This window comes from Bufo bufo, chromosome 3 (assembly GCF_905171765.1).
Source record: "Bufo bufo chromosome 3, aBufBuf1.1, whole genome shotgun sequence".
Lineage (NCBI taxonomy): Eukaryota > Metazoa > Chordata > Amphibia > Anura > Bufonidae > Bufo > Bufo bufo.
In genome coordinates, this window is record NC_053391.1 from 706167070 (window position 1) to 706239158 (window position 72089).

At 43.7% G+C, this 72089-nt stretch overlaps 1 protein-coding gene and 2 long non-coding RNA genes across 3 annotated transcripts; all 3 read left to right on the forward strand.

The window, feature by feature from the left end:
* The first annotated feature begins 17071 nt into the window (after window positions 1-17071).
* LOC120996659 (gastrula zinc finger protein XlCGF57.1-like) lies at window positions 17072-24593 on the forward strand. Its single transcript, XM_040426768.1, has 3 exons — window positions 17072-17125; window positions 22444-22521; window positions 23007-24593. Exons 2-3 carry the CDS (start codon window positions 22470-22472, stop codon window positions 24320-24322), a joined length of 1368 nt encoding a protein of 455 aa, XP_040282702.1. The 5' UTR covers window positions 17072-17125; window positions 22444-22469; the 3' UTR covers window positions 24323-24593.
* Window positions 24594-24987: 394 nt separating this feature from the next.
* Window positions 24988-27453, forward strand: LOC120996660. The gene is made up of 6 exons (XR_005777837.1): window positions 24988-25037; window positions 25193-25451; window positions 25553-25665; window positions 26037-26067; window positions 26285-26873; window positions 26998-27453. It is a non-coding gene; the product is annotated as an uncharacterized LOC120996660 (long non-coding RNA).
* An 831-nt stretch (window positions 27454-28284) lies between these two features.
* LOC120996661 lies at window positions 28285-29286 on the forward strand. Its single transcript, XR_005777838.1, has 2 exons — window positions 28285-28740; window positions 28957-29286. It is a non-coding gene; the product is annotated as an uncharacterized LOC120996661 (long non-coding RNA).
* The last annotated feature ends 42803 nt before the right edge of the window (window positions 29287-72089 follow it).

Consider the following 72089-nt stretch of genomic DNA (forward strand, 5'->3'; position numbering starts at 1 on the left):
AGAGGACAGTATACTGTATATATACTACAGAGGACAGTATATTGTATATATATGATACAGAGGACAGTATATTGTATATATACTACAGAGGACAGTATACTGTATATATACTACAGAGGACAGTATACTGTATATATACACTACAGAGGACATTATACTGTATATATACTACAGAGGACAATATACTGTATATATATGATACAGAGGACAGTATACTGTATATATATATACTACAGAGGACAGTATATTGTATATATACACTACAGAGGACAGTATATTGTATATATACTACAGAGGAAAGTATACTGTATATATACTACAGAGGACAGTATACTGTATATATACTACAGAGGACAGTATACTGTATATATATACTACAGAGGACAGTATACTGTATATATACACTACAGAGGACATTATACTGTATATATACTACAGAGGACAATATACTGTATATATATGATACAGAGGACAGTATACTGTATATATATATACTACAGAGGACAGTATATTGTATATATACACTACAGAGGACAGTATATTGTATATATACTACAGAGGACAGTATACTGTATATATACACTACAGAGGACAGTATACTGTATATACACACTACAGAGAACAGTATACTGTATATATACTACAGAGGACAGTATACTATATATATATACTACAGAGGAAAGTATACTGTATATATACTACAGAGGACAGTATACTGTATATATACTACAGAGGACAGTATACTGTATATATACTACAGAGGACAGTATACTGTATATATATACTACAGAGGACAGTATACTGTATATATACTACAGAGGACAGTATATATACTACAGAGGACAGTATACTGTATATATACTACAGAGGACAGTATACTGTATATATATGATACAGAGGACAGTATACTGTATATATATGATACAGCGGACAGTATACTGTATATATACACTACAGAGGACAGTATACTGTATATATACACTACAGAGGACATTATACTGTATATATACTACAGAGGACAATATACTGTATATATATGATACAGAGGACAGTATACTGTATATATATATATACTACAGAGGACAGTATATTGTATATATACACTACAGAGGACAGTATATTGTATATATACTACAGAGGAAAGTATACTGTATATATACTACAGAGGACAGTATACTGTATATATATACTACAGAGGACAGTATACTGTATATATACACTACAGAGGACATTATACTGTATATATACAACAGAGGACAATATACTGTATATATATGATACAGAGGACAGTATACTGTATATATATATACTACAGAGGACAGTATATTGTATATATACACTACAGAGGACAGTATATTGTATATATACTACAGAGGACAGTATACTGTATATATACTACAGAGGAAAGTATACTGTATATATACTACAGAGGACAGTATACTGTATATATACTACAGAGGACAGTATATATACTACAGAGGACAGTATACTGTATATATACTACAGAGGACAGTATACTGTATATATATGATACAGAGGACAGTATACTGTATATATACACTACAGAGGACAGTATACTGTATATATACACTACAGAGGACAGTATACTGTATATATATGATACAGAGGACAGTATACTGTATATATACTACAGAGGACAGTATACTGTATATATATGATACAGAGGACAGTATACTGTATATATACTACAGAGGACAGTATACTGTATATATACTACAGAGGACAGTATACTGTATATATACTACAGAGGACAGTATACTGTATATATATACTACAGAGGACAGTATACTGTATATATATACTACAGAGGACAGTATACTGTATATATACTACAGAGGACAGTATACTGTATATACACTACAGAGGACAGTATACTGTATATATATGATACAGAGGACAGTATACTGTATATATATGATACAGAGGACAGTATACTGTATATATATATACTACAGAGGACAGTATACTGTATATATATACTACAGAGGACAGTATACTGTATATATATGATACAGAGGACAGTATACTGTATATATATACTACAGAGGACAGTATACTGTATATATATACTACAGAGGACAGTATACTGTATATATATGATACAGAGGACAGTATACTGTATATATATGATACAGAGGACAGTATACTGTATATATATATACTACAGAGGACAGTATACTGTATATATATACTACAGAGGACAGTATACTGTATATATATGATACAGAGGACAGTATACTGTATATATATATACTACAGAGGACAGTATACTGTATATATATACTACAGAGGACAGTATACTGTATATATACTACAGAGGACAGTATACTGTATATATACTACAGAGGACAGTATACTGTATATATACACTACAGAGGACATTATACTGTATATATACACTACAGAGGACAGTATACTGTATATATACACTACAGAGGACAGTATACTGTATATATACTACAGAGGACAGTATATTGTATATATATGATACAGAGGACAGTATATTGTATATATACTACAGAGGACAGTATACTGTATATATATACTACAGAGGACAGTATACTGTATATATACACTACAGAGGACAGTATACTGTATATATACTACAGAGGACAGTATACTGTATATATACACTACAGAGGACATTATACTGTATATATACTACAGAGGACAATATACTGTATATATATGATACAGAGGACAGTATACTGTATATATATATACTACAGAGGACAGTATATTGTATATATACACTACAGAGGACAGTATATTGTATATATACTACAGAGGAAAGTATACTGTATATATACTACAGAGGATAGTATACTGTATATATACTACAGAGGACAGTATACTGTATATATATACTACAGAGGACAGTATACTGTATATATACACTACAGAGGACATTATACTGTATATATACTACAGAGGACAATATACTGTATATATATGATACAGAGGACAGTATACTGTATATATATATACTACAGAGGACAGTATATTGTATATATACACTACAGAGGACAGTATATTGTATATATACTACAGAGGACAGTATACTGTATATATACACTACAGAGGACAGTATACTGTATATACACACTACAGAGAACAGTATACTGTATATATACTACAGAGGACAGTATACTATATATATATACTACAGAGGAAAGTATACTGTATATATACTACAGAGGACAGTATACTGTATATATACATTACAGAGGACAGTATACTGTATATATACTACAGAGGACAGTATACTGTATATATATACTACAGAGGACAGTATACTGTATATATACTACAGAGGACAGTATATATACTACAGAGGACAGTATACTGTACAGTCATGTGAAAAAATTAGGACACCCTTTGAAAGCATGTGGTTTTTTGTAACATTTTTAATAAAAGGTTATTTCATCTCCGTTTCAACAATACAGAGAGATTAAAGTAATCCAACTAAACAAAGAAAACTGAAGAAAAGTCTTTTCAAGATCTTCTGTAAATGTCATTCTACAAAAATGCCTATTCTAACTGAGGAAAAAGATAGGACACCCTCACATGTATTCCCTCTTAAATTGGCTCAGATCTCACACAGGTATATCACACCAGGTGCACATAATTAGTAGATCGTTACTCTGCATGTTGAATGAGGCTTGCCCTATTTAAACCTCAGACATTTAGTTTGGTGTGCTCCTGACTGTTGAAGTGAGAGTGAGCACCATGGTGAGAGCAAAAGAGCTGTCAGAGGACTTCAGAAAAAAGATTGTAGCAGCCTATGAGTCTGGGAAGGGATTTAAAAAGATCTCAAAAGATTTTGAAATCAGCCATTCCACTGTCCGGAAGATAGTCTACAAGTGGAGGGCTTTCAAAACAACTGCCAACATGCCCAGGACTGGTCGCCCCAGCAAGTTCACCCCAAGAGCAGACCGCAAGATGCTAAAAGAGGTCTCCAAAAACCCTAAAGTGTCATCTCGAGAACTACAGCAGGCTCTGGCTACTGTTGATGTAGAAGTACATGCCTCTACAATCAGAAAGAGACTGTACAAGTTTAACTTGCATGGGAGGTGTGCAAGGAGGAAACCTTTGCTTTCCAAGAGAAACATCGAGGCCAGACTGACATTTGCCAGAGATAAAGTTGACAAAGACCAGGACTTCTGGAATAATGTTCTTTGGACAGATGAGTCCAAAATTGAATTATTTGGACACAACAGCAGAGGACATGTTTGGCGTAAACCAAACACAGCATTCCAAGAAAAGAACCTCATACCAACTGTGAAGCATGGAGGTGGAAGTGTCATGGTTTGGGGCTGCTTTGCTGCAGCAGGACCTGGTCAGCTCACCATCATAGAATCCACGATGAATTCTACTGTGTATCAGAAGGTGCTTGAAGAACATGTGAGACCATCAGTTAGAAAATTAAAGCTGAAGCGGAACTGGACCATGCAACATGACAATGACCCAAAACATACTAGTAAATCAACCAAAGATTGGCTGAAAAAGAAGAAATGGAGAGTCCTGGAATGGCCAAGTCAAAGTCCAGATTTGAATCCCATTGAGATGCTGTGGGGTGACTTGAAAAGGGCTGTACGTGCAAGAAACCCCTCAAACATCTCACAGCTGAAAAAGTTCTGCATTGAGGAGTGGGGTAAAATTTCCTCAGACCGATGTCGAAGACTGGTAGATGGCTACAAGAACCGTCTCACTGCAGTTATTTCAGCCAAAGGAGGTAACACTCGCTATTAGGGGCAAGGGTGTCCTATCTTTTTCCTCAGTTAGAATAGGCATTTTTGTAGAATGACATTTACAGAAGATCTTGAAAAGACTTTTCTTCAGTTTTCTTTGTTTAGTCGGATTACTTTAATCTCTCTGTATTGTTGAAACGGAGATGAAATAACCATTTATTAAAAATGTTACAAAAAACCACATGCTTTCAAAGGGTGTCCGAATTTTTTCACATGACTGTATATATACTACAGAGGACAGTGTACTGTATATATATGATACAGAGGACAGTATACTGTATATATACGATACAGCAGACAGTATACTGTATATATACACTACAGAGGACAGTATACTGTATATATACACTACAGAGGACATTATACTGTATATATACTACAGAGGACAATATACTGTATATATATGATACAGAGGACAGTATACTGTATATATATATACTACAGAGGACAGTATATTGTATATATACACTACAGAGGACAGTATATTGTATATATACTACAGAGGACAGTATATTGTATATATACTACAGAGGACAGTATACTGTATATATACTACAGAGGACAGTATACTGTATATACACTACAGAGGACAGTATACTGTATATATACTACAGAGGAAAGTATACTGTATATATACTACAGAGGACAGTATACTGTATATATACTACAGAGGACAGTATATATACTACAGAGGACAGTATACTGTATATATACTACAGAGGACAGTATACTGTATATATATGATACAGAGGACAGTATACTGTATATATACTACAGAGGACAGTATACTGTATATATACTACAGAGGACAGTATACTGTATATATACACTACAGAGGACAGTATACTGTATATATATGATACAGAGGACAGTATACTGTATATATACTACAGAGGACAGTATACTGTATATATATGATACAGAGGACAGTATACTGTATATATACTACAGAGGACAGTATAATGTATATATACTACAGAGGACAGTATACATATGATACAGAGGACAGTATACTGTATATATATGATACAGAGGACAGTATACTGTATATATATATACTACAGAGGACAGTATACTGTATATATATACTACAGAGGACAGTATACTGTATATATATGATACAGAGGACAGTATACTGTATATATATATACTACAGAGGACAGTATACTGTATATATATACTACAGAGGACAGTATACTGTATATATATGATACAGAGGACAGTATACTGTATATATATATGATACAGAGGACAGTATACTGTATATATATATATACTACAGAGGACAGTATACTGTATATATATATACTACAGAGGACAGTATACTGTATATATACAGTTAGGTCCATATACATTTGGACAGATAGAACATTTTCCTAATCTCTGTTCTGTACGTCACCACAATGGATTCCGATGCCGATAAAGTTCAGATTTTCAGCTTTAACCACCTCCGGACCGCCTAACGCAGGATCGCGTTCCGGAGGTGGCAGCCCTGCGCAGAGTCACGCATATATGCGTCATCTCGCGAGACGCGAGATTTCCTGTGAACGCGCGCACACAGGCGCGCGCGCTCACAGGAACGGAAGGTAAGAGAGTTGATCTCCAGCCTGCCAGCGGCGATCGTTCGCTGGCAGGCTGGAGATGTGTTTTTTTTTAACCCCTAACAGGTATATTAGATGCTGTTTTGATAACAGCGTCTAATATACCTGCTACCTGGTCCTCTGGTGGTCCCCTTTGTTTGGATCGACCACCAGAGGACACAGGTAGCTCAGTAAAGTCCCACCAAGCACCACTACACTACCCCCCCCCCCCCCGTCACTTATTAACCCCTTATTAGCCCCTGATCACCCCATATAGACTCCCTGATCATCCCCCTGTCATTGATTACCCCCCTGTCATTGATCAACCCCCTGTAAAGCTCCATTCAGACGTCCGCATGATTTTTACGGATCCACTGATAGATGGATCGGATCCGCAAAACGCATCCGGACGTCTGAATGAAGCCTTACAGGGGCGTGATCAATGACTGTGGTGATCACCCCATATAGACTCCCTGATTACCCCCCTGTCATTGATCACCCCATATAGACTCCCTGATCACCCCCCTGTAAGGCTCCATTCAGACATTTTTTAGGCCCAAGTTAGCGGAATTATTTATTTTTTTTCTTACAAAGTCTCATATTCCACTAACTTGTGTCAAAAAATAAAATCTCACATGAACTCCCCATACCCCTCACGGAATCCAAATGCGTAAAATTTTTTAGACATTTATATTCCAGACTTCTTCTCACGCTTTAGGGCCCCTAGAATGCCAGGGCAGTATAAATACCCCACATGTGACCCCATTTCGGAAAGAAGACACCCCCAGGTATTCCGTGAGGGGCATATTGAGTCCATGAAAGATTGAAATTTTTGTCCCAAGTTAGCGGAACGGGAGACTTTGTGAGAAAAAACTTAAAAATATCAATTTCCGCTAACTTGTGCCAAAAAATTTTTTTTTCTATGAACTCGCCATGCCCCTCATTGAATACCTTGGGGTGTCTTCTTTCCAAAATGGGGTCACATGTGGGGTATTTATACTGCCCTGGCATTCTAGGGGCCCCAAAGCGTGAGAAGAAGTCTGGTATCCAAATGTCTAAAAATGCCCTCCTAAAAGGAATTTGGGCACCTTTGCGCATCTAGGCTGCAAAAAAGTGTCACACATCTGGTATCGCCGTACTCAGGAGAAGTTGGGGAATGTGTTTTGGGGTGTCATTTTACATATACCCATGCTGGGTGAGAGAAATATCTTGGTCAAATGCCAACTTTGTATAAAAAAATGGGAAAAGTTGTCTTTTGCCAAGATATTTCTCTCACCCAGCAAGGGTATATGTAAAATGACACCCCAAAACACATTCCCCAACTTTTCCTGAATACGGCGATACCACATGTGTGACACTTTTTCGCAGCCTAGGTGGGCAAAGGGGCCCATATTCCAAAGAGCACCTTTAGGATTTCACAGGTCATTTACCTACTTACCACACATTAGGGCCCCTGGAAAATGCCAGGGCAGTATAACTACCCCACAAGTGACCCCATTTTGGAAAGAAGACACCCCAAGGTATTCCGTGAGGGGCATGGCGAGTTCATAGAAGATTTTATTTTTTGTCACAAGTTAGTGGAAAATGCTGATTTATTTATTTATTTATTTTTTTCATACAAAGTCTCATATTCCACTAACTTGTGACAAAAAATAAAAACTTCCATGAACTCACTATGCCCATCAGCGAATACCTTGGGGTGTCTTCTTTCCAAAATGGGGTCACTTGTGGGGTAGTTATACTGCCCTGGCATTCTAGGGGCCCAAATGTGTGGTAAGGAGTTTGAAATCAAATTCTGTAAAAAATGACCTGTGAAATCCGAAAGGTGCTCTTTGGAATATGGGCCCCTTTGCCCACCTAGGCTGCAAAAAAGTGTCACACATCTGGTATCTCCGTACTCAGGAGAAGGTGGGGAATGTGTTTTGGGGTGTCATTTTACATATACCCCTGCTGGGTGAGAGAAATATCTTGGCAAAAGACAACTTTTCCCATTTTTTTATACAAAGTTGGCATTTGACCAAGATATTTCTCTCACCCAGCATGGGTATATGTAAAAAGACACCCCAAAACACATTCCCCACCTTCTCCTGAGTACGGCAATACCAGATGTGTGACACTTTTTTGCAGCCTAGGTGGGCAAAGGGGCCCACATTCCAAAGAGCACCTTTCGGATTTCACAGGTCATTTTTTACAGAATTTGATTTCAAACTCCTTACCACACATTTGGGCCCCTAGAATGCCAGGGCAGTATAACTACCCCACAAGTGACCCCATTTTGGAAAGAAGAGACCCCAAGGTATTCGCTGATGGGCATAGTGAGTTCATGGAAGTTTTTATTTTTTGTCACAAGTTAGTGGAATATGAGACTTTGTATGAAAAAAAAAAAAAAAAATCATCATTTTCCACTAACTTGTGACAAAAAATAAAAAATTCTAGGAACTTGCCATGCCCCTCACGGAATACCTTGGGGTGTCTTCTTTCCAAAATGGGGTCACTTGTGGGGTAGTTATACTGCCCTGGCATTCTAGGGGCCCAAATGTGTGGTAAGGAGTTTGAAATCAAATTCTGTAAAAAATGACCTGTGAAATCCGAAAGGTGCTCTTTGGAATATGGGCCCCTTTGCCCACCTAGGCTGCAAAAAAGTGTCACACATCTGGTATTGCCGTACTCAGGAGAAGGTGGGGAATGTGTTTTGGGGTGTCTTTTTACATATACCCATGCTGGGTGAGAGAAATATCTTGGCAAAAGACAACTTTTCCCATTTTTTTATACAAAGTTGGCATTTGACCAAGATATTTATCTCACCCAGCAGGGGTATATGTAAAAAGACACCCCAAAACACATTCCTCAACTTCTCCTGAATACAGAGATACCAGATGTGTGACACTTTTTTGCAGCCTAGGTGGGCAAAGGGGCCCACATTCCAAAGAGCACCTTTCGGATTTCACTCGTCATTTTTTACAGAATTTGATTTCAAACTCCTTACCACACATTTGGGCCCCTAAAATGCCAGGGCAGTATAACTACCCCACAAGTGACCCCATTTTGGAAAGAAGACACCCCAAGGTATTTTGTGATGGGCATAGTGAGTTCATAGAAGTTTTTATTTTTTGTCACAAGTTAGTGGAATATGAGACTTTGTAAGAAAAAAAATAAAATAAAATCATCATTTTCCGCTAACTTGTGACAAAAAATAAAAAGTTCTATGAACTCACTATGCCCATCAGCGAATACCTTAGGGTGTGTACTTTCTGAAATGGGGTCATTTGTGGGGTGTTTGTACTGTCTGGGCATATGAACTCACTATGCCCATCAGCGAATACCTTAGGGTGTCTACTTTCCGAAATGGGGTCATTTGTGGGGTGTTTGTACTGTCTGGCCATTGTAGAACCTCAGGAAACATGACAGGTGCTCAGAAAGTCAGAGCTGCTTCAAAAAGCGGAAATTCACATTTTTGTACCATAGTTTGTAAACGCTATAACTTTTACCCAAACCATTTTTTTTTTTACCCAAACATTTTTTTTTTTATCAAAGACATGTAGAACTATAAATTTAGAGAAAAATTTATATATGGATCTCGTTTTTTTTGCAAAATTTTACAACTGAAAGTGAAAAATGTCATTTTTTTGCAAAAAAAATCGTTAAATTTCGATTAATAACAAAAAAAGTAAAAATGTCAGCAGCAATGAAATACCACCAAATGAAAGCTCTATTAGTGAGAAGAAAAGGAGGTAAAATTCATTTGGGTGGTAAGTTGCATGACCGAGCAATAAACTGTGAAAGTAGTGTAGGTCAGAAGTGTAAAAAGTGGCCTGGTCTTTCAGGGTGTTTAAGCTATGGGGGCTGAGGTGGTTAATTCTGTCGGTTGCATAAAAATGTCAGGAACTAAAGGGTTTTTTAAACTCAATCCCTTCATTTCCGAGGCTCAAAAGTAATTGGACAAATTAAATAATTGTTAATAAAATATTAATTCATAATACTTGGTAGAACACCCTTTGTCTGGTTCTGGGCTGTATTTTCGGGGACCTACTAAAAGGAATGATACAATGGAATGCCCATAGACCTTAACAGGAAAGTGGAATGTCCATAGAACAGCGGTGGGGAACCATTTTGCTGCCAAGGGCCATTTGGATATTTGTAACATCATTCGGGGGCCATACAAAATTCTCAATAAAAAATTTTTACTGCTGTATTTGGTCAAACATATAATTGACTTAGGGATAAGTTACAGAAATTGCACTTCAATTAAAATAATCTAGAGGGCTGTATTTTTGCAGCACAAAATAGCGCCTGCACTATATATATACAGTATATTACATACAATACAGGCGCCATATTGACCACACATAGCAGTCTAATTTTTAAGTTCAGAATGTTACTTATTTGACATTAATGGCAGGAAGCTAAACCCAGGGGGTCCAGAGAGGGGTTCACCCAGCTTTCACTCTCCCTGCCTCTTTCTTCGCAACTGTCCCTGCCTTTGTCCCTTTCTCAGCAAAATATCTGCCCCCACCTCCATCAGCCTGAAATCAGCCTCCTATCAGACCCCCCAGGCCTACATCAGCCTCAGATCAGACTCCCATCAGACCTCTAAGCCTCAGATTAGACCCCAATCAGACCCTTCCTAGCTTCAGATCAGACTCCCATCAGACCCCCAGCCTCAGACCAGACCCGGATCAGACGCCCAGCCTCAGATCAGCCCCCATCAGACCCCCCAGGGTCAGATCAGCCCCTATAAGACCCCCCAGCCTCAGATCAGACCTTCATAATACCCTCCCTAGCCTCAGATCAGCCCCCATCAGACCCTCCCCAGCCTCAGATCAGCCCCCCCTAGTCTCAGATCAGACCCCTATCAAACCCCAGCCTCAGATCAGACACCCCCAGCCTCAGATCAGACCCTCCCAAGCCTCAGATCAGACCCCCATCAGACCCTCCCCACCCTCCTTTAGCCTCAGATCAGCCCCAATCAGACATCAGATCAGATACTGTATTTAAGATAAACAAATAAACTTACCTCTCCAGCTCCGTACGGCGCTGCCTCTTGGCAGATTCACTTACCCTCCCTGTTCTTCTTCCTGCCGCACTATATTGTCACCTCACACCGCACAGCGTCAGGTCATAGTGCACGTCTACGTGCACTGCGTCCTGACGCTGGATGTGTCAGGACACAGTGTGGGGCTGAAAGAAGACCAGGGAAGGTGAGGACAGCCAGTGCAGTGCTGTTCTCACCTTCCTGTGCCTCCCGTATGCTAATGACCGCTTCCATAATGGAAGGGGTCATAAGCATTTTCACATTATGTTCTGGCAGGGGGCCGGGGGCCACATGAAATGATACCGTGGGCCGCATACGGCCCTCGGGCCGGAGGTTCCCCACCCCTGCCATAGAGAATAATGGAAATTGAATATTTGAATTAGAGACAAAACCATTTGACATATCTGATAATTATTTAGCAGACTTAGGCTACTTTCACACTAGCGTTCGGAGCGGATCCGTCTGATGTTTCATCAGACGGATCCGCTCCTATAATGCAGACGGAGGCTGCGTTCAGAACGGATGCGTCTGCATTAAAACTTAGAAAATTTTCTAAGTGTGAAAGTTGTCTGAGCGGATCCGTTCAGACTTTACATTGTAAGTCAATGGGGGACGGATCCGCTTGAAGATTGAGCCATATGGTGTCATCTTCAAGCGGATCCGTCCCCATTGACTTACATTGTAAGTCTGGACGGATCCGCTCGCCTCCGCACGGCCAGGCTGCAAGCAGCGTTCAGGTGTCCGCTCACTGAGCGGAGCGGAGGCTGAGCACTGGCAGGCGGATGCATTCTCAGTGGATCCGCCTCCACTGAGAATGCATTAGGACAGTACGGATGCGTTCGGGGCCGCTTGTGAGCCCCTTCAAACGGAGCGCACGAGCGGACACCCGAACGCAGGTGTGAAAGTAGCCTTACTCTCCAATTTCAGTGGGATTATTTAAATTTGAGATTAAGTGGGATTATCGTTAGTTTCTATGAGATGCCAAGGTGAATGACACAATGGAATGCCCATAGACTATAATGGGAAGTAAAGTATGAGCTCATTTACCGCCAGTGTCCCTGGGTAGAGGAGCACATTGTAAAATGAAAATTACCTTGGATTATAACCGTTTTCTATAGAATGCAAAGGTGAGTGACACAATGGAATGCCCATAGACTATAATGGGAAGTAAAACGTGACTTGGTGTCTGAACCATTCAACATAGCAAATAAATCTGTAGCAGGCTTACTCTACAAATTCTGTGGGATTATCATGTTAATGTCCTACATAACACAGATTTACCTGCAAATGAGCTCAGAGTTTACTTCCCATTTTAGTCTATAGGCATTCCTTTGTGTCATTCCTCTTGTCATTCCATTGAAACCAACGATAATCCCACTGAATTTATCGTTTTAAATAATCCCACTGAACTTGAAGAGTATGTCTGCTAAAGATTTATTTGATATGGTGAATGGTTCAGATACCAAGTCACGTTTTACTTCCCATTATAATCTATGGGCATTCCATCACCTTTGCATTCTATAGAAAACGGTTATAATCCAAGGTAATTTTAATTTTACAATCTGCTCCTCTACCCAGGGAACACTTGCGGTAAAGGTTAATGTCCTACATAACACAGATTTACCTGCAAATGAGCTCATAGTTTACTTCCCATTATAGTCTATGGGCATTCCTTTGTGTCATTCACCCTCGTCATTCTGCAGAAAACAGTGATAATTCCACTAAATCTGACCATTAAATAATCCCACTGACCTTGGAGAGTAAGTCTGCTAAATAATTACTAGATATGTCACATGGTTTTGTCTCTAATTCAAATATTCAATTTCCATTATTCTCTATGGACAATCCACTTTCCTGTTAAGGTCTATAGGCATTCCATTGTATCATTCCTTTTAGTAGGTCCCGTATTTCCAGTATCAGTCCGGTTCTGGGCTGTGTTTCCGGTATCAGTCTGGTTCTGGGCTGTTTCCTGTATCAGTCTGGTTCTGTATTTCCAGTATCAGTCCGGTTCTGGGCTGTGTTTCCGGTATCAGTCTGGTTCTGGGCTGTTTCCTGTATCAGTCTGGTTCTGGGCTGTATTTCCGGTATCAGTCTGGTTCTGTATTTCCAGTATCAGTCTGGTTCTGGGCTGTATTTCTAATATAAGTCTGGTTCTGGGCTGTATTTCCAGTATCAGTCCGGTTCTGGGCTGTATTTCCGGTATCAGTCTGGTTCTGTATTTCCAGTATCAGTCTGGTTCTGGGCTGTATTTCTAATATAAGTCTGGTTCTGGGCTGTATTTCCAGTATCAGTCCGGTTCTGGGCTGTATTTCCGGTATCAGTCTGGTTCTGGGCTGTATTTCTGGTATCAGTCTGGTTCTGGGCTGTTTCCTGTATCAGTCTGGTTCTGGGCTGTATTTCCGGTATCAGTCTGGTTCTGGGCTGTATTTCCGGTATCAGTCTGGTTCTGGGGTTGTATTTCCGGTATCAGTCTGGTTCTGGGCTGTATTTCCGGTATCAGTCTGGTTCTGGGCTGTATTTCCGGTATCAGTCTGGTTCTGGGCTGTTTCCTGTATCAGTCTGGTTCTGTATTTCCGGTATCAGTCTGGTTCTGGGCTGCATTTCCGGTATCAGTCTGGTTCTGGGCTGTATTTCCTGTATCAGTCTGGTTCTGGGGCTGTATTTCCGGTATCAGTCCGGTTCTGGGCTGTATTTCCGGTATCAGTCTGGTTCTGGGCTGTATTTCCGGTATCAGTCCGGTTCTGGGCTGTATTTCCGGTATCAGTCTGGTTCTGGGCTGTATTTCCGGTATCAGTCTGGTTCTGGGCTGTTTCCTGTATCAGTCTGGTTCTGTATTTCCGGTATCAGTATGGTTCTGGGCTGCATTTCCGGTATCAGTCTGGTTCTGGGCTGTATTTCCTGTATCAGTCTGGTTCTGGGGCTGTATTTCCGGTATCAGTCCGGTTCTGGGCTGTATTTCCGGTATCAGTCTGGTTCTGGGCTGTATTTCCGGTATCAGTCCGGTTCTGGGCTGTATTTCCGGTATCAGTCTGGTTCTGGGCTGTATTTCCGGTATCAGTCTGGTTCTGGGCTGTATTTCCGGTATCAGTCTGGTTCTGTATTTCCGGAATCGGTCTGGTTCTGTATTTCCGGTATCAGTCCGGTTCTGGGCTGTATTTCCGGTATCAGTCCGGTTCTGGGCTTTATTTCCTGTATCAGTCTGGTTCTGGGGCTGTATTTCAGGTATCAGTCTGGTTCTGGTTCTGTATTTCTAGTATCAGTCTGGTTCAGGGCTGTATTCCGGTATCAGTCCGGTTCTGGGGCTGTATTTCCGGTATCAGTCTGGTTCTGGGCTGTATTTCCGGTATCAGTCTGGTTCTGGGCTGTATTTCCGGTATCAGTCTGGTTCTGGGCTGTATTTCCGGTATCAGTCTGGTTCTGGGCTGTATTTCCGGTATCAGTCCGGTTCTGGGGCTGTATTTCCGGTATCAGTCCGGTTCTGGGCTGTATTTCCTGTATCAGTCCGGTTCTGGGCTGTATTTCCTGTATCAGTCTGGTTCTGGGGCTGTATTTCCGGTATCAGTCTGTGTAACGGACTGAATCGGTTCAGGGGTTTAAAAGTTAGTATATGGCCCATAATCCTGGGGCAAGAGGCCAGCAGCCAGTCCTCTCCAAAACCCAGTGGCGAGGTCGGTTTCGCCACAGTCTGGTTCTGGGCTGTATTTCCGGTATCAGTCTGGTTCTGGGCTGTATTTCCTATATCAGTCTGGTTCTGGGCTGTATTTCCTGTATCAGTCTGGTTCTGGGCTGTATTTCCTGTATCAGTCTGGTTCTGGGCTGTATTTCCGGTATCAGTCCGGTTCTGGGCTGTATTTCCGGTATCAGTCCGGTTCTGGGCTGTATTTCCGGTATCAGTCCGGTTCTGGGCTGTATTTCCGGTATCAGTCCGGTTCTGGGCTGTATTTCCGGTATCAGTCTGGTTCTGGGCTGTATTTCCGGTATCAGTCTGGTTCTGGGCTGTATTTCCGGTATCAGTCTGGTTCTGGGCTGTATTTCCGGTATCAGTCTGGTTCTGGGCTGTATTTCCGGTATCAGTCCGGTTCTGGGCTGTATTTCCGGTATCAGTCTGGTTCTGGGCTGTATTTCCGGTATCAGTCTGGTTCTGGGCTGTTTCCTGTATCAGTCTGGTTCTGTATTTCCGGTATCAGTATGGTTCTGGGCTGCATTTCCGGTATCAGTCTGGTTCTGGGCTGTATTTCCTGTATCAGTCTGGTTCTGGGGCTGTATTTCCGGTATCAGTCCGGTTCTGGGCTGTATTTCCGGTATCAGTCTGGTTCTGGGCTGTATTTCCGGTATCAGTCCGGTTCTGGGCTGTATTTCCGGTATCAGTCTGGTTCTGGGCTGTATTTCCGGTATCAGTCTGGTTCTGGGCTGTATTTCCGGTATCAGTCTGGTTCTGTATTTCCGGAATCGGTCTGGTTCTGTATTTCCGGTATCAGTCCGGTTCTGGGCTGTATTTCCGGTATCAGTCCGGTTCTGGGCTTTATTTCCTGTATCAGTCTGGTTCTGGGGCTGTATTTCAGGTATCAGTCTGGTTCTGGGCTGTATTTCCGGTATCAGTCTGGTTCTGGGCTGTATTTCCGGTATCAGTCCGGTTCTGGGGCTGTATTTCCGGTATCAGTCCGGTTCTGGGCTGTATTTCCTGTATCAGTCCGGTTCTGGGCTGTATTTCCTGTATCAGTCTGGTTCTGGGGCTGTATTTCCGGTATCAGTCTGTGTAACGGACTGAATCGGTTCAGGGGTTTAAAAGTTAGTATATGGCCCATAATCCTGGGGCAAGAGGCCAGCAGCCAGTCCTCTCCAAAACCCAGTGGCGAGGTCGGTTTCGCCACAGTCTGGTTCTGGGCTGTATTTCCGGTATCAGTCTGGTTCTGGGCTGTATTTCCTATATCAGTCTGGTTCTGGGCTGTATTTCCTGTATCAGTCTGGTTCTGGGCTGTATTTCCTGTATCAGTCTGGTTCTGGGCTGTATTTCCGGTATCAGTCCGGTTCTGGGCTGTATTTCCGGTATCAGTCCGGTTCTGGGCTGTATTTCCGGTATCAGTCCGGTTCTGGGCTGTATTTCCGGTATCAGTCTGGTTCTGGGCTGTATTTCCGGTATCAGTCCGGTTCTGGGCTGTATTTCCGGTATCAGTCTGGTTCTGGGCTGTATTTCCGGTATCAGTCTGGTTCTGGGCTGTATTTCCGGTATCAGTCCGGTTCTGGGCTGTATTTCCGGTATCAGTCTGGTTCTGGGCTGTATTTCCTGTATCAGTCTGGTTCTGGGCTGTATTTCCGGTATCAGTCTGGTTCTGGGCTGTATTTCCGGTATCAGTCCGGTTCTGGGCTGTATTTCCGGTATCAGTCCGGTTCTGGGCTGTATTTCTTGGTTCTGTATTGCTAGTACCAGTCTGGTACCGGTTCGGTACCGCTCACCTACCTGTACTCACTGCTCTTCCGCCTCCTCAGACAGAACAGCCATTAAATGTCAGTTCTAGAGTCGGGATTCAGCTCTATTCACTGCAGGTATAAGAGGTATTAATGCGATGGGTGTCAGGTAGGAACTCCGCAATGTACACATTAATACACATCATGAGATCCCGCTGCTGCACTGTTCACTGTCCGTGCTAATAAAGTTATCACAGTGAGAAGGGGGGACAGGAAGTGATGCCGGGAGCGGTCACGTGACCCGAGAGCGGCGGAGGGGAGGAGCCAGCAGAGAGGTAACATGTATACAATGTATCTATATAACTGTCTGTATGTATACAATGTATCTATATAACTGTGTCTGTATGTGTACAATGTATCTATAGAACTGTCTGTATGTATACAATGTATCTATATAACTGTGTCTGTGTACAATGTATCTATATAACTGTCTGTATGTGTACAATGTATCTATATAACTGTCTGTATGTGTACAATGTATCCATATAACTGTGTCTGTATGTGTACAATGTATCTATAGAACTGTCTGTATGTATACAATGTATCTATATAACTGTCTGTATGTGTACAATGTATCTATATAACTGTGTGTGTACAATGTATCTATATAACTGTCTGTATGTATACAATGTATCTATATAACTGTCTGTATGTGTACAATGTATCTATATAACTGTGTATGTATGTGTACAATGTATCTATATAACTGTCTGTATGTATACAATGTATCTATATAACTGTCTGTATGTGTACAATGTATCTATATAACTGTGTGTGTACAATGTATCTATATAACTGTGTCTGTGTACAATGTATCTATATAACTGTCTGTATGTGTACAATGTATCCATATAACTGTGTCTGTATGTGTACAATGTATCTATAGAACTGTCTGTATGTATACAATGTATCTATATAACTGTCTGTATGTGTACAATGTATCTATATAACTGTGTGTGTACAATGTATCTATATAACTGTCTGTATGTATACAATGTATCTATATAACTGTCTGTATGTGTACAATGTATCTATATAACTGTGTATGTATGTGTACAATGTATCTATATAACTGTCTGTATGTATACAATGTATCTATATAACTGTCTGTATGTGTACAATGTATCTATATAACTGTGTGTGTACAATGTATCTATATAACTGTGTCTGTGTACAATGTATCTATATAACTGTCCGTATGTGTACAATGTATCTATATAACTGTCTGTATGTGTACAATGTATCTATATAACTGTGTGTGTACAATGTATCTATATAACTGTATGTGTACAATGTATCTATATAACTGTATGTGTACAATGTATCTATATAACTGTATGTGTACAATGTATCTATATAACTGTGTGTGTACAATGTATCTATATAACTGTATGTGTACAATGTATCTATATAACTGTGTGTGTACAATGTATCTATATAACTGTCTGTATGTATACAATGTATCTATATAACTGTCTGTATGTGTACAATGTATCTATATAACTGTCTGTATGTGTACAATGTATCTATATAACTGTCTGTATGTGTACAATGTATCTATATAACTGTGTCTGTATGTGTACAATGTATCTATATAACTGTATGTGTACAATGTATCTATATAACTGTATGTGTACAATGTATCTATATAACTGTATGTGTACAATGTATCTATATAATTGTATGTGTACAATGTATCTATATAACTGTATGTGTACAATGTATCTATATAACTGTATGTGTACAATGTATCTATATAACTGTATGTGTACAATGTATCTATATAACTGTATGTGTACAATGTATCTATATAACTGTCTGTATGTGTACAATGTATCTATATAACTGTATGTGTACAATGTATCTATATAACTGTGTCTGTATGTATACAATGTATCTATATAACTGTGTGTACAATGTATCTATATAACTGCGTGTGTACAATGTATCTATATAACTGTATGTGTACAATGTATCTATATAACTGTATGTGTACAATGTATCCATATAACTGTGTCTGTATGTGTACAATGTATCTATAGAACTGTCTGTATGTATACAATGTATCTATAGAACTGTCTGTGTACAATGTATCTATAGAACTGTCTGTATGTGTACAATGTATCTATATAACAGTGTCTGTATGTGTACAATGTATCTATATAACTGTATGTGTACAATGTATCCATATAACTGTGTCTGTATGTGTACAATGTATCTATAGAACTGTCTGTATGTATACAATGTATCTATAGAACTGTCTGTGTACAATGTATCTATAGAACTGTCTGTATGTGTACAATGTATCTATATAACAGTGTCTGTATGTGTACAATGTATCTATATAACTGTGTGTATGTGTACAATGTATCTATATAACTGTGTCTGTATGTGTACAATGTATCTATATAACTGTCTGTATGTGTACAATGTATCTATATAACTGTGTGTGTACAATGTATCTATATAACTGTCTGTATGTATACAATGTATCTATATAACTGTCTGTATGTGTACAATGTATCTATATAACTGTGTGTGTACAATGTATCTATATAACTGTGTGTGTACAATGTATCTATATAACTGTGTCTGTGTACAATGTATCTATATAACTGTCTGTATGTATACAATGTATCTATATAACTGTCTGTATGTGTACAATGTATCTATATAACTGTCTGTATGTGTACAATGTATCTATATAACTGTCTGTATGTGTACAATGTATCTATATAACTGTCTGTATGTGTACAATGTATCTATATAACTGTCTGTATGTGTACAATGTATCTATATAACTGTCTGTATGTGTACAATGTATCTATATAACTGTCTGTATGTGTACAATGTATCTATATAACTGTCTGTATGTGTACAATGTATCTATATAACTGTCTGTGTACAATGTATCTATATAACTGTCTGTATGTGTACAATGTATCTATATAACTGTATGTGTACAATGTATCTATATAACAGTGTCTGTATGTGTACAATGTATCCATATAACTGTGTGTGTACAATGTATCTATATAACTGTATGTATACAATGTATCTATATAACTGTCTGTATGTGTACAATGTATCTATATAACTGTCTGTATGTGTACAATGTATCTATATAACTGTATGTGTACAATGTATCTATATAACTGTCTGTATGTGTACAATGTATCCATATAACTGTGTGTGTACAATGTATCTATATAACTGTATGTGTACAATGTATCCATATAACTGTGTCTGTATGTGTACAATGTATCTATATAACTGTGTCTGTATGTGTACAATGTATCTATAGAACTGTCTGTATGTATACAATGTATCTATATAACTGTGTCTGTATGTGTACAATGTATCTATAGAACTGTCTGTATGTATACAATGTATCTATAGAACTGTATGTGTACAATGTATCTATAGAACTGTATGTGTACAATGTATCTATAGAACTGTCTGTATGTGTACAATGTATCTATATAACTGTGTCTGTATGTGTACAATGTATCTATATAACTGTCTGTATGTGTACAATGTATCTATATAACTGTATGTGTACAATGTATCTATATAACTGTATGTGTACAATGTATCTATATAACTGTATGTTTACAATGTATCCATATAACTGTATGTATACAATGTATCTATATAACTGTATGTGTACAATGTATCTATATAACTGTATGTGTACAATGTATCCATATAACTGTATGTGTACAATGTATCCATATAACTGTATGTGTACAATGTATCCATATAACTGTCTGTATGTGTACAATGTATCTATATAACTGTATGTGTACAATGTATCTATATAACTGTATGTGTACAATGTATATATATAACTGTGTGTGTACAATGTATCTATATAACTGTGTGTGTACAATGTATCTATATAACTGTGTGTGTACAATGTATCTATATAACTGTGTGTGAACAATGTATCCATATAACTGTGTGTGTACAATGTATCCATATAACTGTCTGTATGTATACAATGTATCCATATAACTGTGTCTGTATGTGTACAATGTATCTATATAACTGTGTGTACAATGTATCTATATAACTGTCTGTATGTGTACAATGTATCTATATAACTGTGTGTGTACAATGTATCCATATAACTGTGTCTGTATGTGTACAATGTATCTATATAACTGTCTGTATGTGTACAATGTATCTATATAACTGTCTGTATGTGTACAATGTATCTATATAACTGTCTGTATGTGTACAATGTATCTATATAACTGTCTGTATGTGTACAATGTATCTATATAACTGTGTCTGGACCTAAATGAGTATCTCTATATGTGCTGTATGTGTGTCTCTTTGTAGGTTTGTTTGTGCTGTTCATACATTGTGTCTGTGAATAAATCAGTGATATGTAGATTATCTTTCTGAGCAGATCTCAGTGTGGTGAAGCTATAGTACATAGTGTGTATGATATGTAGTTGAGCTGAGCAGATCTCAGTGTGGTGAAGCTATAGTACATAGTGTATATGATATGTAGTTGAGCTGAGCAGATCTCAGTGTGGTGAAGCTATAGTACATAGTGTGTATGATGTGTAGTTGAGCAGATCTGTGTGGTGAATCTATAGTTCATAGTTTATATGATGTGTGGATGAGCTGAGAAGATCTCAGTGTGGTGAAGCTATAGTACATAGTGTGTATGATATGGGGATGCTTGGACACAGTTCTGCACTTACCATACTAATATCTATCCCTGTTAAAGGGGTTGTCCAGGTACAGAGCTAAACCCGGACATACCCCCATTTTCACCCAGGCAGCCCCTCTGACTTAGGTCCGATGTTAATGCTCTGATGCTAAATTGCGCAGGGCAAAGGCATTTTCCGGAGTTCCGGTGACGAACCGGGCTCTCCATGGGGCTGCCAAGAAGCCCGGTGACCTCACCGGCACTGACGGGCGGGCTTGAGCGCTGCCCTAGCCTGTAAAACGGCTAGGGTAGCACTTAAGCCCGCCCATCAGAGCCAGTAACGTCACCAAACACACTGCCGGGCGGAAGCTTCTGCCCACAGGGTGTTATTGTAAATAAAAGAGCCCATGCCCTGCACAATCCAGAGCAGGGCAAGGGAGCGCATCAGAGTATGAGATGCTCCAATGCTAGCCTCAGGGGGGCTGCCTGGGTGAAATTATGGGTATTTCCAGCTTCAACTCTGAACCCAGACAACCCCTTTAATCAAAAGGCGGGGGAAGTGTGCACAGGGGCTGTTACAAAAGCTTTGCTCCAAGGCTTCAGCCCTGCTCCCTGGTGCTCCAATGTGCTCATTTGCATATGAATAAAAACACAAGTATCTCTGAAGCTGTTTAACATACAGAAAAGAAAGTAAATGTATTGTAGTAATCATCATGATGAGCCCCAATCAGGCAGAAAGTCTGGTTTAATAGGGTTGATCCTGGTGACAGAGCCACTTGATGGGGTGACGTGGTATCTTCCAGTGACTTGTCCTTGTTTTGGGAATCGGTTTCACAGCCTGTAACCTACATAATATTGTGTGACCGTTCTTCTCGTCATCTCACTTTCCTACTTTCATTAACACTATAAACCTCTATATTTTTCCAGCAGACACGTAAACAAGAGAAGGGACCATGGAGGACCCAGAAGAGCTGACCAAGAGCCGCTCCCAGGCCTTATCCATCGGTGGGTATCGCGGCTGTAGGTGCCAGCATTGTGTTCAGGGCCCCCTGCTCATCCATGTGAACCAGACCTCGTTCTTCCATCCACAGTCACATACATATCAGAAGGTCCAGCGTTAGGAATCTGTTCGCTCCACTCCATGATGAGTGACGTGTAAACCTCGTTAGGTGGACAATACCTGCTTCTCGTAGAACCACACGTTGGTGATAACTTCCCCTCCTGGCACTATTGGATTCATCTTGTCTTCCACATTCGTGCACGCATCTTTCATGGTTGCTCATGGGTTTCCTGCAGCTTTGTGCTGTGTAATCTATTCCACAAGCTGTAGCTGCTAATAAGGGCCACCTAGTGGCGCGGTGCTGGGGTGACTCAGTAACGTGGCAGTCACGGTTGGGAACCTCCGGGATACTCTCAGTCCATTCCAAACAGTAACAGAGCTAGTTGTACAGATGAACCTGACCTAAATGTGATTCATTATTATCCCACAGACAGAAATGCTACACATGGCACCGTCAGCACGTGTCTGAAGAAAGAACCACAGAGACGACGTCGAAAACCAGCCAAAACGCATCGCAGCCTGACAAGCAGCTCCCCAGAAAGACTGTCTTCAAATCTATTGAAATGCGGTGAATTTATCGTCCAGCCACAAGACAGCGACTTATACTCGGGCAGTGAAGTCTCTGTGCTGGCCGCAGACAAAGTGGCTGCTGCTGATGACCCCTCTATAGGTGCCACCAAGGGTGGCACTACAATATCTATAAAAACAGAGGTCCACGGTGCCAATGAGTCTGCTATGGCATCAAATGTGCCAAAACACTCCAAGGACAGGACGCCAAGGTCACAAAAAAGAAGTAGTACTAAAGCAAAGCCCTTCCTATGCACGGTGTGTGGAAAAAGGTTCAGCCAGAAATCCTTGCTCATCCAACATCACCGAAACCACACAGGAGAGAGACCCTACCCATGTCTGGAGTGCGGCAAGGGGTTCACCTCCTGCTCCCTGCTCATTCGCCACCATAAGATACACACAGGAGAGAAGCCGTTTTCCTGCCCAGACTGTGGAAAGCGATTCAGCGAAAGCTCCCAACTTGTTCGCCACCAGAGGACCCACACGGGTGAGCGGCCATACACCTGTATTGAGTGTGGCAAAAGCTTTAGTGAAAGCTCCAAGCTGGTCATTCACCAGAGAACACACACTGGAGAGCGTCCATATTCCTGTAGTGACTGCGGGAAGAGCTTCAGTGTGCGCTCCCATCTCATCACACATAAGAGAACACACACAGGGGAACGCCCATACACCTGCAACGAGTGCGGCAAGAGCTTCAGCGAGAGCTCCAAGCTGGTCATGCATCAAAGGATACACACAGGAGAGAAACCCTACACATGTACCGCCTGTGGGAAGAGCTTCAGCCAGAGGTCAGTGCTGGTGACCCACCAGAGAATCCATACAGGAGAGAAACCGTACACCTGCCCAGAATGTGGCAAGTGCTTCATTGATAAGGTGGGCTGTGACCGGCACCGTGTCACCCACAGTAATGAGAAGCCCTTCCAGTGCCTGCTCTGTGGAAAGAACTTCAGCCGCAACTCTGATTATAACAAGCATCAGAGAACCCACACGGGGGAGAAGCCATACTCCTGCATGCAGTGTGGAAAAAACTTCAGCTGGAGCTATCAGCTGGTCCGACACCAGCGAGTTCACACCGGCGAGAAGCCATACACCTGCATCGAATGTGGCCGCAGCTTCTGCTGGAGCTACCAACTAGTGACGCATCAAAAGACTCACTCCATGGAAAATTCCTACATGTAGATGTATTGTGCGGAGTGCAATGTGCTGCAGCAGGTATCTAGTGTCTGCCGCCCGGCCCATCCATCCCGTATGTAGGCGTCTGATCGGCAGCTTCTTATTGTCATAGACTCCTGAGGACTACATGGATTTCTGTATAGAAAGGATCCCTGGGAGTTCAGACTCCAGACCTTCTGCCATTAGCATCAAGCTGACGTACAAGATGTCACAGCTGTATTCTTTTACTGTAGACCCCTGCCCCCACCACTTACTGACCCGCTTAGGGTTTGGCATGTGCAAACTAAAAGCTACAGGTCAAAATATTATAGACTGATGACTTTTATGGAAGCCATAAAAATATCTTCAGAAAATGGGTACCCAAGGGAGAAATGGTGACAATATGGTACCTGAGGGGGAGAAATAGCGACAACGTGGTACCTGGGGGGAAACATGGTCACAATGCCGTGAGCTGACTGGAGAAATGGTCACAATGTTGTTAGCTGGGTTTCTAAATGATCACGTTGCCGATAGCTGACTGGAGAAATGGTCACAATACCAGTAGCTGGGAGGAGAAGTGGTCTTGATTCCAGTGCCTGGGGGCAGAAATGGTCACAATTTTGGTAGCCGGGTAGAGAAATGGTCAAGTGTGGAAAAGTGGTCACAATGCCGGTAGCTGGGTGGAGATATGATCACAAAACCGGTAGCTGGTTGGAGAAATGATCACAATGCTGGGAGCTGGGTGGAGAAATGGTTACATTGCCGGAAACGGGCTATAGAAATTATCACATTGCCAGTAGCTGAGTGGAGAAATGGTCACAATGTCGGTAGTTGAGTGGAGAAATTGTCGCAATTCCAGTAGCTAGGGGGAGTAATGGTCACAGTGGCGATATCAAGCTGGAGAAATGGTCAAAATGCTGGTGCCTGGGTGGAGAAATGTTCTTGATTCCAGTGTCTGGGGGCAGGAATGGTCATGTTGCTGGTAGTTGGATGGAGAAATGATCACAATACCGGTAGCTGGGTGGAGAAATGATCACAATACCAGTAGCTGGGTGGAGAAATGATCACAATACCAGTAGCTGGGTGGAGAAATGATCACAATACCGGTAGCTGGGTGGAGAAATGGTGACATTACTGGTAGCTTGGTGGAGATATGGTTACATTGCCAGTAATTGTCTGGAGATCTCATTGCTGGTGCCTGGATGGAGAAATGGTCACAATGCCATTAGCTGGGTGGAGAAATGGTCACAGTGCCAGGTCACAATGCCATTAGCTGGGTGGAGAAATGGTCACAGTGCCATTAGTTGGGTGGATAAATGTTTACAATGCCATGAGCAAGTTAGAGAAATGATCATATTGCTAGTAGCTGTGTGTAGAAATGGTCACAATGTCGGTAGCTGAATGGAGACATGGTCACAATTCCGGTAGCTGGGTGGAGTAATGGTCACAGTTCTGGTATATATCTGGAGAAATGGTTGCGTTGCCAGGAGCTGGGTGTAAAATTGGTCACATTGCTAGTAGCAGGGTGGAGAAATGGTCACAGTGCCGATAGTTGGGTGGAGAAATTATCATATTGCCGGGAGCTGGGTGTAGAAATGGTTACAATGTCGGTAGCTGTGTGGAAAAGTGATCACAATGCTGGGAGCTGGGTGTAGAAATGATCACATTGCTGATGCCCCAATGGAGCAATGGTCTAGATTCCAGTGCCTGCAGCAGAAATGGTCACATTTCCAGTAGCTAGGTGGAGAAATGGTCACATTGCCAGTAGCTAGGTGGAGAAATGGTCCTATTGCCAGTAGCTAGGTGGAGAAATGGTCACATTGCCAGTAGCTAGGTGGAGAAATGGTCCTATTGCGAGTAGCTAGGTGGCAAAATGGTCCTATTGCCAGTAGCTAGGTGGCGAAATGGTCCTATTGCCAGTAGCTAGGTGGCGAAATGGTCCTATTGCCAGTAGCTAGGTGGAGAAATGGTCCTATTGCCAGTAGCTAGGTGGCGAAATGGTCACATTGCCGGTAGCTGGGTGGCGAAATGGTCACATTGCCGGTAGCTGGGTGGAGAAATGGTCGCATTTCAGGTAGGTGGATGTAGAAATTGTCACTATGTCAGTAGCTGGGAGGAGAAGTGGTCACATTGCTGGTAACTGGGAGGAGAAATGGTCATGTTGCAGTTAGCTGGGTGGTGAAATAGTCACATTGCTGGTAGCTAGGTGGAGAAATGGTCACAATGTTGTTAGCTGGGTTTCGAAATGATTACGTTGCCGGTAGCTGACTGGAGAAATGGTTACGTTGCCGGTAGCTGACTGGAAAAATGGTTACGTTGCCGGTAGCTGACTGGAGAAATGGTCACAATGCCAGTAGTTGGGAGGAGAAGTGGTCTTGATTCCAGTGCCTGTGGGCAGAAATGGTCAAATTGCTGGTAGTTGAATGTAGAAATGGTCACAATTTTGGTAGCTGGGTAGAGAAATGGCCACAGTGTCGATAGCTGTGTGGAAAAGTGGTCACAATGCAGGTAGCTGGGTGGAGATATGATCACAAAACCGGTAGCTGGTTGGAGAAATGATCACAATGCTGGGAGCTGGGTGGAGAAATGGTTACATTGCCGATAACTGGCTGTAGAAATGATCACATTGCCAGTAGCTGGGTGGAGAAATGGTCACAATTCCAGTAGCTAGGGGGAGTAATGGTCACAGTGGCGATATCAAGCTGGAGAAATGGTCAAAATGCTGGTGCCTAGGTGGAGAAATGGTCTTGATTCCAGTGTCTGGGGGCAGGAGTGGTGACGTTGCTGGTAGTTGGATGTCGAAATGGTCGCAATTTTGGTAGCTGGGTGAAAAAGTGGTCACAATGCCGGTAGCTGGGTGGAAAAGTGGTCACAATGCCGGTAGCTGGGTGTAGAAATGATCACAATACCAGTATCTGGGTGGAGAAATGGTGACATTACTGGTAGCTTGGTGGAGATATGGTTACGTTGCCAGTAATTGGCTGGAGAAATGATCTCATTGCTGGTGCCTGGATGGAGAAATGGTCACAATGCCATTAGCTGGGTGGAGAAATGTTTACAATGCCATGAGCAGGTTAGAGAAATGATCATATTGCCAGTAGCTGTGTGTAGAAATGGTCACAATTCCGGTAGCTGGGTGGAGTAATGGTCACAGTTCCGGTATACAGTACAGACCAAAAGTTTGGACACACCTTCTCATTCAAAGAGTTTTCTTTATTTTCATGACTATGAAGGCATCAAAACTATGAATTAACACATGTGGAATTATATACATAACAAACAAGTGTGAAACAAGTGAAAATATGTCATATTCTAGGTTCTTCAAAGTAGCCACCTTTTGCTTTGATTACTGCTTTGAACACTCTTGGTATTCTCTTAATGAGCTTCAAGAGGTAGTCCCCTGAAATGGTCTTCACTTCACAGGTGTGCCCTGTCAGGTTTAATAAGTGGGATTTCTTGCCTTATAAATGGGGTTGGGACCATCAGTGGCGTTGAGGAGAAGTCAGGTGGATACACAGCTGATAGTCCTACTGAATAGACTGTTAGCTGCTTTTTTCTTGCCATAATACAAATTCTAACAGTCTATTCAGTAGGACTATCAGCTGTGTATCTACCTGACTTCTCCTCAACGCAACTGATGGTCCCAACCCCATTTATAAGGCAAGAAATCCCACTTATTAAACCTAACAGGGCACACCTGTGAAGTGAAGACCATTTCAGGGGACTACCTCTTGAAGCTCATCAAGAGAATGCCAAGAGTGTGCAAAGCATTAATCAAAGCAAAAGGTGGCTACTTTGAAGAACCTAGAATATGACATATTTTCACTTGTTTCACACTTGTTTGTTATGTATATAATTCCACATGGGTTAATTCATAGTTTTGATGCCTTCATAGTCATGAAAATAAAGAAAGCTCTTTGAATGAGAAGGTGTGTCCAAACTTTTTGGTCTGTACTGTATATCTGGAGAAATGGTTGCGTTGCCAGGAGCTGGGTGTAAAATTGGTCACATTGCTATTAGCTGGGTGAAGAAATGGTCACAGTGCCGATAGTTGGGTGGAGAAATTATCACATTGCCGGTGCCTGGGTTGAGAAATGGTTACAATGCCACTAGCTGGTTGGATAAATAATCATATTGCTGGGAGCTGGGTGTAGAAATGGTTACAATGTCGATAGCTGTGTGGAAAGGTGATCACAATGCTGGGAGCTGGGTGTAGAAATGATCACATTGCTGATGCCCCAATGGAGCAATGGTCTAGATTCCAGTGCCTGCAGCAGAAATGTTCACATTGCCAGTATCTAGATGGCGAAATGGTCACTTGGGGGATGGCGAAATATTCACATTGCCGGTAACTGTGTGGAGAAATGGTCACATTGCTGGTAACTGGGAGGAGAAATGGTCATGTTGCTAGTAGCTGGGTGTAGAAATGGTTAGATTGCCAGTAGGTGGGTGAAGAAGTGGTTACATTGCCGGTAGATGGGTGAAGAAATGGTCACAATGCCGGTAACTGGGTGGAGAAATGGTCATGTTGCTGGTTGCTAGGTGGAGAAATGGTCACAATTCAGGTAACTGGGTAGAGAAATAGTCATGTTGCTGGCAGCTGGGTGGAGAAATGGTCACAATGCAGGTAGTTGGGTGGAGAAGTGTCAAAATACTGGTAGCTGGGTGGAGAAGTGGTCACCTTGCTGGTAGCTGGGTGGAGAAATGGTCACCTTGCTGGTAGCTGGGTGGAGAAATGGTCACCTTGCTGGTAGCTGGGTGGAGAAATGGTTACCTTGCTGGTAGCTGGGTGGAGAAATGTTCACCTTGCTGGTAGCTGGGTGGAGAAATGTTCACCTTGCTGGTAGCTGGGTGGAGAAATGGTCACCTTGCTGGTAGCTGGGTGGAGAAATGGTCACCTTGCTGGTAGCTGGGTGGAGAAATGGTCACCTTGCTGGTAGCTGGGTGGAGAAATGGTCACCTTGCTGGTAGCTGGGTGGAGAAATGGTCACCTTGCTGGTAGCTGGGTGGAGAAATGTTCACCTTGCTGGTAGCTGGGTGGAGAAATGGTCACCTTGCTGGTAGCTGGGTGGAGAAATGGTCACCTTGCTGGTAGCTGGGTGGAGAAATGGTCACCTTGCTGGTAGCTGGGTGGAGAAATGGTCACCTTGCTGGTAGCTGGGTGGAGAAATGGTCACCTTGCTGGTAGCTGGGTGGAGAAATGGTCACCTTGCTGGTAGCTGGGTGGAGAAATGGTCACCTTGCTGGTAGCTGGGTGGAGAAATGGTCACATTGCCGGTAGCTGGGTGGAGAAATGTTCTTAATTCCAGTGCCTGGGAACAGAAATGGTCACTTTGCCAATACCTGGGCATCTTTGGTCGTGATACATTGACACTGTTGTCTCCCAGAAGAGGATTTGCTGAAAATGTGTTGACAGAAATCTCTGACTGTAAGGCCCCCATGACGTCACAACCATGACTGCAGCAGGATTTCTCGTCCTCTCAGTGCCTTGCTTCAAAGGCTCAGCTGTGCTGACTCTGAGGGGACGGGGGCATCAGTAGCAGCCTTTTCCTTGTCTGCCGGACTTCATTACCCCAGATGGATCTTGTTACGTAGACTCTTAACCTTGTGAATTTAAGTCGTGAATGGAATGGGGTGCTTACCTGTAGGTATGTGGAGATGTGCAGTAGCCTCCTGAGGTTTCATCCATGGTATCTCTGATCTCTTCGGATTCTCAGTCTCTGTATTGTTACCTCTTTTTTTCTTTATTATAAAGCATTGTGTCTGAAGCGATAATTACAGCAATATTCAGCCAGAATATGTGCGGAGTGCCCTCATCCCTGGAGGAGAGCAAAGCGTGAAGATGCTGTGCGCTGCCACATGGATTTAGTGCCAATATGTTCTGCAGCTCTGTAGAGAGATATTCGTCACATCAGTACCCCTCCCCTTTGCGCTCAGTCCAATTTTCCCATAAAGCGGTGACTGAATTGTTTCCTATGAATGTCTTATTTTCTACAGTAGATAAAATATTCATACAAGGATGGTGGCAGGCAGGGCAGCACAGGGGCCACACTGAAGCAATAGAGGGGTCATTTTATTGTAATGTGACGGGTTGCACTGCGCAGTAATGTCCTCCCTATATGGACGGGACTGTGAGAACAAGTCCTGAAGAACGGGCTCCATGGCCTCTTGTATCTCTGTCCCCTGGGGTAGAAACAGGTTTGTGGACACCTTTCTGATGCTTTGGGGCAGAACTAGGACAAAATGGGATTGTAACTGTACCAGATGAAAAACTGTTCCCTTTTGGTCTTGCTGGGATCCAAAATCTACTCAGAACCCAGATGCTGACATAGTTAACATGGACGTGAATCCCAGAAGGAAGTGAGACTCAGATTTCTACACGTTTTCATAAACAATAATGTCATTTACTTTTAGGAATTCATCTAAACCAGGGTTTCTCAACTCCAGTCCTCGGGATCCACCTACCGGTCAGGATTTGAGAATATCCCACAGAATTAATACCTGTGGAAAGTCCTGATGCATGGACACTAATTATATCACCTGCTGAATACTAAAGAAATCCTGAAAACATGATTGGTAGGTGGGTCCCGAGGACCGGAATTGAGAATCCCTGATCTAAACCTGTCCCCTGTTCCTGCTGTGACCACGTCCAGAGGAAGTCTATTCCACAGCTTCACAGTTCTTACAGTAAATAAGCTTTGACGCTTCTGGAGACTGAACTTCTTCTCAAGTCGGAGGCAGCGCCCCCTTGTCTTTTGAGCACATTTTACAAGGAACAGCTTTTTGCCATATTTTTTGTATGGCCCAGTCATGACACTAGCTCCAGACCTTCCCATGTCATGACACTAGCTCAGAACTTCCCATGTCATGACACTAGCTCAGACTTTCCCATGTCATGACACTAGCTCAGACTTTCCCATGTCATGACACTAGCTCCAGACCTTCCCATGTCATGACACTAGCTCCAGACCTTCCCATGTCATGACACTAGCTCCAGACCTTCCCATGTCATGACACTAGCTCCAGACCTTCCCATGTCATGACACTAGCTCCAGACCTTCCCATGTCATGACACTAGCTCCAGACCTTCCCATGTCATGACACTAGCTCCAGACCTTCCCATGTCATGACACTAGCTCAGACTTTCCCATGTCATGACACTAGCTCAGACTTTCCCATGTCATGACACTAGCTCAGACTTTCCCATGTCATGACACTAGCTCAGACTTTCCCATGTCATGACACTAGCTCCGGTCCTTCCCATGTCATGACACTAGCTCCCGAACTTTCCCAGTCATGACACTAGCTCCTGAACTTTCCCAGTCATGACACTAGCTCCTGAACTTCCCCAGTCATGACACTAGCTTCCGAACTTTCCCAGTCATGACACTAGCTTCCGAACTTTCCCAGTCATGACACTAGCTTCCGAACTTTCCCAGTCATGACACTAGCTTCCGAACTTTCCCAGTCATGACACTAGCTTCCGAACTTTCCCAGTCATGACACTAGCTTCCGAACTTTCCCAGTCATGACACTAGCTTCCGAACTTTCCCAGTCATGACACTAGCTTCCGAACTTTCCCAGTCATGACACTATCTCCAGAACTTTCCCAGTCATGACACTAGCTCAGAACTTTCCCAGTCATGACACTAGCTCAGAACTTCCCATGTCATGACACTAGCTCAGACTTTCCCATGTCATGACACTAGCTCCGGACCTTCCCATGTCATGACACTAGCTCCGGACCTTCCCATGTCATGACACTAGCTCCGGACCTTCCCATGTCATGACACTAGCTCCGGTCCTTCCCATGTCATGACACTAGCTCCCGAACTTTCCCAGTCATGACACTAGCTCCCGAACTTTCCCAGTCATGACACTAGCTTCCGAACTTTCCCAGTCATGACACTAGCTTCCGAACTTTCCCAGTCATGGCACTAGCTTCCGAACTTTCCCAGTCATGGCACTAGCTTCCGAACTTTCCCAGTCATGGCACTAGCTTCCGAACTTTCCCAGTCATGGCACTAGCTCCAGAACTTTCCCAGTCATGGCACTAGCTCCAGAACTTTCCCAGTCATGGCACTAGCTCCAGAACTTTCCCAGTCATGACACTAGCTCCAGAACTTTCCCAGTCATGACACTAGCTCCAGACCTTCCCTAAGGAGAGCCAGTACGTCACCAGAACTCCTTAAAATGACTTTGCCCTGCACGATTCAGCGCAGGGCAAAGGAGAGCATCTTGTCAGGGGGGCTGCCTGGGTGAAAATATGAGTATGTCTGGGTTCAGCTCTGAACCCGGAAAACCCCTTTAATCTTCCCCCATAACTCAGACCCTCCAGGCCCCTCATCAGTTTAGTCGCTCTCCTCTGTACTCTCTCCAGCTCCAGGGCGTCCTTTCTATGGACTGGTGCCCAGAACTGAACTGCATATTCCAGATGAAGCCACACCAACGCTTTGTATAGTGGTAATATTACATCCCTGCCCCGCGAGTCCATGCCTCGTATAATGCATGACAATATCCTGATGGCCTTAGAAGCAGCTGATTGACATTGTGCTGTAATTTAATCTACCATCTACAAGGACACCCAAATCCTTCTCTACAAGAGACTCTCCAGTGTTACTCCTCCTAGGACATATGATGTATGTAGAATATTAGTACCTGATCCTCCTCTACAAGTGACTCTCCAGTGTTACTCCCCCTAGGTCCTAGGGGGAGTAACACTGGAGAGTCACTTGTAGAGGAGGATCAGGTACTAATAATCTACATACATCATATGTCCTAGGGCCTAGGACATATGATGTATGTAGATTATTAGTACCTGATCCTCCTCTACAAGTGACTCTCCAGTGTTACTCCTGGTAGGACATATGATGTATGTAGAATATTAGTACCTGATCCTCCTCTACAAGTGACTCTCCAGTGTTACTCCCCCTAGGACATATGATGTATGTAGAATATTAGTACCTGATCCTCATCTACAAGTGACTCTCCATTGTTACTCCTCCTAGGACATATGATGTATGTAGATTATTAGTACCTGATCCTTCTGTACAAGTGACTCTCCAGTGTTACTCCCCCTAGGACATATGATGTATGTAGATTATTAGTACCCGATCCTTCTCTACAAGTGACTCTCCGGTATTACTCCTCCTAGGACATATGATGTATGTAGATTATTAGTACCTGATCCTTCTCTACAAGTGACTCTCCAGTGTTACTCCCCCTAGGACATATGATGTATGTAGATTATTAGAACCTGATCCTTATCTACAAGTGACTCTCCAGTGTTACTCCTCCTAGGACATATGATGTATGTAGATTATTAGTACCTGATCCTTCTCTACAAGTGACTCTCCAGTGTTACTCCCCCTAACACTCATACAGGTGAAACTCGAAAAATTAGAATATTGTGCAAAGTTCATTTATTTCAGTAATGCAACTTAAAAGGTGAAACTAATATATGAGACTCATTACAGGCAAAGCAAGATATCTCAACCCTTTATTTGTTATGATTTGGATGAATATGGCTTATTGCTTAGGCTACTTTCACACTGGCGTTTTGGCTTTCCGTTTGTGAGATCTGTTCAGAGCTCTCACAAGCGTCCCAAACGGATCAGTTTGCATAATGAATGGAAAAGGATCCGCTCAGAATGCATCAGTTTGCCTCAGTTCAGTCTCCATTCCGCTCTGCTTGCAGCGTTTTGGTGTCCAACTGACGAAACTGAGTCAAATGGGGACGGATCCGTTTTCTATGACACAATCTGGCACAATAGAAAACGGATCCGTCCTCCATTTACTTTCGGTGGTGTTCAAGACGGATCTATCTTGGCTATGTTACAGATAATATAAACGGATCCACACAAAATGCGAGTTTTCATAAGTAGCCTTATGAAAACCCCAAAGTCTCAATTTTGAGGTACCCTTTGCTCAGGGGGTATGGATTAATGACTAGAGTGTGACACTTTAAGCCGAGTATATTGAACCTTTTCACAGTATTCTAATTCTAAGTTGCATTACTGAAATAAATGAACTTTTGCACGATATTCTAATTTTTCGAGTTTCACCTGTATGATGCACAGAGATTCTTACTACCAAGATGGAGAACTTTACATTTGTCCACATTGAACCTCATTTGCCAAGTTGATGCCCAATCACTCAGAGCGTCCACGTCAGCTTGTAGTGTATGGACATCTTCCATAGACCGTACAGTACTACACAGCTTAGTGTCATCTGCAGAAATAGATATGGTACTACTACTCCCATCCTCAATATCATTAATAAATAAATAACAGAGGACCCAGCACTGCACCTTGGGGTCATCACTTATAACCTGGGACCATTCTGAATAGGAATCATTGAGCACAACTCTCTGGACACGGTCCTTCAGCCAGTTTCCAATCCAATTACAGACTATACTTTCCAATCCTAAAGACCTTACTTTACTTATTAAATGTCTATGAGGGACAGGATCAAAAGCCTCTGCAAAATCCAAAAACACTTCATCCACAGCCGCCCCTCTGTCCAGGCTACTACTCACCTCACTACATCCACAGCCGCCCCTCTGTCCATGCTACTACTCACCTCACTACATCCACAGCCACCCCTCTGTCCAGACTACTACTCGCCTCACTACATCCACAGCCACCCCTCTGTCCAGGCTACTACTCGCCTCACTACATCCACAGCCGCCCCTCTGTCCAGGCCTTTACTCACCTCACTACATCCACAGCCGCCCCTCTGTCCAGGCTTCTACTCACCTCACTACATCCACAGCCGCCCCTCTGTCCAGGCTTCTACTCACCTCACTACATCCACAGCCGCTCCTCTGTCCAGGCTTCTACTTACCTCACTACATCCACAGCCGCCCCTCTGTCCAGGCTTCTACTCGCCTCACTACATCCACAGCCGCCCCTCTGTCCAGGCTACTACTCACCTCACTACATCCACAGCCGCCCCTCTGTCCAGGCTACTACTCACCTCACTACATCCACAGCCGCCCCTCTGTCCAGGCCTCTACTCACCTCACTACATCCACAGCCGCCCCTCTGTCCAGGTTACTACTTACCTCACTACATCTACAGCCGCCCCTCTGTCCAGGCTACTACTTACCTCACTACATCCACAGCTGCCCCTCTGTCCAGGTTACTACTTACCTCACTACATCCACCGCCGCCCCTCTGTCCAGGCTACTACTCACCTCACTACATCCACAGCCACCCCTCTGTCCAGGCTTCTACTCACCTCACTACATCCACAGCCACCCCTCTGTCCAGGCTTCTACTCACCTCACTACATCCACCGCCGCCCCTCTGTCCAGGCTTCTACTCACCTCACTACATCCACAGCCGCCCCTCTGTCCAGGCTTCTACTCACCTCACTACATCCACAGCCGCCCCTCTGTCCAGGCTTCTACTCGACTCACTTCATCCACAGCCGCCCTTCTGTCCAGGCTTCTACTCGCCTCACTACATCCACAGCCGCCCCTCGGTCCAGGATTGTACTCTCCTCACTAAATCCAAAGCCGCCCTTCTGTCCAGGCTACTACTTACCTCACTACATCCACAGCTGCCCCTCTGTCCAGACTACTACTCACCTCACTACATCCACAGCCGCCCCTCTGTCCAGGCTTCTACTCACCTCACTACATCCACAGCCGCCCCTCTGTCCAGGCTACTACTTACCTCACTACATCCACAGCCGCCCCTCTGTCCAGGCTTCTACTCGCCTCACTACATCCACAGCCGCCCCTCTGTCCAGGCTACTACTTACCTCACTACATCCACAGCCGCCCCTCTGTCCAGGCTACTACTCGCCTCACTACATCCACAGCTGCCCCTCTGTCCAGGCTTCTACTAACCTCACTACATCCACAGCTGCCCCTCTGTCCAGGCTACTACTCACCTCACTACATCCACAGCCGCCCCTCTGTCCAGGCTACTACTTACCTCACTACATCCACAGCCGCCCCTCTGTCCAGGCTACTACTTACCTCACTACATCCACAGCTGCCCCTCTGTCCAGGCTACTACTCACCTCACTACATCCACAGCCGCCCCTCTGTCCAGGCTACTACTTACCTCACTACATCCACAGCCGCCCCTCTGTCCAGGCTTCTACTCGCCTCACTACATCCACAGCCGCCCCTCTGTCCAGGCTACTACTTACCTCACTACATCCACAGCCGCCCCTCTGTCCAGGCTACTACTCGCCTCACTACATCCACAGCTGCCCCTCTGTCCAGGCTTCTACTAACCTCACTACATCCACAGCTGCCCCTCTGTCCAGGCTACTACTCACCTCACTACATCCACAGCCGCCCCTCTGTCCAGGCTACTACTTACCTCACTACATCCACAGCCGCCCCTCTGTCCAGGCTACTACTTACCTCACTACATCCACAGCCGCCCCTCTGTCCAGGCTTCTACTCGCCTCACTACATCCACAGCCGCCCCTCTGTCCAGGCTACTACTTACCTCACTACATCCACAGCCGCCCCTCTGTCCAGGCTACTACTCGCCTCACTACATCCACAGCTGCCCCTCTGTCCAGGCTTCTACTAACCTCACTACATCCACAGCTGCCCCTCTGTCCAGGCTTCTACTCTACATCCACAGCCATGGGGCGGGGGGGGGGGTGTTAATTTTAGCCGCTTATACTTGTTACCTAAAGGAATAAAAATTTTAGTGCAATTCCTCAATGTGGATTTGAAGCTCTCCCATTTGTCCTCAGTATTATTATGTGACAGTAGCTGCTCCCAGTCTATGCCCTGAAATGCTGCCCTCAACCCGGGGAAATTAGCCTTTTTCAAATTCAGTGTCTTTGCTCTGCCTGATGGAGTTAGCTTCTTATAGTTTAGGGGGAATATAATTATATTGTGGTCACTATTACCCAGTGTTTCTTGTACAGTAACATTTCCAATGAGCTCTGCTTCATTAGAACTTACCAGATCCAAACTGGCCCATAAAGTGGTCCTGCAGCAAGTTGAGGAATCTTCTCCCCTTTGCGGTTGAGGCAGAACCGTGACCCCAGTCAATGTCTGGGAAGGTAAAAATCTCCCATTATGAGCACTGTACCCACCTGTGCAGCCGCTCTATTTGGTTATACAGTTGAGCTTCCATCTCCTCTGTGATGTTAGAGGTCCATAGATTACACCAAGTGTTATTTTTTTCAGTGCTTATATCCCTTTGAACTTCCACCCGTAAGGTTTCCACATCCTCACCCACAATTGCCTCTTTCACACTGGTCTTCAGAACCCTCCTCACATACAGGCACAGACGCCACCACCTTTTCTATTGACCCGGTCTTTCCTAAATAGTGTAAAACCCTGAATATTAACATCCCAGTCATGTGAGGAGTCAGCCATGTCTCAGCCCCACCGACTACATCTAGGTGCTCTTCTAGTACCACAGCCTCCAGCTCCCCCATTTTTCTAGCTAGACTTCTGGCATTTGTGAAAATACATATTAAATGACTTTTACCTGTAAAGTGAATATCCGGGATTTTTGGTTACCTTGGTTGATGTTTGTATGTAACAGGTTCTTGTCACCAGCAGTTCTGTATTTCATCGGTGTCGTGTTCTGCCCAGTCTCCTTACTTTCCTCACTAACCCCAGCCCCCACTGTCCCCTTCTATATCCCACTCTCTATCTACACTATCTACCCCCTTATTAGTATGACCCCCCACCCTCCCCCACATCCTAGTATAAAAGCTCCTCCAGCCATCTAACCATTTTCCCCCAGGGCAGTTGCACCCTCCCCATTGAGGTGCAGCCCGTCCCTACTGTAGAGCCTGTAACCGACAGAGAAGTCGGCCCAGTTCTCCATGAACCCAAACCCTTCCTTCCTGCACCAGCTTCTGAGCCACTTATTTAACCCCTAAGCTCCCGTTGTCTCTCTGGTGACGCTCGTGGCACTGGTAGTATTTCTGAAAACACTACCTTGGAGGTCCTGGACTTGAGCTTCTCTCATAGTTCCCTAAAATAATTTTTAAGGACCTTCCATCTCCCCCCATCATTGGTGCCGATGTGTACCCTGACCGCCGGGTCTTCCCCAGCCCCACCCAGCAATCTGTCAATCCGATCCGCAATATGCCGAACCCGAGCACCTGGCAGACAGCACACTGTTCGGCATTCACAGTCTCTGCAACAGATGACCCTCTCTGTCCGCCTAATAATAGAGTCCCCTACCACCAGCATCCCTCTGACCTTTTCTGCACTACTACTCCCATCCTTCCTGCAGCGGTCATCCTCCTGGGTGCTAGGAGAAACGCCCTGCTGCAGTGTTGCTGGCTCTAACCCTAATATCAGCCAAACAGGCATATTTACTAGGGCGTGCCAGCTCAAGACTAGCCTCCCGGGGACTTTTCCCTCTACCCCTTCTTCCTACATTAACCCAACTGCTGACCTGATAGTCCTGATCCTGCCCTCCTCCCCCCACCTCCATTTCACTGACCCCAGTCAGCGCCTGCGCAGTGAGGTCTAAGCCTCGCTCCAGGTCTGCAATGGCCCGAAGTACACTGCTCAAAAAAATAAAGGGAACCCTTAAACAACACAATGTAACTCCAAGTCAATCGCACTTCTGTGAAATCAAACTGTCCACTTAGGAATGACAATCAATTTCACATGCTGTTGTGCAAATGGGATAGACAACAGGTGGAAATTATAGGCAATTAGCAAGACACCCCCAATAAAGGAGTGGTTCTGCAGGTGGTGACCACAGACCACTTCTCAGTTCCTATGCTTCCTGGCTGATGTTTTGGTCACTTTTGAATGCTGGCGGTGCTTTCACTCTAGTGGTAGCATGAGACGGAGTCTACAACCCACACAAGTGGCTCAGGTAGTGCAGCTTATCCAGGATGGCACATCAATGCGAGCTGTGGCAAGAAGGTTTGCTGTGTCTGTCAGCGTAGTGTCCAGAGCATGGAGGCGCTACCAGGAGACAGGCCAGTACATCAGGAGACGTCGAGGAGGCCTTAGGAGGGCAACAACCCAGCAGCAGGACCGCTACCTCCACCTTTGTGCAAGGAGGAACAGGAGGAGCACTGCCAGAGCCCTGCAAAATGACCTCCAGCAGGCCACAAATGTGCATGTGTCTGCTCAAACGGTCAGAAACAGACTCCATGAGGGTGATATGAGGGCCCGACGTCCACAGGTGGGGGTTGTGCTTACAGCCCAACACCGTGCAGGACGTTTGGCATTTGCCAGAGAACATCAAGATTGGCAAATTCGCCACTGGCGCCCTGTGCTCTTCACAGATGAAAGCAGGTTCACACTGAGCACATGTGACAGACGTGACAGAGTCTGGAGACGCCGTGGAGAACGTTCTGCTGCCTGCAACATCCTCCAGCATGACCGGTTTGGCATTAGGTCAGTAATGGTGTGGGGTGGCATTTCTTTGGAGGGCCGCACAGCCCTCCATGTGCTCGCCAGAGGTAGCCTGACTGCCATTAGGTACCGAGAGATCCTCAGACCCCTTGTGAGACCATATGCTGGTGCGGTTGGCCCTGGGTTCCTCCTAATGCAAGACAATGCTAGACCTCATGTGGCTGGGGTGTGTCAGCAGTTCCTGCAAGACGAAGGCATTGATGCTATGGACTGGTCCGCCCGTTCCCCAGACCTGAATCTAATTGAGCACATCTGGGACATCATGTCTCGCTCTATCCACCAACGTCACGTTGCACCACAGACTGTCCAGGAGTTGGCAGATGCTTTAGTCCAGGTCTGGGAGGAGATCCCTCAGGAGACCGTCCGCCACCTCATCAGGAGCATGCACAGGCGTTGTAGGGAGGTCATACAGGCACGTGGAGGCCACACACACTACTGAGCCTCATTTTGACTTGTTTTAAGGACATTACATCAAAGTTGGATCAGCCTGTAGTGTGTTTTTCCACTTTAATTTTGAGGGTGACTCCAAATCCAGACCTCCATGGGTTAAAAAATTTGATTTCTATTTTTTTTATTTTTGTGGGATTTTGTTGTCAGCACATTCAACTATGTAAAGAACAAAGTATTTCAGAAGAATATTTAATTAATTCAGATCTAGAATGTGTTATTTTTGTGTTCCCTTTATATTTTTGAGCAGTGTATTTCAAGCTGCTTATTTAGATCCAAGATCTGGGCTTCCAAGTCTGCAGCGTGGTGGCGTCTAGTGCAAATGTATTCACCCTCGAACGGCTCTTAAGGCACGCATTACTTGCATTTGGGTGGTTCAGCCTCCAGCATGCCATTATGTAGCTAGGGTTCAGCTTTGTAACGAAGGCCATGTAGTCAAAAACTGTAAGGGAGCATGCTGTAAATATAAAAAATACACCGTCAAGCATCCCAGTTCCAGTGCTGTGGCACCTGCCTCTGGTGGTTCTGGTTCCTGCCCCAGTCAGTGGCCTCAGTGGTCTCCTGCTGTTTGCTGCAGAGGCAATTGATTGTCTGGTAGTGCTGATACTGTTATAAACAATGTCACCTGCACTCCAGGAATGTGGTGGTGCCACGTGGAGGGCTTGTGACGCCGGACAGTCTCAGTAGAAATGACCATGGCACTCAATACATTCATCAAGAAGCTTGCTTCAGTTTTACAAAGTTCTTTGTGGTCCGGAAGGTTCTGTATACTCAGAGTATCCAGCCACTGATGGAAAGCACATTCCGGTCATTTATCGACCTTCCCCAGCAACACAAGGAAGGTGCATGAGGTGCCTTCATCCTCATGTTGTAGAGGTCAATGAATGAGTATATGGAACATTCTGGACCACACTGGTAATTTCTACTGGCAGTGGGGACATGCATGGAGACGGCGGGATATGTGAAGCTGCAACAAGGCATGTCTGGCCCCGGTGTCGTTTTTTTTTTGGTCAGTCTTGCACTGAACCTTAAGGGATTCAAGAAGAAAAGAAGAATTTACTGGAGATAAGTCTTGGGCATTATATGGAGCTGAAGACCAGACGCCTTGCTGCACCTTGCTCCCCATCAGGTGGGTCTCACAGGATCATTTACTAGCAACATCCCAGCCACTGCACGTGGCAGCATGCTGGGGGTTCAGGGGCCGCAAAGTGACAGTTACCACATAGAATCTAAAAGTGTTCTGTAATTAGATGATGAAATGATGGAGGAGCTTGAAGTAAAAAGCATCAGACATGGAACTGATGGAACATGAGGAGCCCCAAAGAGAAGGAAACTTCTACTGGCCGTTCTGGTAGATGCACAAGGGTCACACCTCATAGATGGCCCAGAAAACATGGTACAAAGTCCCAATATCAACCCCCACCCAGAGAGCATGTCCTGAATGACGTCCTTCCAGCTGATGTGCACGACCCCGGTCAGCTGTCCGCTTCTTGTAAAGTCTTATGAAGGTTATGACCCACAACTGTCCACTCTGCTGCAGGGAGATAAACGGCTTCTCCGGCCTAGGAGCCGCAGAACCCAACCAGTAACATGTGCCGCCGTTCCACCGTGTGGCTCAAGCTCCAGCCGATTAGGGTCCCTGCCGGAGCGGAAGTGGCCATTCAATGATGCACTGTTCAAGCACGCATGAGCAGGAGACTGGTGATTGGCTGCAGTGGTGACATTCTGGACACCGGCTCTTCGTTTCAGATGGCACGTGACTGCTGCAGCCAACCACTGTTCTCAGCAGTCATCGGCGGTATACTAGAAGTGCAGTTTATAAACAGGCGCTCCAGACAGGGCTGAAGAGGATTTTTTGTCATACACTATTGCCTGGCTTTTCTGAAATCTCTGAGAGTAGCTCGGAGAACCCCGATAAGGCTCCATTCACACGTCCGTGGTGTGTTGCGGACCCGCCAAGCACCCCTATAGAAATGCCTATTCTTGTCCGCAGGCTGTGGACAAGAATAGGACATGTTCTATCTTTTGCGGAGCTGCGGACCTGAAGATCGGGGCCGCGCTCCGCAAATGCGGATGCTGACAGCACACTGTGTGCTGTCCGCCTCCATTCCGTCCCCATAGAAAATGAATGGGTCCGCACCAGTTCCGCAAAATTACAAAGCGGATGCGGACCCATTTGCGGACGTGTGAATGGAGCCTAAGAAGCAGTAATTTCACCACCTCCTCTTCTGTGGCCTCATCTTCTGTGGATAGTCCTTATCAGAACTGACAGCAAAACTAACACCTACTCATAGCAACCAGCGTGGAGCAGTGAGAATGGACTCTTTACTGTAAGAGCAGTGAGACTATGGACTCTTTACTGTAAGAGCAGTGAGACTATGGACTCTTTACTGTAAAAGCAGTGAGACTATGGACTCTTTACTGTAAGAGCAGTGAGACTATGGACTCTGTACTGTAAGAGCAGTGAGACTATGGACTCTGTACTGTAAGAGCAGTGAGACTATGGACTCTGTACTGTAAGAACAGTGAGACTATGGACTCTTTACTGTAAGAGCAGTGAGACTGTGGACTCTATACTGTAAGAGCAGTGAGACTATGGACTCTATACTGTAAGAGCAGTGAGACTATGGACTCTTTACTGTAAGAGCAGTGAGACTATGGACTCTTTACTGTAAGAGCAGTGAGACTGTGGACTCTATACTGTAAGAGCAGTGAGACTATGGACTCTGTACTGTAAGAGCAGTGAGACTATGGACTCTTTACTGTAAGAGCAGTGAGACTATGGACTCTATACTGTAAGAGCAGTGAGACTATGGACTTTATACTGTAAGAGCATTGAGACTATAGACTCTTTACTGTAAGAGCAGTGAGACTATGGACTTTATACTGTAAGAGCAGTGAGACTATGGACTCTTTACTGTAAGAGCAGTGAGACTATGGACTCTATACTGTAAGAGCAGTGAGACTATGGACTCTTTACTGTATAAGCAGTGAGAATGGACTCTTTACTGTAAGAGCAGTGAGACTATGGACTCTGTACTGTAAGAGCAGTGAGACTATGGACTCTTTATGGTAATAGCAGTGAGACTATGGACTCTTTACTGTAAGAGCTGTGAGACTATGGATTCTTTACTGTAAGAGCAGTGAGACTATGGACTCTTTACTGTAAGAGCAGTGAGACTATGGACTCTTTACTGTAAGAGCAGTGAGACTATGGACTCTATACAGTAAGAGCAGTGAGACTATGAACTCTTTACTGTAAGAGCAGTGAGACTATGGACTTTGTACTGTAAGAGCAGTGAGACTATGGACTCTATACTGTAAGAGCAGTGAGACTATGGACTCTTTACTGTAAGAGCAGTGAGACTATGGACTCTACTGTAAGAGCAGTGAGACTATGGACTCTTTACTGTAAGAGCAGTGAGACTATGGACTTTGTACTGTAAGAGCAGTGAGACTATGGACTCTATACTGTAAGAGCACTGAGACCATGGACTCTTTACTGTAAGAGCAGTGAGACTATGGACTCTTTACTGTAAGAGCAGTGAGACTATGGACTCTTTACTGTAATAGCAGTGAGACTATGGACTCTATACTGTAAGAGCAGTGAGATTATGGACTCTTTACTGTAAGAGCAGTGAGACTATGGACTCTTTACGGTAAGAGCAGTGAGACTATGGACTCTTTACTGTAAGAGCAGTGAGACTATGGACTCTTTACTGTAAGAGCAGTGAGACTATGGACTCTTTACTGTAAGAGCAGTGAGACTATGGACTCTATACTGTAAGAGCAGTGAGACTATGGACTCTATACTGTAAGAGCAGTGAGACTATGGACTCTTTACTGTAAGAGCAGTGAGACTATGGACTCTTTACTGTAAGAGCAGTGAGACTATGGACTCTATACTGTAAGAGCAGTGAGACTATGGACTCTATACTGTAAGAGCAGTGAGACTATGGACTCTTTACTGTAAAAGCAGTGAGACTATGGACTCTTTACTGTAAGAGCAGTGAGACTATGGACTCTATACTGTAAGAGCAGTGAGACTATGGACTCTTTACTGTAAAAGCAGTGAGACTATGGACTCTTTACTGTAAGAGCAGTGAGACTATGAACTCTTTACTGTAAGAGCAGTGAGACTATGGACTCTACTGTAAGAGCAGTGAGATTATGGACTCTTTACGGTAAGAGCAGTGAGACTATGGACTCTTTACTGTAAGAGCAGTGAGACTATGGACTCTTTACTGTAAGAGCAGTGAGACTATGGACTCTATACTGTAAGAGCAGTGAGACTATGGACTCTTTACTGTAAAAGCAGTGAGACTATGGACTCTTTACTGTAAGAGCAGTGAGACTATGAACTCTTTACTGTAAGAGCAGTGAGACTATGGACTCTACTGTAAGAGCAGTGAGATTATGGACTCTTTACTGTAAGAGCAGTGAGACTATGGACTCTTTACTGTAAGAGCAGTGAGACTATGGACTCTACTGTAAGAGCAGTGAGATTATGGACTCTTTACTATAAGAGCAGTGAGACTATGGACTCTACTGTAAGAGCAGTGAGACTATGGACTCTTTATGGTAATAGCAGTGAGACTATGGACTCTTTACTGTAAGAGCTGTGAGACTATGGACTCTTTACTGTAAGAGCAGTGAGACTATGGACTCTACGGTAAGAGCAGTGAGACTATGGACTCTATACTGTAAGAGCAGTGAGACTATGGACTCTATACTGTAAGAGCAGTGAGACTATGGACTCTTTACTGTAAGAGCAGTGAGACTATGGACTCTATACTGTAAGAGCAGTGAGACTATGGACTCTATACTGTAAGAGCAGTGAGACTATGGACTCTTTACTGTAAGAGCAGTGAGACTATGGACTCTATACTGTAAGAGCAGTGAGACTATGGACTCTATACTGTAAGAGCAGTGAGACTATGGACTCTTTACTGTAAGAGTAGTGAGACTATGGACTCTTTACTGTAAGAGCAGTGAGACTATGGACTCTTTACTGTAAGAGCAGTGAGACTATGGACTCTTTACTGTAAGAGCAGTGAGACTATGGACTCTTTACTGTAATAGCAGTGAGACTATGGACTCTATACTGTAAGAGCAGTGAGATTATGGACTCTTTACGGTAAGAGCAGTGAGACTATGGACTCTATACTGTAAGAGCAGTGAGACTATGGACTCTTTACTGTAAGAGCAGTGAGACTATGGACTCTTTACTGTAAGAGCAGTGAGACTATGGACTCTTTACTGTAAGAGCAGTGAGACTATGGACTCTTTACTGTAATAGCAGTGAGACTATGGACTCTATACTGTAAGAGCAGTGAGACTATGGACTCTTTACGGTAAGAGCAGTGAGACTATGGACTCTATACTGTAAGAGCAGTGAGACTATGGACTCTTTACTGTAAGAACAGTGAGACTATGGACTCTTTACTGTAAGAGCAGTGAGACTATGGACTCTATACTGTAAGAGCAGTGAGACTATGGACTCTTTACTGTAAAAGCAGTGAGACTATGGACTCTTTACTGTAAGAGCAGTGAGACTATGGACTCTATACTGTAAGAGCAGTGAGACTATGGACTCTTTACTGTAAAAGCAGTGAGACTATGGACTCTTTACTGTAAGAGCAGTGAGACTATGAACTCTTTACTGTAAGAGCAGTGAGACTATGGACTCTACTGTAAGAGCAGTGAGATTATGGACTCTTTACGGTAAGAGCAGTGAGACTATGGACTCTTTACTGTAAGAGCAGTGAGACTATGGACTCTTTACTGTAAGAGCAGTGAGACTATGAACTCTTTACTGTAAGAGCAGTGAGACTATGGACTCTACTGTAAGAGCAGTGAGATTATGGACTCTTTACGGTAAGAGCAGTGAGACTATGGACTCTTTACTGTAAGAGCAGTGAGACTATGGACTCTTTACTGTAAGAGCAGTGAGACTATGGACTCTATACTGTAAGAGCAGTGAGACTATGGACTCTTTACTGTAAAAGCAGTGAGACTATGGACTCTTTACTGTAAGAGCAGTGAGACTATGAACTCTTTACTGTAAGAGCAGTGAGACTATGGACTCTACTGTAAGAGCAGTGAGATTATGGACTCTTTACTGTAAGAGCAGTGAGACTATGGACTCTTTACTGTAAGAGCAGTGAGACTATGGACTCTACTGTAAGAGCAGTGAGATTATGGACTCTTTACTATAAGAGCAGTGAGACTATGGACTCTACTGTAAGAGCAGTGAGACTATGGACTCTTTATGGTAATAGCAGTGAGACTATGGACTCTTTACTGTAAGAGCTGTGAGACTATGGACTCTTTACTGTAAGAGCAGTGAGACTATGGACTCTACGGTAAGAGCAGTGAGACTATGGACTCTATACTGTAAGAGCAGTGAGACTATGGACTCTATACTGTAAGAGCAGTGAGACTATGGACTCTTTACTGTAAGAGCAGTGAGACTATGGACTCTATACTGTAAGAGCAGTGAGACTATGGACTCTTTACTGTAAGAGTAGTGAGACTATGGACTCTTTACTGTAAGAGCAGTGAGACTATGGACTCTTTACTGTAAGAGCAGTGAGACTATGGACTCTTTACTGTAAGAGCAGTGAGACTATGGACTCTTTACTGTAATAGCAGTGAGACTATGGACTCTATACTGTAAGAGCAGTGAGATTATGGACTCTTTACTGTAAGAGCAGTGAGACTATGGACTCTTTACGGTAAGAGCAGTGAGACTATGGACTCTATACTGTAAGAGCAGTGAGACTATGGACTCTTTACTGTAAGAGCAGTGAGACTATGGACTCTATACTGTAAGAGCAGTGAGACTATGGACTCTTTACTGTAAGAGTAGTGAGACTATGGACTCTTTACTGTAAGAGCAGTGAGACTATGGACTCTTTACTGTAAGAGCAGTGAGACTATGGACTCTTTACTGTAAGAGCAGTGAGACTATGGACTCTTTACTGTAATAGCAGTGAGACTATGGACTCTATACTGTAAGAGCAGTGAGATTATGGACTCTTTACTGTAAGAGCAGTGAGACTATGGACTCTTTACGGTAAGAGCAGTGAGACTATGGACTCTATACTGTAAGAGCAGTGAGACTATGGACTCTTTACTGTAAGAACAGTGAGACTATGGACTCTTTACTGTAAGAGCAGTGAGACTATGGACTCTATACTGTAAGAGCAGTGAGACTATGGACTCTTTACTGTAAAAGCAGTGAGACTATGGACTCTTTACTGTAAGAGCAGTGAGACTATGGACTCTATACTGTAAGAGCAGTGAGACTATGGACTCTTTACTGTAAAAGCAGTGAGACTATGGACTCTTTACTGTAAGAGCAGTGAGACTATGAACTCTTTACTGTAAGAGCAGTGAGACTATGGACTCTACTGTAAGAGCAGTGAGATTATGGACTCTTTACGGTAAGAGCAGTGAGACTATGGACTCTTTACTGTAAGAGCAGTGAGACTATGGACTCTTTACTGTAAGAGCAGTGAGACTATGGACTCTATACTGTAAGAGCAGTGAGACTATGGACTCTTTACTGTAAAAGCAGTGAGACTATGGACTCTTTACTGTAAGAGCAGTGAGATTATGGACTTTGTACTGTAAGAGCAGTGAGACTATGGACTCTACACTGTAAGAGCAGTGAGACTATGGACTCTTTACTGTAAGAGCAGTGAGACTATGGACTCTTTACTGTAAGAGCAGTGAGACTATGGACTCTATACAGTAAGAGCAGTGAGACTATGAACTCTTTACTGTAAGAGCAGTGAGACTATGGACTTTGTACTGTAAGAGCAGTGAGACTATGGACTCTATACTGTAAGAGCAGTGAGACTATGGACTCTTTACTGTAAGAGCAGTGAGACTATGGACTCTACTGTAAGAGCAGTGAGACTATGGACTCTTTACTGTAAGAGCAGTGAGACTATGGACTTTGTACTGTAAGAGCAGTGAGACTATGGACTCTATACTGTAAGAGCACTGAGACTATGGACTCTTTACTGTAAGAGCAGTGAGACTATGGACTCTTTACTGTAAGAGCAGTGAGACTATGGACTCTTTACTGTAAGAGCAGTGAGACTATGGACTCTTTACTGTAAGAGCAGTGAGACTATGGACTCTTTACTGTAAGAGCAGTGAGACTATGGACTCTTTACTGTAATAGCAGTGAGACTATGGACTCTATACTGTAAGAGCAGTGAGATTATGGACTCTTTACTGTAAGAGCAGTGAGACTATGGACTCTTTACGGTAAGAGCAGTGAGACTATGGACTCTATACTGTAAGAGCAGTGAGACTATGGACTCTTTACTGTAAGAGCAGTGAGACTATGGACTCTTTACTGTAAGAGCAGTGAGACTATGGACTCTATACTGTAAGAGCAGTGAGACTATGGACTCTTTACTGTAAAAGCAGTGAGACTATGGACTCTTTACTGTAAGAGCAGTGAGACTATGGACTCTATACTGTAAGAGCAGTGAGACTATGGACTCTTTACTGTAAAAGCAGTGAGACTATGGACTCTTTACTGTAAGAGCAGTGAGACTATGAACTCTTTACTGTAAGAGCAGTGAGACTATGGACTCTTTACTGTAAGAGCAGTGAGACTGTGGACTCTATACTGTAAGAGCAGTGAGACTATGGACTCTACTGTAAGAGCAGTGAGATTATGGACTCTTTACGGTAAGAGCAGTGAGACTATGGACTCTTTACTGTAAGAGCAGTGAGACTATGGACTCTTTACTGTAAGAGCAGTGAGACTATGGACTCTATACTGTAAGAGCAGTGATACTATGGACTCTATACTGTAAGAGCAGTGAGATTATGGACTCTTTACTGTAAGAGCAGTGAGACTATGGACTCTTTACTGTAAGAGCAGTGAGACTATGGACTCTTTACTGTAAGAGCAGTGAGACTATGGACTCTATACTGTAAGAGCAGTGAGACTATGGACTCTTTACTGTAAAAGCAGTGAGACTATGGACTCTTTACTGTAAGAGCAGTGAGACTATGAACTCTTTACTGTAAGAGCAGTGAGACTATGGACTCTACTGTAAGAGCAGTGAGATTATGGACTCTTTACTGTAAGAGCAGTGAGACTATGGACTCTTTACTGTAAGAGCAGTGAGACTATGGACTCTACTGTAAGAGCAGTGAGATTATGGACTCTTTACGGTAAGAGCAGTGAGACTATGGACTCTTTACTGTAAGAGCAGTGAGACTATGGACTCTTTACTGTAAGAGCAGTGAGACTATGGACTCTTTACTGTAAGAGCAGTGAGACTATGGACTCTATACTGTAAGAGCAGTGAGACTATGTACTCTTTACTGTAAGAGCAGTGAGACTATGGACTCTTTACTGTAAAAGCAGTGAGACTATGGACTCTTTACTGTAAGAGCAGTGAGACTATGGACTCTTTACTGTAAGAGCAGTGAGACTATGGACTCTTTACTGTAAGAGCAGTGAGACTATGGACTCTATACTGTAAGAGCAGTGAGACTATGGACTCTTTACTGTAAGAGCAGTGAGACTATGGACTCTTTACTGTAAGAGCAGTGAGACTATGAACTCTTTACTGTAAGAGCAGTGAGACTATGGACTCTACTGTAAGAGCAGTGAGACTATGGACTCTTTACTGTAAGAGCAGTGAGATTATGGACTCTTTACGGTAAGAGCAGTGAGACTTTGGAATTCTCTGCCATACAAGGTGGTAAGCTGATTTATTGTACAAGTTCATTGTATAAGTTAAAAGGTCTTCATGCCTTTTTTGAATATGAAAATATTGAAGTTATAGGCGCTTGAGATGGGACATTGATGCAGATTTATTCTGAATGTAAGATTTGTGTCAATAGGGCAATTTATTTTCCTTATCATGGGGCAAGTGTATCTGCCTATTGTCATGTTCAGGGGTTTGGAGAAGCGTTCACAGACAAGACTAAACATATGGTGCAAAACACAAAGATAATCAGAATCAAACTGGACATAGGGCAGGGAACAGTGCAGCCCTAGTCTCACCCGACCACTGTCACTACCTGCTTGGATGATCTATCCTAAACGACGTCCCTATGCTGATTATGTGCAGGGACCTAGTCCAAGCACCAACAATTAGCACTGCTGGAACCCAAGCAGACCAATCAGACAATCAGGGTCACAATAACCAGATCAAAGACTCAGAATCGGCATCAAGGCATAAACTGGAACCCAAGCAGACCAAACAGACAACAATCAGGGTCAACAGCAAACCGGATCATAGACAAAGAATCAAGATTGGACTCTCAGGATCAAGGCATGAAGCAGAACCCATACAGATCAGGATACACGCAGGAAGCTTGGTGTTCACTCACAGAACTGGACATTACCAAAGACATATCAGACATCGATGAACAATCAGGCTGACCACAAACACTCTGGCCAGGATAGCATACACGCTGCACACAGCTTTCCTGGAGACAGGACAGACGGATCTCCTAGACATATGGCTCAAAGATCTGAATAGTGTGATGAGGACATCGGAAAAACTGATGTTCAGACACACCGACCAAGAACACCGAGAACATGGAAGTCACAGTTCACACACACCCACCAAAGTCCGCAGCCACCATACACAGGACACGTCAACTGCAGCCACTACACTAGAACGCAGGCAGCCAGCCTACATGGCAACACAGAGAAATGCATTGTGACAACTTATTTTTTTCTCCTGTCTCAGCATCATAGGATTATAGGTTAGACTTGATAGACCTGTGTCTTTGTCTAATGCTACTTATGTAACTTGTGTCCTTCCTGCCAGTTGAGAGGTCCTCTATGCTGTGGCAGTAGTGTTGTGCTTGTGTCCACCTACCACTTTCAAAGCACCAAAAGTTTTCGATAGTTGTTTCCGATGTACACACTGGCTCATTCACAGAAGCATGGTACTGTTCTGCTTGTTAAGGTACAGAGCTTCCCGTTTCAGCAAATGCATTTTACATGATTTGATGTGTAATTGGCTTAATACCGAAAAGATTATGAGAACCAACTCAACACTAATTTATCCCAGCAGATACCAAAATCTCTTCACCAGAAGCTATTCCGAGTGGCAGTCCTGCAAGAGTCAAAGCAGCTCTGTCACCAGGATCAACCCTATTAGATATACATACTGCCTGGCGGGGCTCATCATGCTTATTAAAGCCATACCTTTCTTTTGTCTGTACGATAAACAGCTGCAGAGGAATATATGTTTCTATTGATAAGAAATGAGCAGTTGGAGCATCAAAAGACAGAGTTGAATCATTTGAGCACTGCCTTGTAACACCCCTGTGCTGTGCACACTCCCCAATCACATGGATTGACAGGGCTAGACATCAGCGTTCTGAGGGCAGAGCTGTGTCCTAGCATCTACATATCATACACACTATGTACTATAGCTTCACCACACTGAGATCTGCTCAGCTTATCTACATATCATACACACTATGTACTATAGCTTCACCACACTGAGATCTGCTCAGCTTATCTACATATCATATACACTATGTACTATAGCTTCACCACACTGAGATCTGCTCAGCTTATCTGCATATCATACACACTATGTACTATAGCTTCACCACACTGAGATCTGCTCAGCTTATCTACATATCATATACACTATGTACTATAGCTTCACCACACTGAGGTCTGCTCAGAAAGCTCATCTACATATCATATACACTATGTATTATAGCTTCACCACACTGAGATCTGCTCAGAAAGCTCATCTACATATCACTGCTTTATTCACAGACACAATGTATGATCATACAGACACCAGTAATATGTGTTCTCTTATAAGTATAGGAAAGACATGCTGAGGGCAGAGCTGTATCCTAGCATCTACATATCATATACTCTATGTACTATAGCTTTACCACACTGAGATCTGCTCAGAAAGCTCATCTACATATCACTGCTTTATTCACAGACACAATGTATGATCATACAGACACCAGTAATATGTGTTATCTTATAAGTATAGGAAAGACATGCTGAGGGCAGAGCTGTATCCTAGCATCTACATATCATATACTCTATGTACTATAGCTTCACCACACTGAGGTCTGCTCAGAAAGCTCATCTACATATCACTGCTTTATTCACAGACACAATATATGATTATACAGACACCAGTAATATGAGTTATCTTATAAGTACAGGAAAGACATGCTGAGGGCAGAGCTGTGTCCTAGTATCTCCATATCATATACACTATGTACTATAGCTTCACCATACTGAGATCTGCTCAGAAAGCTCATCTACATATCACTGCTTTAGTCACAGACACAATGTATGATCATACAGACACCAGTAATATGTGTTACCTTATCTTATAAGTATAGGAAAGACATGCTGAGGGCAGATCTGTGTCCTAGCATCTCCATATCATATACACTATGTACTATAGCTTCACCACACTGAGATCTGCTCATAAAGCTCATCTACATATCACTGCTTTATTCACAGACACAATGTATGATCATACAGACACCAGTAATATGTGTTACCTTATCTTATAAGTATAGGAAAGACATGCTGAGGGCAGAGCTGTGTCCTAGCATCTACACATCATACACACTATGTACCATAGCTTCACCATAATGAGATCTGCTCAGCTTATCTACATATCACTGATTCAGGGCTCATGCACACGAACATATTTTTTTTACATGTCCGTCTCATTTATTTTTTGGACCATATATGGAACCATTCATTTCAATGGGTCTGCAAAAAAAAACCTGAAGGTACTCCGTGTGCATTCCGTTTCCGTATTTCCGTTCTGCAAAAAAATAGAACATGTCCTATTATTGTCTGCATTACAGACAAGTATAGTAATGTTCTGTTAGGGGGCCAGCTGTTCCATTCCACATAATACAGAATGCACACGAATGTCATCCGCATTTTTTGCGGATCCTTTTTTTGCGAACCGCAAAATACATATGGTCGTGTGCAAGAGGCCCTATTCACAGACACAATATACTGTATGACTATAAAGATACCGGTAATATGTGTTCGTTTTCTAAGCATAGAAAAATCATTATGTGGTAAGGCTTTAGCTTTGTGGTAAGCATTTGGTTTTGCATGTAGAGATCCCAGGTTTGAATCCCGGGAGAAACAAGGTTTCCTTCACAATTTTTTTCTTCCACACTTAACTCCTAAGAAAAGTCTATGTCCTTAACATATTGAGAATCATTTTTTTTAGAAAGCTAATAAATATTACTGATTTCTTTATTATCATCTAATGTCTGTGAATAAACCAGTAATAGGTTTCAGGTTTCTAAGAAAAAAAACACTATTTTCAATATAGTAATGCCTTTAAATTAATAATAATATTATTATTATTATCATCATCATCATCATCGTCATTATTATTTGATTATATATTAATTATAGCTTTCTGTTTTATAAAGAGTTAAATGAGAGAGGAAAAATAATAATAAAGTTTATATAAGTCTCTCTGGGAACTTAAACTTAAAGGGCTTTTTTTCACTTCAGCAAATAGTATTTATTATGTAGAAAATGTTTATACCCGGCCCTTACTAATGTATTGTGATCTGCTGTATTGCTTCCTTTGCTGGCTAGATTATTTTTTTCATCACATTATACACTGCTCTTTTCCATAGTAACGACCCCCCTGCAATCCAGCAGCGATGGCCATGCTTGCACATTATAAGAAAAAGCTCCAATCTTTCAAGTGGCCTGGACCATAGGATTGCTTATAGGCTCCTGCTTTTCCCTATAGTTTGCAAGCACGGCCACCGCCACTGAATTGCAGGGTGGTCATAACCATGGAAACGAGCAGTGTATAATGTGATGGAAAGTGAATCCAGACAGCAAAGGAGGCAACATGGAGAATCACAATACATTAGTAAGTGCCTGGTATTACCGTATTTTTCGCCCTATAAGACGCACCAGCCCATAAGACGCACCTAGGTTTTTGAGGAGGAAAATAAGAAAAAAAAATTTTTTAACCAAAAGGTGTGCTTTTGGTGGGTTTGAACTAATGGCGGTCTGTGCATGACACTATTATGGGGGATCTGTGGATGATGCACTGTTATGGGGTGGGAGATCTGTGGATGATGCACTGTTATGTGGGGATCTGTGGATGGCGCTGTTATGGGGGGGAGCTGTGGATGGCATGATGGGGGGGGGGATCTGTGGATGGCACTGTTATGTGGGGGATCTGTGGATGGCACTGTTATGGGGGGGATCTGTGAATGGCGCTGTTATGGGGGGGAGCTGTGGATGGCATTATGATGGGGGGGGGGGTGTCTGTGGATGGCATTATGATGGTGGGGGGGATCTGTGGATGGCATTATGATGGGGGGGATCTGTGGATGGCACTGCTATATGTGTCATCCACAGATCCCCCCATCATAATACCATCCACAGACCCCCTCCCCCTCCATCATTATCCCATTCACAGATTCCTAGGGAGGGGCTGTAGTAGGCGGGCAGAGCGGCGAGGCCGTGCAGGCACTGTACTCTGGCCCCGCAGCTCAGTATGTACTGTATTATACGTAGTGTTAATGATCAGATCTAAACTGAATAATGATGCGCTCCCCCTGCTCCCATGTGTACCGTACTTACCGGTACATGTCACGCTCCTGTAGTAAGCACTAGCAGCTAGGTCACGTGCCTGCTCCGCCTACTTCATTCATAAAGTATACGGAGCAGGCACGTGACCTCCGTGAGTTACGGCCGCCCGGCCTGCCTGCTAGCTGCTAGTGCTTACTACAGGAGCGTGACATGTACCGGTAAGTAAACTGCGATGTAAATTGCCAGCATTCGCCCCATAAGACGCAGGGGCACTTTTCCTCCACTTTTTTTGGGGGGGAAAGTGCGTCTTATGGGGCAAAAAATACGGTAACTTTCTCTGCATAATAAATGCCACTTGCTGAATTGAGACAACACCTTTAAGATTTCTACATGCATGAAAGTCCACTTACCACCAAGCTATCGCCTTACCACATAGAGAAAGATGTTTTTTCTATGCTTATGAGCTAGCACACATTACTGGTGTCTGTATAATCATATATTGTGTCTGTGAATAACGCAGTGATATGTAGATTATCTTTCTGAGCAGATCTCAGTATGGTGAAGCTATAGTACATAGTGTATATGATATGTAGATTATCTTTCTGAGCAGATCTCAGTGTGGTGAAGCTATAGTACATAGTGTATATGATATGTAGATGCTAGGACACCGCTCTGCCCTCAGCATGTCTTTCCTATACTTATAGGATAACATATATTACTGGTATCTGTATAATTACACATTGTGTCTGTGAATAAAGCAGTGATATGTAGATGAGCTTTCTGAGCAGATCTCAGTGTGGTGAAGCTATAGTACATAGTGTATATGATATGCAGATAAGCAGAGCAGATCTCAGTGTGGTGAAGCTATAGTACATAGTGTATATGATATGTAGATAAGCTGAGCAGATCTCAGTGTGGTGAAGCTATAGTACATAGTGTATATGATATGTAGATGCTAGGACACAGTTCTGCCCTCAGCATGTCTTTCCTATACTTATAAGATACGGTAACACATATTATTGGTGTCTGTATAATCATATATTGTATCTGTGAATAAAGCAGTGATATGTAGATGAGATTTCTGAGCAGATCTTAGTGTGGTGAAGCTATAGTACATAGTGTATATGATATGTAGATAAGCTGAGCAGATCTCAGTGTGGTGAAGCTATAGTACATAGTGTGTATGATATGTAGATAAGCTGAGCAGATCTCAGTGTGATGAAGCTATAGTACATAGTGTATATGATGTGTAGATAAGCTGAGCAGATCTCAGTGTGGTGAAGCTATAGTACATAGTGTGTATGATATGTAGATAAGCTGAGCAGATCTCAGTGTGATGAAGCTATAGTACATAGTGTATATGATGTGTAGATAAGCTGAGCAGATCTCAGTGTGATGAAGCTATAGTACATAGTGTATATGATGTGTAGATAAGCTGAGCAGATCTCAGTGTGGAGAAGCTATAGTACATAGTGCATATTATATGGAGATGCAAGAACATAGCTATTCCCTCAGCATGCTGATGTCTAGCCCTGTCAATCAAGGGGATGGAGAGTGTGCAGATATGATATGTAGATAAGCTGAGCAGATCTCAGTGTGGTGAAGCTATAGTACATAGTGTATATGATATGTAGATGCTAGGACACAGTTCTGCCCTCAGCATGTCTTTCCTATACTTATAAGATACGGTAACACATATTATTGGTGTCTGTATAATCATATATTGTATCTGTGAATAAAGCAGTGATATGTAGATGAGATTTCTGAGCAGATCTTAGTGTGGTGAAGCTATAGTACATAGTGTATATGATATGTAGATAAGCTGAGCAGATCTCAGTGTGATGAAGCTATAGTACATAGTGTATATGATATGTAGATAAGCTGAGCAGATCTCAGTGTGATGAAGCTATAGTACATAGTGTATATGATGTGTAGATAAGCTGAGCAGATCTCAGTGTGGTGAAGCTATAGTACATAGTGTATATTATATGTAGATAAGCTGAGCAGATCTCAGTGTGGAGAAGCTATAGTACATAGTGCATATTATATGGAGATGCAAGAACATAGCTATTCCCTCAGCATGCTGATGTCTAGCCCTGTCAATCAAGGGGATGGAGAGTGTGCAGAGCATAGGGGGCATTACAAAGCAGTGCTCCAAGGATTTAGCCCTGCCTCCTGGTGCTCAAACTTCTTATTTGCATATGAATAAAAATGTAGCTATCTCTGCAGCTGTTTGTCATACAGACATAAGAGAGTCATTGTTTTAGTCAGCATGATGAGCCCCACCACGCAGTATTCCAGGTTTAATAGGGTTGATTCTGGTGACAGAGATGCTTTAAAGGCAGGCAATAAACAGGAGTGTGTGGTGTATTGGATATAAAGTTAGATGAATGATAAGATCCATTGACAGACATCATGTTTGGCAATCTGGTAATCCGCAGAACAATAGTCATACACAAAATTCAAATGAGCCACATCAACAGCCATTCATGATCCAAAACTTGGATTGTGGGTCTAGGGATGAAAATGTGAACATGACCGTAAACATGGACATCTTTCAGCAATTCTGTCCACAGGTAAGTATCACCAGCAGGGGGATTGCTTCTCAGTAGAAGAGGGTGACTTTCCATACGTTGCACATAGGCACCGTATGTCCCTGAGTTTGTGACATTCAAAGAAGACTGGCGGTAAGAAAAGGGTGTGGCTACTGAACTAACGGTGAGTCATTTTTTATTTGTAATATCCCCTAAAGAGTCCCCAGAAAGTGTCCAGACTGAGGTCCTGCATATGTCCGGTCCTGAATTACACTGCAAAGCACTGAAAGTGTTAATATCAGTATATTTTATGTATTATGTGCATGTACTACAAATCCCAGAAGGTTATGCAAATGCAAAGAAAAGATGAAATCCAGCTTCCCAATAACAACAGTAGTCTTTATTTTTCAAGTGATAAAACTCCCATAAACAGATACACTCTTATCTCCGCATTTCGGATCATTATAGCAAGATCCTTACTCATGACCTTACTCAAATCCCAGCAGGTTGTGTAGGGAGTGGGAGGTCCCATGAGGCTAGTCGGGGCCGGCTCCACCCGTCTTCTCGAGGAGTGAACACCTCAAAGCTGCGAGGAGAAGCTCCTTAAGACTCCATCCCCCTACAGTCCGCAAGCATCTTATGTGCCACCCTCAGAAGGGAGAAGGTTAAGCCAACAGAAAGGGATTGCTCACTGAAGCAAAGAAGGTAATGGCCTCTAATCTGGCTATAGCCTCCTCTGCGTGTGGTGGGAACACTGTTAGCTACAAGCTGCCCACCATAACCAAAGGACAGGAGGTCCACTGTGCAGAGACCGTATTCCTCTGAGGATCCTATGAATATCATCTCTTATGTCTTATATATCTGATGATAGAGAAAGTGCATCACTTTAGACTGGGTATATGGAGGCTAGTATCTCTATCAGAAAAGGAGAGTCTGATTAAGAGAGAATCTAGCCGCCATATACCCAGCCTGATAGAGAAGCTAGCCTCCATATAACCAGTGTAATAGAGAAAGAAGCTAGCCTTCATATACCCTGTCTGATAGAGAGAGAATGATAGCCTCCATATACCCTGTCTGCTATAGAGAGAAGCTAGCCTCTATATACCCAGTCTAATAGAAAGAGAAGCTAGCCTCCATATTCTCAGTGTGATAGAGTAAAAATCTAGCCTCCATATACCCAGTCTGATGGAGAGAGAAGCTAGCCTCCATATAACCAGTTTTATGAAAATAGAAACAAGCCTCCATATTCCCAGTCTGATAAAGAGAAGCTACCCTCCAAATGCCCAGTATGATAGAGAAAGAAACTAATATCCACAAACCCAATCTGATAGAGAGAGAAGCTAGCCTCCATATACCTAGTCTGAAAGAGAGGCTAACCTCCATATACCCAGTCTGATAGAAAGAGAAGCTAGCCTCCATATACCCAGACAGAGAGAGAGACAATAGCCTCCATAGTCCCCGTCTGATTGAGAGAGAAGCTAGCCTCCATATACCAAGACAGAGAGAGACAATAGCCTCCATATTCCCAGTCTAAAAGAGAGAGAAGCTAGCCTCCATATACCTAGTCTAAAAAAGAGAGAAGCTAGCCTCCATATACCTAGTCTAAAAGAGAGAGGCTAACCTCTATATACCCAGTCTGATAGAGAGAGAGACACAAGCCTTAATATACCAGTCCTATAGAGAGAGAAGCTAGCCTCCATATACCCAGTCTGATAAAGAGAAAAAATTGCCACCATATACCCAGACTGATAGAGAGAGAAGCTAGCTTCCATATAGACCAAACTGATAGAGAGAGAAGCTAGCCTCCATATACCCTGTCTGATAGAGAGAAGCTAGCCTCCATATTCCCAGTCTAATAGAGAAGCTAGCCTCCATATACAGTATCTAGTCTGATAGAGAAGCTAGCCTTCAGATACCCAGTCTGGTAGAGAAAAAAGCAAGCCTCCATATACCCAGTATGATGAAAAGAGAAGCTAGCCTCCAAATAACAGTTTTATAAAAAGAGAAGCTAGCCTGCATAAACCTAGTCTAATAGAGGGGAAAATTGCCACCATATACCCAGTGTGATAGAGAGAGAAGCTAGCCTCCATATACCCAGTCTGATAGAGAGAAGCTAGCCTCCATATACCCAGTCTGATAGAGAGAGGAACTAGCCTCCATATACCCAGTGTGATAGAGAGAGAGACAGACTGATAGCCTCCATATACCCAGTCTGGTAGAGAGAGAAGCTAGCCTCCATATACCCAGTCTGATAGAGAGAGGAACTAGCCTCCATATACCCAGTGTGATAGAGAGAGAGACAGACTGATAGCCTCCATATACCCAGTCTGGTAGAGAGAGAAGCTAGCCTCCATATACCCAGTGTAATAGAAAGAGAAGCTAGCCTCCATATACCCAGTCAGAGAGAGAGAAATAGCCTCCATATTCCCAATCTACTAGAGAGAGAAGCTAGCCTCCATATACCCAGTCTGATAGAGAGAGAAACTTGCCACCATATACCTCACCTGATAGAGAGAGAAGCTAGCTTCCATATACCCAGTCTGATAGAGAGAGAAGCTAGCCTCCATATACCCAGTCTGATGAAAAGAGAAGCTAGCCTCCAAATAACAGTTTTATAAAAAGAGAAGCTAGCCTGCATAAACCTAGTCTAATAGAGGGGAAAATTGCCACCATATACCCAGTGTGATAGAGAGAGAAGCTAGCCTCCATATACAGTATCTAGTCTGATAGAGAGAGAAGCTAGCCTCCATATACCCAGCCTGATAGAGAGAGAAGCTAGCCTCCATATACCCAGTCTGATAGAGAGAAGCTAGCCTCCATATACCCAGTCTGATAGAGAGAGGAACTAGCCTCCATATACCCAGTGTGATAGAGAGAGAGACAGACTGATAGCCTCCATATACCCAGTCTGGTAGAGAGAGAAGCTAGCCTCCATATACCCAGCCTGATAGAGAGAAGAACTAGCCTCCATATACCCAGTGTGATAGAGAGAGAGACAGACTGATAGCCTCCATATACCCAGTCTGGCAGAGAGAGAAGCTAGCCTCCATATACCCAATGTAATAGAAAGAGAAGCTAGCCTCCATATACCCAGTCAGAGAGAGAGAAATAGCCTCCATATTCCCAATCTACTAGAGAGAGAAGCTAGCCTCCATATACCCAGTCTGATAGAGAGAGAAACTTGCCACCATATACCTCACCTGATAGAGAGAGAAGCTATCCTCCATATACCCAGTCTGATAGAGAGAGAAGCTAGCCTCCATATACCCAGTCTGATAGAGAGAAAAGCTAGCTTCCATATAACCAGTCTGATAGAGAGAGAAGCTAGCCTCCATATACCCAGTCTGATAGAGAGAGAAGCTAGCTTCCATATACCCAGTCTGATAGAGAGAGAAGCTAGCCTCCATATACCCAGTCTGATAGAGAGAGAAGCTAGCTTCCATATACCCAGTCTGATAGAGAGAAGCTAGCCTCCATATAACCAGTCTGATAGAGAGAGGAACTAGCCTCCATATACCCAGTCTGATAGAGAGAAGCTAGTCTCCATATACACAGTCTGATAGAGAGAAGCTAGCCTCCATATACTTAGTCTGATAGAGAGAGAAGCTAGCCTCCATATACCGAGTCTGATAGAGAGAGAAGCTAGCCTCCATATACCCAGTCTGATAGAGAGAGGAACTAGCCTCCATATACCCAGTCTGATAGAGAGAGGAACTAGCCTCCATATACCCAGTCTGATAGAGAGAAGCTAGCCTCCATATACCCAGTCTGATAGAGAGAGAAGCTAGCCTCCATATACCCAGTCTGATAGAGAGAGAAGCTAGCCACCATATACCCAGTCTGATAGAGAGAGAAGCTAGCCTCCATATACCCAGTCTGATAGAGAGAGAAGCTAGCCTCCATATACCAAGTCTGATAGAGAGAGAAGCTAGCCTCCATATACCAAGTCTGATAGAGAGAAGCTAGCCTCCATATACCCAGTCTGATAGAGAGAGAAGCTAGCCTCCATATACGAAGTCTGATAGAGAGAAGCTAGCTTCCATATACCCAGTCTGATAGAGAGAGAAGCTAGCCTCCATATACCCAGTCTGATAGAGAGAGAAGCTAGCCTCCATATACCCAGTCTGATAGAGAGAGAAGCTAGCCTCCATATACCAAGTCTGATAGAGAGAAGCTAGCCTCCATATACCCAGTCTGATAGAGAGAGAAGCTAGCCTCCATATACGAAGTCTGATAGAGAGAAGCTAGCCTCCATATACCCAGTCTGATAGAGAGAGGAACTAGCCTCCATATACCCAGTGTGATAGAGAGAAGCTAGCCTCCATATACCCAGTCTGATAGAGAGAGAAGCTAGCCTCCATATACCCAGTCTGATAGAGAGAAGCTAGCCTCCATATAGCCAGTCTGATAGAGAGAGGAACTAGCCTCCATATACCCAGTCTGATAGAGAGAGGAGCTAGTCTCCATATACACAGTCTGATAGAGTGAGAAGTTAGCCTCCATATACCCAGTCTGATAGAGAGAAGCTAGCCTCCATATACCCAGTCTAATAGAGAGAGAAGCTAGCCTCCATATACCCAGTCTGATAGAGAGAAGCTAGCCTCCATATACCCAGTGTGATAGAGAGAGGAACTAGCCTCCATATACACAGTCTGATAGAGAGAAGCTAGCTTCCATATACCCAGTCTGATAGAGAGAGAAGCTAGCCTCCATATACCCAGTCTGATAGAGAGAGAAGCTAGCCTCCATATACCCAGTCTGATAGAGAGAAGCTAGCCTCCATATACCCAGTCTGATAGAGAGAAGCTAGCCTCCATATACCCAGTCTGATAGAGAGAGGAACTGGCCTCCATATACCCAGTCTGATAGAGAGAGAAGCTAGCCTCCATATACCAAGTCTGATAGAGAGAGAAGCTAGCCTCCATATACCAAGTCTGATAGAGAGAAGCTAGCCTCCATATACCCAGTCTGATAGAGAGAGAAGCTAGCCTCCATATACGAAGTCTGATAGAGAGAAGCTAGCCTCCATATACCCAGTCTGATAGAGAGAGGAACTAGCCTCCATATACCCAGTGTGATAGAGAGAAGCTAGCCTCCATATACCCAGTCTGATAGAGAGAAGCTAGCCTCCATATACCCAGTCTGATAGAGAGAGGAACTAGCCTCCATATACCCAGTCTGATAGAGAGAGGAGCTAGTCTCCATATACACAGTCTGATAGAGTGAGAAGCTAGCCTCCATATACCCAGTCTGATAGAGAGAAGCTAGCCTCCATATACCCAGTCTAATAGAGAGAGAAGCTAGCCTCCATATACCCAGTCTGATAGAGAGAAGCTAGCCTCCATATACCCAGTCTGATAGAGAAAGGAACTAGCCTCCATATACACAGTCTGATAGAGAGAGGAACTAGCCTCCATATACACAGTCTGATAGAGAGAAGCTAGCCTCCATATACACAGTCTGATAGAGAGAGGAACTAGCCTCCATATACACAGTCTGATAGAGAGAAGCTAGCCTCCATATACCCAGTCTGATAGAGAGTGAAGCTAGCCTCCATATACCCAGTCTGATAGAGAGAGAAGCTAGTCTCCATATACCCAGTCTGATAGAGAGAGGAACTAGCCTCCATATACCCAGTCTGATAGAGAGAGAAGCTAGCCTCCATATACCCAGTCTGATAGAGAGAAGCTAGCCTCCATATACCCAGTCTGATAGAGAGAGGAACTAGCCTCCATATACCCAGTCTGATAGAGAGAGGAGCTAGTCTCCATATACACAGTCTGATAGAGTGAGAAGCTAGCCTCCATATACCCAGTCTGATAGAGAGAAGCTAGCCTCCATATACCCAGTCTGATAGAGAGAGGAACTAGCCTCCATATACCCAGTCTGATAGAGAGAGAAGCTAGCCTCCATATACCCAGTCTGATAGAGAGAAGCTAGCCTCCATATACCCAGTCTGATAGAGAGAGAAGCTAGCCTCCATATACCAAGTCTGATAGAGAGAGGAACTAGCCTCCATATACCCAGTCTGATAGAGAGAGGAGCTGGTCTCCATATACACAGTCTGATAGAGTGAGAAGCTAGCCTCCATATACCCAGTCTGATAGAGAGAGGAACTAGCCTCCATATACCCAGTGTGATAGAGAGAGAGACAGACTGATAGCCTCCATATACCCAGTCTGGTAGAGAGAGAAGCTAGCCTCCATATACCCAGTCTGATAGAGAGAGGAACTAGCCTCCATATACCCAGTGTGATAGAGAGAGAGACAGACTGATAGCCTCCATATACCCAGTCTGGTAGAGAGAGAAGCTAGCCTCCATATACCCAGTGTAATAGAAAGAGAAGCTAGCCTCCATATACCCAGTCAGAGAGAGAGAAATAGCCTCCATATTCCCAATCTACTAGAGAGAGAAGCTAGCCTCCATATACCCAGTCTGATAGAGAGAGAAACTTGCCACCATATACCTCACCTGATAGAGAGAGAAGCTAGCTTCCATATACCCAGTCTGATAGAGAGAGAAGCTAGCCTCCATATACCCAGTCTGATGAAAAGAGAAGCTAGCCTCCAAATAACAGTTTTATAAAAAGAGAAGCTAGCCTGCATAAACCTAGTCTAATAGAGGGGAAAATTGCCACCATATACCCAGTGTGATAGAGAGAGAAGCTAGCCTCCATATACAGTATCTAGTCTGATAGAGAGAGAAGCTAGCCTCCATATACCCAGCCTGATAGAGAGAGAAGCTAGCCTCCATATACCCAGTCTGATAGAGAGAAGCTAGCCTCCATATACCCAGTCTGATAGAGAGAGGAACTAGCCTCCATATACCCAGTGTGATAGAGAGAGAGACAGACTGATAGCCTCCATATACCCAGTCTGGTAGAGAGAGAAGCTAGCCTCCATATACCCAGCCTGATAGAGAGAAGAACTAGCCTCCATATACCCAGTGTGATAGAGAGAGAGACAGACTGATAGCCTCCATATACCCAGTCTGGCAGAGAGAGAAGCTAGCCTCCATATACCCAATGTAATAGAAAGAGAAGCTAGCCTCCATATACCCAGTCAGAGAGAGAGAAATAGCCTCCATATTCCCAATCTACTAGAGAGAGAAGCTAGCCTCCATATACCCAGTCTGATAGAGAGAGAAACTTGCCACCATATACCTCACCTGATAGAGAGAGAAGCTATCCTCCATATACCCAGTCTGATAGAGAGAGAAGCTAGCCTCCATATACCCAGTCTGATAGAGAGAAAAGCTAGCTTCCATATAACCAGTCTGATAGAGAGAGAAGCTAGCCTCCATATACCCAGTCTGATAGAGAGAGAAGCTAGCTTCCATATACCCAGTCTGATAGAGAGAGAAGCTAGCCTCCATATACCCAGTCTGATAGAGAGAGAAGCTAGCTTCCATATACCCAGTCTGATAGAGAGAAGCTAGCCTCCATATAACCAGTCTGATAGAGAGAGGAACTAGCCTCCATATACCCAGTCTGATAGAGAGAAGCTAGTCTCCATATACACAGTCTGATAGAGAGAAGCTAGCCTCCATATACTTAGTCTGATAGAGAGAGAAGCTAGCCTCCATATACCGAGTCTGATAGAGAGAGAAGCTAGCCTCCATATACCCAGTCTGATAGAGAGAGGAACTAGCCTCCATATACCCAGTCTGATAGAGAGAGGAACTAGCCTCCATATACCCAGTCTGATAGAGAGAAGCTAGCCTCCATATACCCAGTCTGATAGAGAGAGAAGCTAGCCTCCATATACCCAGTCTGATAGAGAGAGAAGCTAGCCACCATATACCCAGTCTGATAGAGAGAGAAGCTAGCCTCCATATACCCAGTCTGATAGAGAGAGAAGCTAGCCTCCATATACCAAGTCTGATAGAGAGAGAAGCTAGCCTCCATATACCAAGTCTGATAGAGAGAAGCTAGCCTCCATATACCCAGTCTGATAGAGAGAGAAGCTAGCCTCCATATACGAAGTCTGATAGAGAGAAGCTAGCTTCCATATACCCAGTCTGATAGAGAGAGAAGCAAGCCTCCATATACCCAGTCTGATAGAGAGAGAAGCTAGCCTCCATATACCCAGTCTGATAGAGAGAAGCTAGCCTCCATATACCTAGTCTGATAGAGAGAAGCTAGCCTCCATATACCCAGTCTGATAGAGAGAGGAACTAGCCTCCATATACCCAGTCTGATAGAGAGAGAAGCTAGCCTCCATATACCAAGTCTGATAGAGAGAGAAGCTAGCCTCCATATACCAAGTCTGATAGAGAGAAGCTAGCCTCCATATACCCAGTCTGATAGAGAGAGAAGCTAGCCTCCATATACGAAGTCTGATAGAGAGAAGCTAGCCTCCATATACCCAGTCTGATAGAGAGAGGAACTAGCCTCCATATACCCAGTGTGATAGAGAGAAGCTAGCCTCCATATACCCAGTCTGATAGAGAGAGAAGCTAGCCTCCATATACCCAGTCTGATAGAGAGAAGCTAGCCTCCATATAGCCAGTCTGATAGAGAGAGGAACTAGCCTCCATATACCCAGTCTGATAGAGAGAGGAGCTAGTCTCCATATACACAGTCTGATAGAGTGAGAAGTTAGCCTCCATATACCCAGTCTGATAGAGAGAAGCTAGCCTCCATATACCCAGTCTAATAGAGAGAGAAGCTAGCCTCCATATACCCAGTCTGATAGAGAGAAGCTAGCCTCCATATACCCAGTGTGATAGAGAGAGGAACTAGCCTCCATATACACAGTCTGATAGAGAGAAGCTAGCTTCCATATACCCAGTCTGATAGAGAGAGAAGCTAGCCTCCATATACCCAGTCTGATAGAGAGAGAAGCTAGCCTCCATATACCCAGTCTGATAGAGAGAAGCTAGCCTCCATATACCCAGTCTGATAGAGAGAAGCTAGCCTCCATATACCCAGTCTGATAGAGAGAGGAACTGGCCTCCATATACCCAGTCTGATAGAGAGAGAAGCTAGCCTCCATATACCAAGTCTGATAGAGAGAGAAGCTAGCCTCCATATACCAAGTCTGATAGAGAGAAGCTAGCCTCCATATACCCAGTCTGATAGAGAGAGAAGCTAGCCTCCATATACGAAGTCTGATAGAGAGAAGCTAGCCTCCATATACCCAGTCTGATAGAGAGAGGAACTAGCCTCCATATACCCAGTGTGATAGAGAGAAGCTAGCCTCCATATACCCAGTCTGATAGAGAGAAGCTAGCCTCCATATACCCAGTCTGATAGAGAGAGGAACTAGCCTCCATATACCCAGTCTGATAGAGAGAGGAGCTAGTCTCCATATACACAGTCTGATAGAGTGAGAAGCTAGCCTCCATATACCCAGTCTGATAGAGAGAAGCTAGCCTCCATATACCCAGTCTAATAGAGAGAGAAGCTAGCCTCCATATACCCAGTCTGATAGAGAGAAGCTAGCCTCCATATACCCAGTCTGATAGAGAGAGGAACTAGCCTCCATATACACAGTCTGATAGAGAGAGGAACTAGCCTCCATATACACAGTCTGATAGAGAGAAGCTAGCCTCCATATACACAGTCTGATAGAGAGAGGAACTAGCCTCCATATACACAGTCTGATAGAGAGAAGCTAGCCTCCATATACCCAGTCTGATAGTGAAGCTAGCCTCCATATACCCAGTCTGATAGAGAGAGAAGCTAGTCTCCATATACCCAGTCTGATAGAGAGAGGAACTAGCCTCCATATACCCAGTCTGATAGAGAGAGAAGCTAGCCTCCATATACCCAGTCTGATAGAGAGAAGCTAGCCTCCATATACCCAGTCTGATAGAGAGAGGAACTAGCCTCCATATACCCAGTCTGATAGAGAGAGGAGCTAGTCTCCATATACACAGTCTGATAGAGTGAGAAGCTAGCCTCCATATACCCAGTCTGATAGAGAGAAGCTAGCCTCCATATACCCAGTCTGATAGAGAGAGGAACTAGCCTCCATATACCCAGTCTGATAGAGAGAGAAGCTAGCCTCCATATACCCAGTCTGATAGAGAGAAGCTAGCCTCCATATACCCAGTCTGATAGAGAGAGAAGCTAGCCTCCATATACCAAGTCTGATAGAGAGAGGAACTAGCCTCCATATACCCAGTCTGATAGAGAGAGGAGCTAGTCTCCATATACACAGTCTGATAGAGTGAGAAGCTAGCCTCCATATACCCAGTCTGATAGAGAGAAGCTAGCCTCCATATACCCAGTCTGATAGAGAGAGAAGCTAGCCTCCATATACCCAGTCTGATAGAGAGAAGCTAGCCTCCATATACCCAGTCAGAGAGAGAGAAATAGCCTCCATATTCCCAATCTACTAGAGAGAGAAGCTAGCCTCCATATACCCAGTCTGATAGAGAGAGAAACTTGCCACCATATACCTCACCTGATAGAGAGAGAAGCTATCCTCCATATACCCAGTCTGATAGAGAGAGAAGCTAGCCTCCATATACCCAGTCTGATAGAGAGAAAAGCTAGCTTCCATATAACCAGTCTGATAGAGAGAGAAGCTAGCCTCCATATACCCAGTCTGATAGAGAGAGAAGCTAGCTTCCATATACCCAGTCTGATAGAGAGAGAAGCTAGCCTCCATATACCCAGTCTGATAGAGAGAGAAGCTAGCTTCCATATACCCAGTCTGATAGAGAGAAGCTAGCCTCCATATAACCAGTCTGATAGAGAGAGGAACTAGCCTCCATATACCCAGTCTGATAGAGAGAAGCTAGTCTCCATATACACAGTCTGATAGAGAGAAGCTAGCCTCCATATACTTAGTCTGATAGAGAGAGAAGCTAGCCTCCATATACCGAGTCTGATAGAGAGAGAAGCTAGCCTCCATATACCCAGTCTGATAGAGAGAGGAACTAGCCTCCATATACCCAGTCTGATAGAGAGAGGAACTAGCCTCCATATACCCAGTCTGATAGAGAGAAGCTAGCCTCCATATACCCAGTCTGATAGAGAGAGAAGCTAGCCTCCATATACCCAGTCTGATAGAGAGAGAAGCTAGCCACCATATACCCAGTCTGATAGAGAGAGAAGCTAGCCTCCATATACCCAGTCTGATAGAGAGAGAAGCTAGCCTCCATATACCAAGTCTGATAGAGAGAGAAGCTAGCCTCCATATACCAAGTCTGATAGAGAGAAGCTAGCCTCCATATACCCAGTCTGATAGAGAGAGAAGCTAGCCTCCATATACGAAGTCTGATAGAGAGAAGCTAGCTTCCATATACCCAGTCTGATAGAGAGAGAAGCAAGCCTCCATATACCCAGTCTGATAGAGAGAGAAGCTAGCCTCCATATACCCAGTCTGATAGAGAGAAGCTAGCCTCCATATACCTAGTCTGATAGAGAGAAGCTAGCCTCCATATACCCAGTCTGATAGAGAGAGGAACTAGCCTCCATATACCCAGTCTGATAGAGAGAGAAGCTAGCCTCCATATACCAAGTCTGATAGAGAGAGAAGCTAGCCTCCATATACCAAGTCTGATAGAGAGAAGCTAGCCTCCATATACCCAGTCTGATAGAGAGAGAAGCTAGCCTCCATATACGAAGTCTGATAGAGAGAAGCTAGCCTCCATATACCCAGTCTGATAGAGAGAGGAACTAGCCTCCATATACCCAGTGTGATAGAGAGAAGCTAGCCTCCATATACCCAGTCTGATAGAGAGAGAAGCTAGCCTCCATATACCCAGTCTGATAGAGAGAAGCTAGCCTCCATATAGCCAGTCTGATAGAGAGAGGAACTAGCCTCCATATACCCAGTCTGATAGAGAGAGGAGCTAGTCTCCATATACACAGTCTGATAGAGTGAGAAGTTAGCCTCCATATACCCAGTCTGATAGAGAGAAGCTAGCCTCCATATACCCAGTCTAATAGAGAGAGAAGCTAGCCTCCATATACCCAGTCTGATAGAGAGAAGCTAGCCTCCATATACCCAGTGTGATAGAGAGAGGAACTAGCCTCCATATACACAGTCTGATAGAGAGAAGCTAGCTTCCATATACCCAGTCTGATAGAGAGAGAAGCTAGCCTCCATATACCCAGTCTGATAGAGAGAGAAGCTAGCCTCCATATACCCAGTCTGATAGAGAGAAGCTAGCCTCCATATACCCAGTCTGATAGAGAGAAGCTAGCCTCCATATACCCAGTCTGATAGAGAGAGGAACTGGCCTCCATATACCCAGTCTGATAGAGAGAGAAGCTAGCCTCCATATACCAAGTCTGATAGAGAGAGAAGCTAGCCTCCATATACCAAGTCTGATAGAGAGAAGCTAGCCTCCATATACCCAGTCTGATAGAGAGAGAAGCTAGCCTCCATATACGAAGTCTGATAGAGAGAAGCTAGCCTCCATATACCCAGTCTGATAGAGAGAGGAACTAGCCTCCATATACCCAGTGTGATAGAGAGAAGCTAGCCTCCATATACCCAGTCTGATAGAGAGAAGCTAGCCTCCATATACCCAGTCTGATAGAGAGAGGAACTAGCCTCCATATACCCAGTCTGATAGAGAGAGGAGCTAGTCTCCATATACACAGTCTGATAGAGTGAGAAGCTAGCCTCCATATACCCAGTCTGATAGAGAGAAGCTAGCCTCCATATACCCAGTCTAATAGAGAGAGAAGCTAGCCTCCATATACCCAGTCTGATAGAGAGAAGCTAGCCTCCATATACCCAGTCTGATAGAGAGAGGAACTAGCCTCCATATACACAGTCTGATAGAGAGAGGAACTAGCCTCCATATACACAGTCTGATAGAGAGAAGCTAGCCTCCATATACACAGTCTGATAGAGAGAGGAACTAGCCTCCATATACACAGTCTGATAGAGAGAAGCTAGCCTCCATATACCCAGTCTGATAGAGAGTGAAGCTAGCCTCCATATACCCAGTCTGATAGAGAGAGAAGCTAGTCTCCATATACCCAGTCTGATAGAGAGAGGAACTAGCCTCCATATACCCAGTCTGATAGAGAGAGAAGCTAGCCTCCATATACCCAGTCTGATAGAGAGAAGCTAGCCTCCATATACCCAGTCTGATAGAGAGAGGAACTAGCCTCCATATACCCAGTCTGATAGAGAGAGGAGCTAGTCTCCATATACACAGTCTGATAGAGTGAGAAGCTAGCCTCCATATACCCAGTCTGATAGAGAGAAGCTAGCCTCCATATACCCAGTCTGATAGAGAGAGGAACTAGCCTCCATATACCCAGTCTGATAGAGAGAGAAGCTAGCCTCCATATACCCAGTCTGATAGAGAGAAGCTAGCCTCCATATACCCAGTCTGATAGAGAGAGAAGCTAGCCTCCATATACCAAGTCTGATAGAGAGAGGAACTAGCCTCCATATACCCAGTCTGATAGAGAGAGGAGCTAGTCTCCATATACACAGTCTGATAGAGTGAGAAGCTAGCCTCCATATACCCAGTCTGATAGAGAGAAGCTAGCCTCCATATACCCAGTCTGATAGAGAGAGAAGCTAGCCTCCATATACCCAGTCTGATAGAGAGAAGCTAGCCTCCATATACCCAGTCTGATAGAGAGAAGCTAGCCTCCATATACCCAGTCTGATAGAGAGAGGAACTAGCCTCCATATACACAGTCTGATAGAGAGAAGCTAGCCTCCATATACCCAGTCTGATAGAGAGAGAAGCTAGCCTCCATATACCCAGTCTGATAGAGAGAGAAGCTAGTCTCCATATACCCAGTCTGATAGAGAGAAGCTAGCCTCCATATACCCAGTCTGATAGAGAGAAGCTAGCCTCCATATACCCAGTCTGATAGAGAGAAGCTAGCCTCCATATACCCAGTCTGATAGAGAGAGGAACTAGCCTCCATATACCCAGTCTGATAGAGAGAAGCTAGTCTCCATATACCCAGTCTGATAGAGAGAGAAGCTAGCTTCCATATACCCAGTCTGATAGAGAGAAGCTAGCCTCCATATACCCAGTCTGATAGAGAGAGGTACTAGCCTCCATATACACAGTCTGATAGAGAGAGAAGGTAGCCTCCATATACCCAGTCTGATAGAGAGAAGCTAGCCTCCATATACCCAGTCTGATAGAGAGAAGCTAGCCTCCATATACCCAGTCTGATAGAGAGAAGCTAGCCTCCATATACCCAGTCTGATAGAGAGAGAAGCTAGCCTCCATATACCAAGTCTGATAGAGAGAGGAACTAGCCTCCATATACCCAGTCTGATAGAGAGAGGAGCTAGTCTCCATATACACAGTCTGATAGAGTGAGAAGCTAGCCTTCATATACCCAGTCTGATAGAGAGAAGCTAGCCTCCATATACCCAGTCTGATAGAGAGAGAAGCTAGCCTCCATATACCCAGTCTGATAGAGAGAAGCTAGCCTCCATATACCCAGTCTGATAGAGAGAAGCTAGCCTCCATATACCCAGTCTGATAGAGAGAGGAACTAGCCTCCATATACACAGTCTGATAGAGAGAAGCTAGCCTCCATATACCCAGTCTGATAGAGAGAGAAGCTAGCCTCCATATACCCAGTCTGATAGAGAGAGACGCTAGTCTCCATATACCCAGTCTGATAGAGAGAAGCTAGCCTCCATATACCCAGTCTGATATAGAGAAGCTAGCCTCCATATACCCAGTCTGATAGAGAGAAGCTAGCCTCCATATACCCAGTCTGATAGAGAGAGGAACTAGCCTCCATATACCCAGTCTGATAGAGAGAAGCTAGTCTCCATATACCCAGTCTGATAGAGAGAGAAGCTAGCCTCCATATACCCAGTCTGATAGAGAGAAGCTAGCCTCCATATACCCAGTCTGATAGAGAGAGGTACTAGCCTCCATATACAC

What these genes read in the sequence shown, in the direction of transcription:
- LOC120996659 (XM_040426768.1), top strand. Translation starts at nt 22,470, where the DNA reads ATGGAGGACCCAGAAGAGCTGACCAAGAGCCGCTCCCAGGCCTTATCC. An exon ending in CTCCCAGGCCTTATCCATCG is followed by an intron (nt 22,522 to 23,006) that starts GTGGGTATCGCG and finishes ATTATCCCACAG; the next exon opens with ACAGAAATGCTACACATGGC.